This window comes from Silene latifolia, chromosome 5 (assembly GCF_048544455.1).
Source record: "Silene latifolia isolate original U9 population chromosome 5, ASM4854445v1, whole genome shotgun sequence".
NCBI classification, from domain to species: Eukaryota; Viridiplantae; Streptophyta; class Magnoliopsida; order Caryophyllales; family Caryophyllaceae; genus Silene; species Silene latifolia.
Window position 1 is genome coordinate 41,004,907 of NC_133530.1, and position 70,463 is coordinate 41,075,369.

General features: G+C 41.2%; 3 protein-coding genes and 1 long non-coding RNA gene across 4 annotated transcripts; 1 reads left to right on the forward strand and 3 right to left on the reverse strand.

Moving 5' to 3' along the window:
* Nucleotides 1-11,342: 11,342 nt before the first annotated feature.
* LOC141656076 (uncharacterized) lies at nt 11,343-12,155 on the reverse strand. The gene has a single exon (XM_074463008.1). The coding sequence runs from the start codon at nt 11,988-11,990 to the stop codon at nt 11,457-11,459; it is 534 nt and encodes a 177-aa protein (XP_074319109.1). The 5' UTR covers nt 11,991-12,155; the 3' UTR covers nt 11,343-11,456.
* Nucleotides 12,156-37,024: 24,869 nt separating this feature from the next.
* Nucleotides 37,025-37,838, reverse strand: LOC141656077 (uncharacterized). Its single transcript, XM_074463009.1, has one exon. The coding sequence runs from the start codon at nt 37,713-37,715 to the stop codon at nt 37,182-37,184; it is 534 nt and encodes a 177-aa protein (XP_074319110.1). The 5' UTR covers nt 37,716-37,838; the 3' UTR covers nt 37,025-37,181.
* Nucleotides 37,839-38,546: 708 nt separating this feature from the next.
* Nucleotides 38,547-41,286, forward strand: LOC141656078 (uncharacterized). The gene is made up of 3 exons (XR_012548327.1): nt 38,547-39,783; nt 40,080-40,172; nt 41,121-41,286. It is a non-coding gene; the product is annotated as an uncharacterized LOC141656078 (long non-coding RNA).
* A 25,016-nt stretch (nt 41,287-66,302) lies between these two features.
* Nucleotides 66,303-67,217, reverse strand: LOC141655267 (uncharacterized). The gene has a single exon (XM_074462354.1). It carries the CDS (start codon nt 67,215-67,217, stop codon nt 66,303-66,305), a length of 915 nt encoding a protein of 304 aa, XP_074318455.1.
* Between the last annotated feature and the right edge of the window lie 3,246 nt (nt 67,218-70,463).

Sequence of the window (70,463 nt, forward strand, 5' to 3'; positions counted from 1 at the left end):
CAAAGTGTCTGAATACTCGGATTGGGTGGCCAACATTGTGCCTGTGCCAAAGAAAGACGGAATAATTCGGGTTTGCGTCGACTTCAGGGATCTGAACAAGGCGAGTCCAAAAGACGACTTCCCTTTACCACATGTTGACATTCTGGTAGACAACACCGCCGAGCATGCTCTCTTATCATTCATGGACGGGTATGCTGGGTACAACCAGATTAAGATGGCAGAGGAAGACATGCACAAAACTGCGTTCACTACATAGTGGGGTACATATTGCTACACGGTCATGTCTTTCGGCCTCATCAACGCCGGAGCAACCTATCAAAGAACCTCTAACACTCTCCTACATGATATGATGCACAAGGAGGTAGAGGTATATGTCGATGACATGATCGTCAAATCAAAAGAACGGGACGGCCACATCAATGCCCTCCGGAAATTCTTCGCTCGTCTGCGGAAATATAACATGAGACTAAATCCTCAGAAGCGTGCATTCGGGGTCACCTCCGGAAAACTCTTGGGACATGTCGTCAGCAAAAGAGGCATTGAGATTGATCCAACCAAAATCAAAGCCCTACAACAAATGCCTCGGCCTAAGAACGAGAAGGAGATTCAGGGATTTCTCGGTCAGGTCCAGTACATCAGCCGGTTCATTGCCAAGCTCACTATGGTCTGTGAACCAATATTCAAGAAGCTTCGTGCCTCCGATCACACCGATTAGGACGACGACTGTCAGAAGGCCTTCGACAGGATAAAGGAAATCCTATCCAAACCTCCTGTCCTCATGCCACCTCAACCGGGGATTCCTCGATCCACAGTGCCCGATCGTTACCAACACAGCCATGGGAGCAATGCTAGCACAAACAGTTGGCAACGAAGAGCGAGCCATCTACTACATCAGCAAAAAGTTCATTGAGTACGAGACGAGGTATATCCAACTGGAAAAGACATGCCTTGCCCTAGTATGGTCAACAAAGAAGTTGCGGCATTACATGCTCAGCTACTCGGTCCACATCTACTCCAAGATGGACCCGGTTAAATACATCTTCGAAAAACCCGTACTAAACGGAAGGCTGTCTAGATGGACACTCATGCTGTCCGAGTTTGATCTCAAGTTTGTACCCCTCAAGGTTATCAAGGGAAGAGCAGTCGCTGATTTCCTAGCAGAAAATCCCGTTAACGAGGATCCAACGACCGACACATGGTCACTTCCTGACGAAGACATCCTTTGTGCCGACTCCGACGCATAGGACCTATACTTTGATGGTGCATCTAATCTGAGAGGCTTCGGGGTAGGAATCCTTCTAATATCACCAGAGGGAGAACATGTTCCGATCTCGGTCAAGCTGGACTTCGCCGTCACCAACAATGCCGCTGAATATGAAGCATGTCTCATCGGCCTACAAGCAACCATCACTCTTGGCATCAAGAGATTGAGGGTCCATGGCGATTCCTCACTCATCATCAATCAGGTATCCGGATCATGGAAAATCCGATCTGACAGCTTAGCTCCCTACCGAGCGAAGATCAATCAAGAGGCCGAGTTCTTCGACCAAGTCGACTACTTCCACTTGCCGCGAGAGGAAAATCAATTTGCTGATGCCCTAGCAAAACTCGTCGCGCTCGTCAACATACCTGACGACATGACATCAATGCACCTATGTGTCGAAAGAAGGAGCGAGCCAGCTCACATTTGTGCCATTATCGACGACGAGGAAAGCCATGATGAACCTTGGTACCAAGCCATCCTCAATTACAAAACCAAAAATAAATTCCCTCCCAACTCTGACCAAAGAGGACAAAGAGCCATCCGTTTACTTGCATCACAATTCGTGATAAACCGAGATCAACTCTACAAAAGAACACCCCAAGGAATTCTCCTCCTTTGCATTGACCATCACAAAGCCAAGAAGGTCATGGGAGAGGTCCACGACGGAGAATGTGGCCCTCACATGAGTGCAATGATGCTTACACGGAAAATCATGCGGCTAGGTTACTACTGGACAACCATTGAAGCCGATTGCCATAACTACGTCAAATATTGCCACAATTGCCAAATCTTCGCCAACATACAACACATACCACCATCCCTTTTATACACCATGACATCACCCTGGCCATTCTCAACCTGGGGCATCGACATCATCGGAAAAGTCAACCCGATAGGCACCAAGGGGCATTGTTTCGTCCTCGTCGCCATCGACTACTTCACCAAATGGGTGGAAGCACAGTCATATGCAGTCTTGACCGCCAAACAAGTGGCCAAGTTCATTCAAAACAACATCATCTGCCGATATGGGGTACCCCATGAAATTATCAGCGATCAAGGCTCTCACTTCCGGGCGGAAACTCAAACCTTGCTGGACAAATACAAGATCAAACGACATCGATCATCCCCCTACCGTCCCCAAACCAACGGAGCGGTGGAGGCAGCGAACAAAACTCTTTTTACCATTATCAAGAAAATACAAGACAACTACCACGATTGGTCGAGCAAACTCCCATTCGCACTCTGAGGATACCGAACCTCCATTCGAACACCGACATGCGCCACACCCTTCTACCTAGCATACGGTTTGGAGGCGGTTCAACCGGTGGAGTTAGAGGTCCCATCTCTACGCATCCTACTAGAGAGTCAAGTCCCTGAGGCGTAATGGACCCGTCGAAGGTACGAACAACTCACTCTTCTAGACGAACGGCGACTCAACGTCTTGCACAACGTCCAGCTATACCAACGACATATACAACAGGCATTCAACAAGAAGGTCAAACCCAGAAACATCCAGGAGGGCGACTTGGTCCTCAAGTCAGTTCGAGCACCATTACCCGTTGATCCGAGGGGAAAATTCAAACCCAACTGGGCCGGGCCATATCTGGTCAAGAAAATACTTTCGGGGGGCGCAGTGGGACTGAGTGACCTAGACGGGGAGGACTTTAAAACCCGACCAACCTAGACCAACTCAAGAAATACTACCCTTGAGCCCTATCAACCAACAACCTAGCCTAGTTTTGCAACTAGCAACAACCTCAACCCTTTTCAGGTCAAGTTCCTCAATGTGTTCTGATTTGAAATTGCATGTTTTATCGAGTCTAAGCTGCGGCACCTTGCCCATTTCGAATGTCCTTTGATCCGTCAAAGGCAACGCCCATTTGCACTACAAAACAAAACAACAAACCCCCCTGAACTACGAGCATGGTTTGATTTCACCTCTTCAGGTGAATACGTAGGCAGTCCCTCTTATGCCTGAGGGATACAACCACAAAACCCAATTCAAATTCACAAAACATTTCGAACTACGATCATGGTTTGATTTCACCTCTTCGTGGATACGTAGGCGATCGTTTCTTACAAGAAGGATACAACCATTCCCACAATCAAGTACAACCATTCCCCACATACAAAAAACACTCCAAAAAAAGAGAAAGGGAAAACCATTCCCTTTCCCACAAAAATATAAAAATGAGCCTTTCTCCCTTTCCACAAAATACCACTTTCCCAAGTGCAATTGTTTAGGACGATTCAAATCGAGTTGCCTTCACAAAATGGATGGAAGAAACAAGCGTTCACAACTTTCCGACACGAGCAATCCTCTTATTTAATTAATAATGGGAGGGATTACAATTTCAACAACAAATAAAGCTCGACGAGTCTACAACTTGTCAAAGCTAAGGTGTCAACTAACACACCTCACATAGTAAAACTAGCACAAAACACACAATAACTAGCTAGTACAACATAATAAAAACTCACAACAATAATACAACATAATAATAAAGTGGGTAATGGAGGTCTTCACTCTTCCATTCTAACAATGATTTCAACAATGAAGCTAGTAACGAGGTGAGTTTACGATTTAGTTTTATCTAAAATTTATGTTTTATTAGCGATTGATTCCCGAATTAGGATAGATGCCTTGATTTTAGACGGAATTAGAATAGATTTGTTGACGGAATTAGTTCAAAATGGATTCAAAAAAAAATATGGGGAATGGGCTGGACGAAGAACATTTTCGTCCAAACCCAGGCCTAGACGAAAAATTCCTTCGTCCAGTATGCGCCTTGGACGAAAAAATTTTTCATCCAGGTCTGAGTTTGGACGAAAAATTCCTTCGTCCAAGGCCCATACTGGACGAAGGAATTTTTCGTCCACACCCAGACCTGGACGAAAATTTCTTCGTCCAAGACCCATTTCGCATTTTTTTTGTTTCCGTCTTATTTTTTCCGTATTTTTTAGTTTTCGTACGTTGTATTATATTTTTTTTAATTCTTTCCCACTCGTTTTGTACTCCCTTCATACCACACCAATGGTAACATGGACCCACTTTTCTCCTCACAAAAAATGGGTCCATGTTACCATTGGTGTGGTATGGAGGGAGTATAATATAATTAAAATAATTAATTACCGTCTTATTTTTTCCGTATTTTTTAGTTTTCGTACGTTGTATTATATATATATTTTTAATTCTTTCTGACTCGTTTTATATAAGATAATTAATTATTATTAACTAATTTATAGAAATGCGTGCGCAGGTAAATAACGATAATATCGGTGGCGACGGTATTGATTACTCAGATCATTTTACGACCACCAGAATTTTTTCGTCAAGTATGGAAGCGTTTACTTGGACATTTAAGGTCGGACTTAGACTCGGGTTTGGTATAAAAAGAGCAAGCAACAAGAGAGTTGGTCATCACACGAATTTGAAACAGTATTATTTTGTTTGTCGGATGGGTGGAAGAGATCCCGTAAATAATGTTGCCGATGCTTTAATGAGGGCTAACACCGTTACCGCGTGGTGCAAATGCAAATTCAAATGAAAGCTGTTGAAATACAAGAGAATAAGTGGAAGCTTGTTTTGATATCCGGGTTTCATAATCATGCTTTAACGTTGTATTGTGACGGCGATAGATACTTTGCAAAGTTTGATGAAGAGGAGTCGGCTTATATCGACGCCCAAGTTAGAGCTCACGTAAGACCGACTATTATTAGTGCGGGTTTGCGTCAGCGGAATCCGGAAAAGTCAAGACCTAATCGGCGACAAATCTACAACCGTTCTCAAAAAGTAAGGGTCGAGGAAAGAGATGGGAGAAACCCGACACAACAGATGTTAGCACTTGCGGTTCAGCACAATTATTACAACAACAGTAATTAAAATTATTACCTCAGCAGGGACATCAAAATCGTCATGCGCAACTGGGGCATCATGGTGGTCGGGATCAATGATCAACGGGTGAGAATTCCCATTATACCAATCCTCGTAATCTGGAGCCGTCTCCCCCGGGAAACTAACTGGTCTTAAACTACGAGAAAGGTGAACCAAGTAATCCTCCCAACAGTCCTAAAGATGATCGGCCACCGCCCCGACACTAACCTCGTACCCTATCCCCAAAGCAGGACGATGCACTATCGTTCTCATAATGGGATTGGGTATTACCTGCACATACCCAAAGTGACGTAAACACCGATTGGGCTGGTGCGGCTCGGCTATGTCCATGAAACGAACACAACCGACAAAAAGAGTACGAGGATGATACTCCTCCTGACGCGGCGCATACGGATCCCACCTAATGGAAGCATAAGTAAGCCCATCTAACACCCTCCGATACTCCAACAATTTCTCCGCATTTTGAGTGAAGGGACCAACGGATCTCCAAGAACACGACCGAGGCTGAGTAGGGTCAATTACCGAAGGTGGACCGGGTCTGAACATAGGAAAATACTCATAGATCCACGATTGCAACAAAGTCAAGCAACCATCAATAGTCTTCACACCAGCACGTGAAGCCACACCCAACTGTCGGTACATGAAGGCTAGTGCACCGACTCCCCAAGCGTAGTGGTGTACAGAATCAGTATCAGTCACTAAGGGAAACAACTACAACTGAGGACGTAACCTATCACCTGATTTGTCGACAAAAATTGTCGACCCCAAAACCGCAGCCAAGAACCCCTGAGCATGAACAACATCACAACTAGCTACTGCCATGTCACAAAGTGCATCTACCAATATACCTTCACTCTTGTAAATAGGGGTCTTCTTATTAGGGTTTAACGACAACCTCAACTCATTTTGTGACTTCGCAAAGAAGCCACAAACATACATAAGGGGATCCGCCAACGTCCCGTCCGCACTCTCCACCTTACAACAGTCACCATCTACCCGAACACCTAAGATCTGCGCAACATCGTGAATGAGTATATGGACATCTCCCCAAAATGCATGTGAAAACTGTTGGTATCGGGTTGCCATCTCTCAACGAAAGCAGAAATAAGGGGCATGTTAGAATGCTCGGCCATGGAATCTGTAAGGTGAGAAAGACCACTACCGCCATAAATAGTCTGAACGGCCGAAGGTAGTCTCCAGCTACTCAACAACCTCGTCCTACCAAACCGGTGATACCCCGTCAAAACTGGTCGACCGACCTCATTAGGAGTCGGCCATAAGGTGTGGGCAATGTGGCCCCCAAAGCTGGGAATCACGTGGGGAAACATCGGACCACCCGGAACAGGATCGGAAACCAACCAAAGATATCCTTACCCGACTTCTTCTTCTTCGGAGCCACGACACTACTATAACTACCATACGACATCCGCTGAAAACATCCCAACTCATCCCGTCTATGGGGCCCCATACGCACTCGCTCCGCACCCGCCTCCTCCTCACCTATCTCATCAGCAGCCCGGACCACCTCCTCCAACTCCTCCGTAGTCCACGACTGGGTACTACCCTCTCCACATTCAGGCTCAAACTGGAGCCCCCTTCGAACTTGAACGTGACGGTGTTTTCCTCCATCGGCCATCTATTCACAAAATAACAAGAAGGCGTTGATTAGTTAAATTAATAAAACTGAAAAATTTATTAATTATAGTGTTATACTTCACTATTTATTTTTATTTGTCATGAAGATGGAAAAATAAGTTTAAATAAATTAAAAAAATAAAAATAAAAATAAAAATACAAAGATTTAGGCCCGAACGGGGTTTATTAGTAATAATTAATTATTTTTTTACGAAAACAAAACAAGACGGAAAAATAAGTTTAAAAATATTTAAAAAATAAACTAATTAAAAATACAACGATTTAGGCCCGAACGGGGTTTATTAGTAATAATTAATTATTTTTTTACGAAAACAAAACAAGACGGAAAAATAAGTTTAAAAATATTTAAAAAATAAACTAATTAAAAATACAACGAATTAGGCCCAAACGGGGTTTATCAGTAATAATTAATTATTTTTTTACAAAAACAAAATAAGACGGAAAAATAAGTTTAAAAATATTAAAAAAATAAAATAATTAAAAATACAACGAATTAGGCCCGAACGGGGTTTATTAGTAATAATTAATTTTTTTTTACGAAAACAAAACAAGACCGAAAAATAAGTTTAAAAATATTAAAAAAATAAAATAAATAAAAATACAACGAATTAGGCCCGAACGGGATTTATTAGTAATAATTAATTATTTTTTTACGAAAACAAAACAAGACGGAAAAATAAGTTTTCAAAAAAAAAGGAAAAAAAACGGACGGTCCGGGCTGGACGAAGAACATTTTCGTCCAAGGCCTGGACCAGACAAAAATATTTTTCGTCCATAGCCCACACTGGACGAAGAATATTTTCGTCTGGTCCAGGCTTTGGACGAAAATGTTCTTCGTCTAGCCCAGACGATCCGCTTTTTTCCCCTTTTTTTTGAAAAAAATTCGATTCAAATGTTACAATTCGACTAAATCCGTCTCAAATCAAGGCATCTATCCTAATTCCGTCTACAATAAAGGCATCTATCCTAATTCCGTCACAAACATACAAACTAAGTAATATTAAAAAAAAAATTACTAAAGAACACATACCTTGTTGAATGTTTGAATTTGATGAGGGAAATGATGTGGTTGAGAACGGTGTTTTTGTTGCTATGTGAGTCGGTTTTTTTTTTTTTTTTTAAGTTTTAAGTGTGAAAGGGTGATTTTTGAAGAATATGAAAAATATATGGGGGAGTGTGAGGGAGGGGTAGTTTAAGAAGTTCATTAATAATTGTCCATGATAATTAGTAATTTGTCGACGATCTTTAGCAGCTAGGTTTGCATTATCCTCTCCAGCATTAAGCGGCCCCTCAATCAAAGCCCGAAGACAACTAGAAGGGTGCCACACATCGGTCCAAAGCCCAATAACGTGGCCATCTCCTAGAGTCTAAGAGAGGCTAATTGTTGTTAGTATTGCCACTTTTATTACACCACTTTTGTTATTTTTATTACTGCAGCCGTTATTATTTTTAAGTAATTTTTGTTACTTTCACTATTACCGCATTAATATTGATAATTTCACAACTCCCGTTGTTACTTCTATTAATTTCACTACTCCCGCTCGCTACTGCTAATATTATTACTTTGACTATTCAAATGAGTGATTACTATCACATTACTATATATCCAATGTTACTACAATTCTTTTCACTACCAAAAGAATTACTTTCACTATATAGGCATTCAATTTTAAGAGGCTTATATATTTATGCTTATATATCTATATAAATATATTACATGTATACATTAAATCAAATAGAATTAATTATGGAATATTATATATTTTTTTGAAAATCTAGCTTAATTTATTTAACTTTTTTTTTTTTTTGGTGAAATGTAAGTATATATAAATCACGAAAAAAACTGGTTCCAAATACAAGAGATTAGCCCACTCAAACTGAGTGGAATAGCCTCCAACTGATCACGGCCCAAAGCCTTACAATAACCCAAAGGACAACAAAAAGAAATAGAGAAATCTCAGACCAACAAAAACATATCCTCATGTCGTCATCTTCAACCTCAGACTTCCCCAAATCGATTTCACTTCCTATCTTTCAACAACTCCAGCCAGCGACGATCCCCGTCCCCAGCCTTGGTGAGCTTCATTCCTCGCATTCTAGATTTGATTTCCTCAACTATATCACGAGCTACAGCTTTCGGGGTAAGTAATTTAAGTTCAAACTTACTTAAATTCCTTTGTCGCCAAATATGATACATGGTAGCATTGATAATAGCGTTGATCACATCCTGTCGCAGAGAGGATCCCTGCATGTTCAATCTCCAAGTCAATAAATCCCGAGAGGGAAGATGAATCCGAACCCAGGAGCTGATGATATCCAGTATAGCGGTGCTATATTCACATTGGAAGAAGAGATGTTCATTATTTTCGGTTCCATTTTCACAAATGATACAGGTATCATTCTCACTGATCCCTAATTTATTTAACTTTTAATATTTCCAAAATATAACATACTTATATTATATTTGTGTGTGTTAAATAATTACTCCCTCCTATTCACTAACATCTTCCATATTTCCTAAAGCGGAAAATTCACAAAAATCTTCCACTTTTCTTATTTGTCTATCATTTGTGGTTGATATAACATGTAACCCCAAATTCTCTCTCCTACTCTTATTTTCCTCCACAAATTACCACTCCATTAAATATTGGTCCAAAACAAATGTGGAAGATCATATTTAATAGGAGGGAGTAAAATCTTTATACTAATTAATACCATAAGTAGGGAATGTTTATTTTAAGGAAAATCACCATATTTCGGTGTTCTCTAAATTTATATTTCAACGAAAACTACATAATATTTACATTGAAGTTTTTTGCTCAGGTCTATCATATATGTCACATCACTATCGATTTAAAACTACATGGTATAATTAATTTGTATAGATTTATTTAATTACATTGAAGTCCCTTGGATTCTGGTATATATACAATATTAGTATTGGTGCCTAACCCCGCCCGGGCTATATTTATTTATCATTAAAATTTATTTTCAATTAAAAAAACTTATTTTAAAGTTGGATAACTCATAAATTTATCATTATATATTTTTCTATGACATATCTTAAAATTACGATGAAATAAATTATGAGACACATATACTACTCCCGCTATTAATATTTTACTTAAATCAATTGGTTAGCTAATTGTTCATATATATATATATATATATATATATATATATATATATATATATATATATATATATATATATATATATATATATATATATATATATATATATACAAAGTACTTTATTTTGATTACCTGGTCAACAAGGCCTGTTCCACTGAGGCCGAGACAAAAGTCTTAAAACCCACCACTTCTAAGTATGACACGAGGACGAGCCTCCCTCAGTGTACCAGGGCCCGTGGCAAACTGACACCAAGAGACTTCTACTTAGAAGGTTTAGAGCATCTACAATAGAGAGTATGTTATCTTCCTCTTAATTTCTCTCTTTCCTTCTATTTTTTGACACCTCATTTTCTCTTTCATTCATCTCATTTCTCACCATCACCATCCTCTTCCATTATTTTTCCTCACAATAGAGAGAATCCTCTTATATTACATCTTACTCCCTCCTATTCAGAATAACTGTCCCATTTGCTATTTTCGTCTATTCACATAACTGTCCCATTTGCCATATTTGGACATGTTTTTTGACTTTCCTACCCTTGGCTCTTTTCTTTATTTACCACTCCTAAACCATCATATTCAATACTTTTCATTATTTAACTCCTATATTCTTACACCTATACAATACTTTTCATTATTTTACCTCCATTCCTTAATTTTCGTGCCATTGTCGAAATGGGATAGTTTTCCGAATAGGAGGGAGTATACTTTAAATAATCTCTAAAATTTTAAAAAACAAAAAAAATAAAAGCATTGTTTTATAAAAGACGACAAATAGTGATTGGTCGGTAGGCACTAGGGCCAAGGTAAGTTTTCCTCTAGTTTCCTCTAAAACTAGAGGAAGTAAGCAACTTCCTCTTGCTAAGAGGACATGTAAAATGTGCCTCACAATAGAGAGAATGTCCTCTTAAGGAAAGAGACTGTTAAGAGGACCTCACATCCTCTCTATTGTGGATGCTCTTAATACTTGTTGAGAAACCTCAAACTCGGAAACACTTATGCGAGCATCTACTCCACGCCCCCCAAAACACACAATATAGCATTCCGACCCAAACTCATCCACCTTTGAATCAAACCCCGACTATACTAAATGACCGATGGTTCTATTTAAATCACCAACAGTGAAAGCCAGTAGTCTTGTACATCAACAGAGAAACTCATTTCTAATCTCACTTAATACATGTAATTAGCTTGGTCTCAATGTAAAATGGTAAAGTGGTTATGTATGGAAACCTATGAAATTCATCCTGGGTGAACTTTAGGTTCATTTGTAGGCAAAAAGGTAATCCTGCCCGTATCTCAGGCCGTTTTCTCGTATTGTAATCCGTATTAGTTTTGTGGTTCACTTGATTTTGATTGTCATCTGTTTGTATGGAAAAATACAACAATATATAGAGTACAATTGTATGTGTTTTAAATCAAACTAAATACTAATGAAATGCAACTACAAATCTTTATTGTAAAACCGTTTTACATGTAATAGTATAAAACTTTATCCTGGTCGAAATTAAGGTAAATCTGTACGCAGAAAGCTAAACAAGACAAAATCTCGAACCCTTCCCTTGATAATGAAATACTTCCTCAAAACACCTTCCCTTGCAAACCCAACCTTCTCCAAGACTTTCATTGACCCTACATTTTCCACATCGACAAAAGCCTCAATTCTCTCCAACTCCGGCCGTTCCTCAAAAGTGGTCGACACCAACGTCTTGACAGCCCACGTAGCGATTCCTTTCCCCCAATACTGTGACCCCAACACATATCCCACCTCACATCTGCACCTATCATTCCCTTGATTGAAATTAAGTAAAATAGCACCAATTGCCCTGTTATTTAGACAAATTACTTTGAAATATGGATGGGTTATGAGTTTTTGGTTTATGTACTCTATTGCTTCCTCTTTTGACTTGAAGGCATCCCAGCTGCAAAATATTGGCACCCGTTCGTCGGATGCCCATACCATAAAATCGTCGAGGTCACCAACCGGATCAAATGATCGGATTGTGAGCTTAGAGCATAATTCTTGATATTGGCTCGACATTTTGATTATTTGTTGGGTCTAAATTGTAAACCATAGCATTTTACCGTGTACTTTATATAGTATGTTTTGTTCGCAAGTTAAGAAGATGCACAGAAGTATCAGTTGATTAGCTGTCGATCACGATCCACGACTTGAGCATCAAGGAATTATAAACAATTGATGTTGTTAGCCTTGTTGCATTATTATTATTATCATCATATTACATGAATTATACAGCAGCCTTGGTTGACTATATACTGTCACAGTGTAACTCAGCCTTTATTGCGCAACGGCTTCTTTTAAGTGAATCGCCGGTTTCATTTAAGTGTAGTGGGGATTCAGCCAAAGTCAAGTAGACTCGAGTCGCTAAAACATGGGTAAGGGAGTGTGGAGTCCACGCCCACATAAAAGAATCGCCAGTTTCATTTAAGTGTAGTGGGGATTCAATCAAAATCAAGTAGACTCGAGTCGCTAAAACGTGGGTAAGGGAGTGTGGAGTCCACGCCCACATAAAAGATTATCGAGTTTGCGGTTTTGGACAAGTTGATATTGCGTTGGTTAAAAACTTGTCCAAAAGGTGTCTTTTGTTAATTATTTTCCTTAAGGGTACATGTATATACATCTATATATATACTTCGTACAAGATTGTGCATGGATAATCAAATGAGAAACTCAGAATTTTCGACTTTGCGAGAACAACAAATTACACAATTTCATTTGTATTATTCTCTCGATTCTATTTGCCAAGAACGAGAGGGAATCGATAGTCTTATCCTGCGAGAGATTTCGTGCAACTCGAGGCAAATGTAATGGTCAAAATACTCTTTAAAAAAAGCGATTCGTGATTCTATTGTTATCCAAGTTTATCATTTGTCGTTGGCGGTCCCGGAATATTTCCAACAGATCTGGGATTCGGATATACGGTTTTAATTGAGAATTGCAATTTACTCTTACTAATAAATAAGTATTAATTATGTAGATTGTACTAAAACTATTAACATGGAGACATGGAGTAATATGGTTGGATTGCATGTATTGAAACATTTTACGTTACAGTTGACAAAAATTCGTTACAATATGTTGGAACAAGTGGAGATACGATAGAGATCAATTCCCTATATACTAAATGAATAGGAAAAATTCAAAAATTTTCCCACCTAAAATATTTCACCTATTTTAAAATAATCTCTTATTTTCTTTTATATTTCAATATAGTTCCCTATTTAAGATTTGATTCTAGGTTTTTTGTTGATAAAATTTTTGTTATAACTTGTAGCTAAAAGATATGCTATTAAAAAAGTTAGACAACAATATCATTAAATGTATAAAAAAAACTTTTTTTTTATATACACATTTCATGTTATTTGTACTTAAATTGTTTTTTTCTCTCAAATCAAAATACAATGATGAAAAACGTTAAAAAAATAATGAATTGTCAATTTACACTTTATAAATATAGTTGATGGGGCATATTCTGCACCGCTGACCAAGTCAACATATTGAGCAAGGTCAAAGATATCCACAGCAAGTCAACGGCTTAGGCGACCTAGCCGTCGACCCATCGGCTGTCGGCTGGTCTCGGCATGGCAACTTGCCGGTGGGGCACATACCCGCGTACTCATATCCAAGACCCCTCGGCGGTGAGTCAACAGGGCCCGCCGGCCTGCCATAGGTCCCTCGGCCGAGGGGTAGATCAGTCTTTCCACCTGCTAGCCACTTGGCCACTTGGCCACTACGTGACAAAAGGTGAAAGTCTATAAATACTCCTCAACCTTCATTGAGGAAAGGATCCACAACTTAACCTAAGAAACACTATTCATCTGGTATAATCTTCCTTATCTCTCTACAACATACATTTAGCCAAGGAACAACTTATCCCCTAAGTTACTGACTTGAGCGTCGGAGTGAGTACGCTTGGCACAAAGCCAAGCCCTCGGTTCGTTCATTGTTGCGGAGAGAGGAGAGAGGAACGATAAAGACAAGAAGGATTCAACCAAGGACATCATTCTACAAGCAACGGGTGGTAACGAATATCGCTCTGCGGAATTACACCCGGAACAATTGGCGCCGTCTGTGGGGAAAACGCTACTAGAAGCTAGTCACATTCATTCCCAAACAAAAAAAAAACACAAAAACCCACCCAAAAAGCTAAGAAGATGTCGAAACAACAAGACGCAATCGTGACCGACGAAACCGCATTCTACCAAGATGATACCTTCAACAATTAGGAGTCGTGCGGCCCTCCACCGGCGGAGTAATCCAACCGGAGTTCGGGATGCCAATAATACGGACACGCCGCCGCTAACAACCAGTCACCATCATGGGACATGTGGTTGACATAGCAAAAACGAAAATGGTCCTGGACCTAATTAGTAATACGCCCGCTCACACTCACACGCCGACAAGAGCGGCGGAAACCGTCCAGGAGACCAGGGGCCCAAAATGTGACTCAGAAATTTGAACGGAGCACTAGGAGAAGCCGACCCGTCAAGTCGCTGGGAGCCCAAAGTAGGCGTGGTAGACCTAAGTCCTTCCCGCGCTCATGGGAGGACAGCGTCCCCGCAACACGAACGAGGCTTACCCCAAAGGAACCGGAGGAGTCCGACTCAGCAGAGTTGGAGAAGAAGTCCGAGTCGAAGAAGGAGTCCTTCCCGCTACGAGGAGAGGAGCCGAATTAGGAATGCGAGGAGCCGATCGCCGCGTGTCGTTCGACACGTGGTCGACCCCCTCAACGCCTACGTCCTAGAAGTCCAGGTGCCAACTAAGCTCAAGTTGCCACCCCTATCATACAAAGGAGATAGTGACCCACCCGACCACGCTGAGGCTTTCGAGTCTTACATGTCGGTATGGGAGCAGCCCGATGAGGTCTGGTGCCGAGTTTTCCCAACAACTTTGCATGGGATGGCTCAAAGTTGGTACAAAGGGCTTCCCGACGGCTCGGTATACTATTACGCCGACCTAAGAGACGCCTTTCTAGCCCAGTACTCTTGCAACAAGAGAAGGGCCGTGGAGACATCGGACCTCCTAACTATCAAACAGGAGGGGGGCGAGTCTCTACGAAGCTATGTGAAGAGGTTCGATGGAAAGGTCCAGCAGATTCGAGAAATTAATCCCGAATCGGCGGCCTTGGCGGATGAAGGGCCTCCCAAGGGGAGACTTAAAAAATGAGCTCATCAAGTGCGGAGGCCTGAGCTTGGATGCCGCCAGGAGGATGGCCGACCAGGCCATCAAGGTAGAAGACTATCACAAGACCTGGGTAGGCCCCAGCGAGGCCGAGCACTCCGAAAAGAAGAGTCCACAAGAGGGACCTAAAAGTGGGAGACCTAGTCCTAAGGAAGTCGGCTGCCACCAACAAAGGAAATATTCATGGTAAACTGACGGCCAACTGGGAGGGTCCCTACAAGGTGGTTTAAGAGATGAGGCCGGGCACATACCGGCTGACAGACATGGGAGGTGTGCCTTTGATGAGCCATTGGAACACCGATAACTTAAGGAAATACTTTGTATAGCGGCGGAGGTGTGGGGTAATATCCGTATAAGACCCTTTAAATTTAGGACTATAACGTAAATTTAACATGTGAAATATGGTCATAAACGAAATACAACAATGAAACGATAAAGATTAAGAATCAACCTCGGGTCCTTTTAAGTGCGGCGTAAAGAACAGAAATCAACAGAGATTTCCTCCTAATTGTTGCACCCAAGACCGTCTGAGACTATGCCCTTGTGCTAGAAATGCTTTCTAATTGACTTGCAATATTGAGAAAGCTCTTGTGAGGTTTTTACGATGTGAGATCTAGGAATTTCAGAGAAAGTTGCACTGAAACCCTAATTGTTTTTTACTAATGATGATTAGGTTAAGCAAGAGGAGAAGCTCTCCTTTTGTTCTCCTAATCTCGGCAAAACCGAGAGGGGCCTTGGGAAGTGGGCTTCCACTTCCTTTTAGAATTAGCTCATGGTCCTGGTTCAGAAATCGCTAAAATGTATATGACGCGGTTTTGTTATAAATCGTCATCGGTTATCGGTTATTAAAGCATCAACTAATAATACGGATTAGTTGAAACATTAATACATGTCCGACAAAGACGATATTGTATAATTATATTCAATATACATTTAATTAAATATAAAACGCTTATATTCAATTTACGAATTAACTGCTTAATTCGCCTTAGCCATTATTATTTAATCCGTATTAAATAACATATCTCAACATCACATTTTGACTTATTATTAGTCAAATAACTCGGACTAACTGGTTAGTCAATTTTTGGCATCTACATGACAGTATTTTCATACCGTCACATCTCTCAAACGTATCCTATAGGTGTGACTTTTAGGGACCAGTTGATCACCGCCATCTGTATGACAATAACGTCAAACTTATCTAGCAAGCCAACCGTTATTGATAAACGTGGATCAACTGATAATAATACCAAAAGTATGCCCTTTGATCCTTTTAGAGATTTATAAGTCCTTGCACTAACTGTTAAGGACACCAACCCCAACAGGAGGTGTCCAACCCCTTGTGGACACCCCAACGCACGATCATGACAAGCAAATGAATCACCCAAGTTTTCCATCAGAGTGTTTGTCCCCTCCACAAAATTGCCACCAGGCTGGCACTCAAAGAGAAGAATTGCTATCGAGCCATAACCCCGATTACCTCGGCCTTAGCCGAGAGCGACGGGGACACAATGACCGATACGCTAGAAGAATTGCTATCGAGCCATAACCCCGATTACCTCGGCCTTAGCCGAGAGCGACGGGGACACAATGACCGATACGCTAGAAGAATTGCTATCGAGCCATAACCCCGATTACCTCGGCCTTAGCCGAAAGCGACGGGGACACAATGACCGATACGCTAGAAGAATTGCTATCGAGCCATAACCCCGATTACCTCGGCCTTAGCCGAGAGCGACTGGGACACAATGACCGATACGCTAGAAGAATTGCTATCGAGCCATAACCCCGATTACCTCGGCCTTAGCCGAGAGCGACGGGGACACAATGACCGATACGCTAGAAGAATTGCTATCGAGCCATAACCCCGATTACCTCGGCCTTAGCCGAGAGCGACGGGGACACAATGACCGATACGCTAGAAGAATTGCTATCGAGCCATAACCCCGATTACCTCGGCCTTAGCCGAGAGCGACGGGGACACAATGACCGATACGCTAGAAGAATTGCTATCGAGCCATAACCCCGATTACCTCGGCCTTAGCCGAGAGCGACTGGGACACAATGACCGATACGCTAGAAGAATTGCTATCGAGCCATAACCCCGATTACCTCGGCCTTAGCCGAGAGCGACGGGGACACAATGACCGATATGCTAGAAGAATTGCTATCGAGCCATAACCCCGATTACCTCGGCCTTAGCCGAGAGCGACGGGGACACAATGACCGATACGCTAGAAGAATTGCTATCGCGCCATAACCCCGATTACCTCGGCCTTAGCCGAGAGCGACGGGGACACAATGACCGATACGCTAAAAGAAATGATAAAGACGTTACGCAGTTGAGATATGCATTCTAACCGACTCGGCCATGCCGACGGTAAAAACGAAGGCACTCGATTAATAACGCAAGAAAATAAGTAAAGGTTCGTGATCAAAGTCCCGGCCAAGCCGAGGACCGAAAAGATAAAACTTTATTGAAAATGATTGCAAGGAGAGTACAGACGACGGCCGTCCCCATAAGGATAGCCTAAACTCTACCTACCAAAGCTTTACAAAAAGCTAGGAAACAAAAAAAAACAAAAGGTTACAGACTTGGGATTTGAAGCGCCAAAAGATGGCAGGGAGAGAAGGCTCAATAATTGGCCCCCGAACAGCTAAAGCTATCCGAGACGCCGAGTGAGTCTGGTGACGACCGCCCGTCTCCCTATGCCTGTTGCTGCCCTCCATCAGCAGCAGCAGCATCCTCGGTGGCCGGCTCAGAAGAGGGCTCGACATTTTCAAGTGCCTTTAGCCTGTCACCCTCCTTCACCTTTGCATCATAGGCCGCCTTGGCCTCAGCAATCTGAGCCGCCTTCGCCGCCTCCGCCTTCTCCGCGCCGCCCTCCGCAAATCGGCCATCTCGTCCAAAAGCTGGTCAAATTTATCCCACGGGAAAGAGCCCTCGGGGACGAGCCTTCTTATTGCCTCCCTGGTCGCCTCCTCGGCCTGGTCCCGGAATTGGGCGCACATTTTAGGGAGAAGATCATCTTGAAGCATTGCAATATCCTTCCCCTTTTGAGCAAGGGCACTGCGCGTCCCCGAGCGCCTCCGCTGGTTGTGGAACAGATCCTTCCACTTTTCCCCCTTGGCAACCACGGCGTCATAAGCATCCTTGTACCTGTCCCGCTCCTCCATCATCTTGGCAGTGGCGGCATCAGCTTCCTCAACCTTGGCCCTCTCGGCCGCTAGCAACTTCTCAGTTTCTTCCACGCGCTTCTTGGCAGCGAAGAGAGATCCACTTAGCCTTCCCGGCTTCCCCCTTGCGGCGAGAGGTCAAGTTTAAGCTTTGCGATCAGTGGCGCAGCTTGGGCCATGGTTTTCTCCTGCTCCGTGATGTAGGAGCCGGCTTGTTGGGTCCACTTCCCCACCTCTTATACAATTTCACACCCTCTCGCCACAAGCTCGGAGGCGAGAATTTCTTTGGGGTGAGGAGTCAACGATGACATTTCACACCCGCCTTCTCAATAGCCTTCTCAGTCGCTTCCCTATTTGCCGTTCGGTGAGAGAGCGGCACCGCCGAAGGAGGATCTACAAAAATTTACACAGAGCATCCATGTCACCATGCATTGACACATCGAAAGCCGGTCATCCGGGATGTCCAACGAACCAGCCTAAATCCGAACCACAAGTTAGATCCGTACCGCCCCGACCCTCTTCGTTCGAGGGCCGGTGAGTCTTTCTCCCCGACGAACGATGGAAGCGGACGGAGGCTCTTTTCTCTTCTTCGGAGGAGAAAGGACCTTAGCAACGGTCACCGCCCCATCAGCGATTTCGATGACCTCCACGAGCTCCCCGAACCACTTTGGGGTCAAAGAGGTAGCCGGCCCGGACGCCGCCGCCAACCTGGACGCCGCTTTCTTTGTTCTCTTTGGCACGCCCCCGAGAACCCTTGCTTGGGCGTCGCCGATCCGGTGACTTGACTCCTTATCCATGAGCTCGTTGGGAGACGGTCTACGATCACGCAAGTCGGCCCGTAGGATGCTTTGTCTAACGACCTTCCCCGTCCTTGTCAAGCCCTAACCTCTGCAAGGTCCTCTCGCATGCATCCCCGGCCAAACCGGTCTGCAAGAAATCAAACAAGAGTTACATAAAAGAAGTAAAACAAAGCTCTAAAACAAGAGCATAACAGGCAAAGATGGGCCTCACACCGACCCCACTCACCCTGGCCGAGGGCCGGTATGAGGCCGACGTGGCGGCGCAGCTCATCTGAAGAATGATCTCGAGTCGGGGCGAGCCATCCCTTCTCGGATCAAACAACAAGCATCGCCCGCTTCTCATCCTCGGTAAGAGGGACCATCGAAGCGTCCATTTTAACTTTACCCCGGGCGGTACACTCCTCATACTCTTCCCGGTTCTCACACCGCAAGTAAACAGCGGGCTCGGAAAGACCGAGGCGGGGTAGTCCTCCAAAGACTGAACATACACCCATCGCCGTTGCCGTCTTTGCAAGAAGTAAGTTTGGACACGGAGACGATTTAGCCGGCTCCGCCGCACGCTATACCAACCCACTTTACCAAACGATTGACGGCCGTAGATGATGAAGGCGGCGGAATAAGTTGACTGTCGGATCTCCCCTAAAAAGACAGAGCCACACAAAGCCAACTATCGTCCTCATGGCCAGCGGATGTAGTTGGGCCACAACGACGTTCATAGCTTTGATGATGGCCATGACGTATTTATTCGAGAGGAAACCGCACCCATACTCCAGTGCACGATGTACACGCCGGTGTGACCCGGTGGAGGGCAACAGACCGCCTGACCCTTCTTAGGGATAACGATCTTGTACCCCTCACCGAAGGAGAAATGGCCTCCGAAAAATGTTTCGCCGGAACAACTGGCGAACTTATGGGACCAAGCACGGTCAAGACCAGTCGTGCAGGGCTCGCCATGATCCGGGATAGACAGCCTCCTACCATCGAAGGAGTCCCCTCATCCTCATCAAAGATCGTCATCCTCATCCTCCCATTCCTCCAAAATTGGTGGATCGACTACTGGAGAAGGAGACCTAGGGCCCCCAAACCTTATCGGGATGGCGTCTAGTATCCCCTCCCCATCAAGACGCGACGGGGAACCCCCGCCGCAGAAGTGCTAGTCCCGGCGTCGTGAAAGACATAATAGCAATAATTATTTAACAAAATAAAAAGTGAAGAAATTTGTTTTACCTTGAAGAAAAACACTCGCCGGAGTAACAACTCTGAGAAATAGAAGACAAAGAAGCCTTTGAAAGTTTAGAGAGAAAAAATTTTGGAGAATGAAATTGGTGGCCAATTTCACGGAATAACTGCCCTATTTATAGGGAAAAGCCCATAAAGAAGGACCAATCAGCGAACAGCCCATGAAGCGTCAACCAATCAGCGTGCGGACACGTGTCGGACATGCAACCACGGGATGTCAATCGTTGCAACGATCGAACGTCAATCAATGCAACAGTGACCAAGCGTCTTCAACACGCCCATTCGTATCTCTCCGCCTATCCACCTTCCTCAACAAATTCCCAAGCATCTGTTCTCCGCCGGCCACATGATCAACCAAGCTAAGTAGCGCCGGTCGGGGCAATCAAAAACAACCGCTCTCTCAACCCCGGTCTCGGCCAGCGTCACTTTCTTTTCCACATCGGATGCCCTTTACGCATCCATGCGGAGAGGGGATATGGTACGGCCTAAGAAAAGACCAGGCCGAGGTAAAAGAAGCCGCCATGAAGAAGCCGATCTGAAAAATTTTTTACAAATTACTTGCGCAGAATATACGCTCAAACGTACATCGGAGCCCATACCACGTCATAGACTACGGCTGGGGCAAATTGATGGGGCATATTCGCACCGCCCGACCAAGTCAACATATTGAGCAAGGTCAAAGATATCCACAAAGAAGTCAACGGCTTAGGCGGCCTAGCCGATCGACCCATCGGCTGTCGGCTGGGTCTCGGCATGGCAACTTGCCGGTAGGGCACATACCCGCGTACTCACATCCAAGACCCCTCAGCGGTGAGTCAACAGGGCCCGCCGGCCTGCCATAGGTCCCTCGGCCGAGGGGTAGATCAGTCTTTCCACCTGCTAGCCACTTGGCCACTACGTGACAAAAGGTGAAAGTCTATAAATACTCCTCAACCTTCATTGAGGAAAGGATCCACAACTTAACCTAAGAAACACTATTCATCTGGTATAATCTTCCTTATCTCTCTACAACATACATTTAGCCAAGGAACAACTTATCCCCTAAGTTACTGACTTGAGCGTCGGAGTGAGTACGCTTGGCACAAAGCCAAGCCCTCAGTTCGTTCATTGTTGCAGGAGAGGCCGAGAGGAACGATAAAGACAAGAAGGATTCAACCAAGGACATCATTCTACAAGCAACGGGTGGTAACGAATATCTGCTCTGGAATTACACCCGGAACAATAGTAATAGTAAAATGTAAAGTTCTATAAACACTGTGCATGCATTGCATGAGGCCTATACTAATTAAATACTTCCTCTATCCCGGTCATTTGTTGTCCTTTGGTTTTGGCACAAAGACCAAGGAAAGGGGACGGGACCAATCACTAAATGACATGTGGAATAAATTGAATGTGAATGACCAAATTACTCATCAAATTCAATTTTAAAATAGAAATGACAACAAATGACTGAGACACCCCAAAATAGAAAAGGACAACAAATAACCAGGACAGAGAGAGTAGTAAATAAGTAAGTCTTGCTTAAAATAAACTAACCCTTTAGTTGTAAAATGAATCCAAATACTAGTGTATGATCCTAATAAGGACAAAACTTCACAAAAGTCTTAGCATTTTCTATAAAAAAAATTCATTGCAATATGTCGGCTAAGAACATCATCATTATCTCAACGACAATTACTGGCAATATGACATACTCGTTGAATGGGAGATCGAAGAGACCTAGATTTCATTTAACAGTGAAATCGTGTCTCTATTTTATTGCATAATTAAATATGCTGAAGTCCGAATTAATTCGTAGTTGCTCATTTATGAATGAGTTTTACTCTTTTATGAAATTTTTTTTATTATTTTTCCATAGCATGCCCTTTATCTAGAAACAAAACAAAAAAACTCTCTAAAATTTTCTCCCTCACAAATTTAATCCGTACACTGTTTGGCCCGAGGCTAGAAGGTTCTAGCGCAGAGCCAGCAGGCGAGGGCGCTTGGATGCGAGTTTGGTTGAATGATACGATTTGTTGCCCCCACATTAATCTAGTAAGAGACATGTGTGGGATTTATATACCCAAATATTCATTCATATCATTTACATGTGATGGGTATATTCTGCACCCGCTGACCAGTCAGCATATTGAGTAAGGTCAAAGATATCCACAGCAAGTCAACGGCTTAGACAGCCTAACCGACGCCACCTGTCGGCCTGTCTCTTGTGCCTCGGCGGGGACAACTAGCCAGCCGGGGCACACATCCGCGAACCCATACCCAAGACCCCTCGGCGGTGAGTCAACAGGGCCCGCCGGCCTGCCATGGGTCCCTCGGCCGAGGGGTAGATCAGTCTTTTCACCTGCTAGCCACTTGGCCACTTGGCCACTACGTGACAAAAGGTGAAAGTCTATAAATACTCCTCAACTCTCATTGAGGAGGAGATCCACAATTTAACCTAAGAATCACTATTCATCTGGTAATATCTTCCTTATCTCTCTACAATATATACTTCGCCAAGCAACAACTTATCTCTCTAAGTTTACTGACTTGAGCGTCGGAGTGAGTTCGCTCGGTCCAAAGCCGAGCCCTCAGTTTGTTCACTGTTTCAGGAGACCGCAAGGAGGATTCAACTAAAGATGTCATTCTACAAGCACGGGTGGTAACGTATAACTGCTCTGGAATTACACCCGGAACAATTGGCGCCGTCTGTGGGGAAGATACTATAAGCTAGTCACATTCATTCCCAAACAAAAAAAGAAAAACCAAAACAAAAACCCACCCAAAAAGCTAAGAAGATGTCGAAACAACCAGAGAAGGTGTTGGTGGAAAACGAATTCTACCAAGACGACACATTCCACAACTCGAAATCGGGCGGTCCCCCGGTAGTATCACGATACGACGAACGGGACGCCGAAAGAACAAGATATGCCGCTGCCCGCCGACCAGGTCACCATCATGGGACATGTGGTTGATGCAGCAAAGCTGAAGCTACTCCTGGACATAATTGCTAGTACGCCGGCTCACACTGTCACACCGACAAGAGCGGCGGAACCCGTCCAGGAGACCAGGGCCCAGAATGTGACTCCAAGAGACTTGAATGGAGCACTGGAAGAAGCTGGCCCTGTCAAGACGCCGGGAGAGCCCAGAGCGCTAGTGGTAGACCTTAGTCCTTCCCGCACTCGCGAGAGGACGGCGTCACCGCAGCGCCGACGAGGCACCCCCCAGAGGAGTGAAAGAAGTCCGACTCACCAGAGTCGGAGAAGAAGCCCTTCCCGCCACGGGGAGAGGAGCCGGACTAGGGATGTGAGGAGCCGATCGCCGCGTGTCGTTCGACACGTGGTCGACAGACCCCTCGGCGCCTCGTCCTAGATACCCCTGCCGACTAAGTGAAGTTGCCACCTATAGCATACAAAGGAGAAGGCGACCCAACCGACCACGTCGAGGCTTACGAGTCTCACATGTCAGTATGGGAGCAACCCGATGAGGTTTGGTGCCGAGTCTTCCCAACGACACTGCATGGGATGGCACAAAGTTGGTACAAGGGGCTACCCGACGGGTCGGTATACTGTTACGCCGACCTAAAGGACACGTTCCTAGCCCAGTATTCCTGCAACAAGAGGAGAGCCGTGGAGACCTCGGACCTCCTGACTATCAGACAAGAAGGAGGCGAATCTCTCCGAAGTTATGTGAAGAGGTTCGACGCCAAGGTTCAGCAGATCCGTGAGCTTAACAGCGAACTGGCAGCCTTCGCGCTGATGAAAGGCCTCCCGAAAGGAGACCTAAAGAATGAGCTCATCAAGTGCGGCGGCCAGAGACTAGACTCCGCCAGGAAAATGGCCGACCAGGCCATCAAGGTGGAAGACTATCACAAGACCTGGGTAGGCCCCAGCGAGGCCGAGCGCTCAGAAAGAAAAAGCCGCCCGGAGGACAGCCCGGATGAAAGACGTCGTGACGATAATAGGTCACGGTCGACGGTCCACCAGAAATGAGACTCGGCGGACGCCGGGGAGTTCGGGAACGAACCGCCGAAGCGGTACAATGATCACACCCCCGGCCGTGTCTGCCGCCGAGGTTTTCGCCCGAGCAAGAACGAGGGTCGAAGTGGGAGAGGCCTCCCGGCCGAGGAGTGACGGTGATACGAGCCAAGATCTTGTGAGTACCACGGCCACACCGGTCACCTTATCGACAACTCGCCGGCATCCAAGAATGCCATTGAAGAGCTGATCCGGAAGGGGAGCCTCGGCAAGTATGTTTCCAAAGGCCAAAAGTCCGATGCGGCGGTTCGGATAAGAAATCCGTCTTTGAACGGATAGGAGTGATCCATGTTGTCATCGGGGCAACGAGAACGGTGGGTCCGCTCATGGGCACAAACGGCACCTGAACGAGCCGTATCGGGCCATCAACTTTGTGCCCAACACAAATACTCCCGCTTCCAAAGATCCCCGATATAACTATTGGGAGGAAGGACTACGAGGAGTCATCGCCCCTCACAAATGACCCACTCGTAGTCCACTTGGACATAGCCAACCACCTGGTGAAGAGGTGCCTGATTGACACAGGCGCCTACACAAACATTATGTACAGCGAATGCTTTATCAACCTCGGCCTGAAGGTCGAAAACTTGAGCCCCTGCACCAACCCGCTGTACAGCTTTTCTGTAGCCGACCTGGTACCCCTTGGGTCAATCAGGCTGTCGGTGAGGTTCGGCGAGGGGAGTGCGGCCAAGAACGTTATGTCTGAATTCGTGGTCATTGACGGCTCGTCCGCCTACAACGTTCTCATAGGCCGAGTCACCCTGAGCGAGGCCGATGCGAAATGTCCATCCGGCTCGACATTGATGTATGTCTCGGACCGGGGGGAAGCGCATAAGCTCGTCTCAAAGAACGAAAAGGACGAAGTGGTCAATGTCCAAGTGTCCGCCAGAGGGTGCAACATGCAATCCTTCAAAGTGGCGAAGAAGTCAGAGAAGGGGAAGAGCCCATCCTTGCAACAGGAGGGCGAGCGCATGGATACCACCGTCGGCATGATCGAAGGAGCGGAGACCGAAGAGGTGGAGATTGACCCAGGCCGCACCGTAACTATCGGTGTTAACCTGGAGCCAAAGTTCAGAGCCGCCCTCCTAGATCTGCTGAGGAAAAACAAAGACGTCTTCGCCTACTCAGCGGCCGAGATGCCAGGCGTGAGCCGGGAGGTAATTGTTCACAGGCTAAACGTACTCCCCACCGCTCGCCCTGTCAAGCAAAGGATGAGGAACTCCTCAGCCGAGAAGGATGAGGCCATCAAAGCCGAGGTAGATAAATTACTGGCGGCAGGCTTCATCATGCCTTGTACCTATCCTGAGTGGTTAGCTAATGTTGTAATGGTGAGGAAATCATCGGGGGCATGGAGGATGTGCGTGGATTTTACCAATCTTAATAAAGCATGCCCCAAAGATTGCTATCCCTTGCCTCGAATAGATAGCTTAATCGACGCGACGGCAGGCTACACTATGCTGAGCCTGCTGGACGCCTTCTCGGGGTATCATCAGGTGTTCATGGCCGAGGAAGACATGCCTAAATGCGCATTCATCACCGCTAACGGCACATACATGTACAAAATGATGCCGTTTGGTTTAAAGAACGCCGGTGCAACTTACACAAGACTGGTGGACAAAGTGTTCCAAAATCAAAAAGGGCGAAACATTGAGGCTTACGTCGACGATGCTATTGTAAAAAGCAAGTCCGACAGCGAGCACCTAGCCGATTTACACGAGACATTTTGTTCACTAAGAAAGTACAAGATGAAGCTCAACCCAATGAAATGCAACTTCGGTGTCCGGGCAGGTAAGTTCCTCGGCGTACTTGTCGGCGCCGGGGGTTGATGCCAATCCAGACAAAGTCCAGGCAATCCTAGACCTGCCGGAGCCGAGGAATCGAAAAGAGGTTATGATGCTGACCGGGAGGATGGCGGCTCTAGCCCGTTTCATCTCTCGGTCAGCCGACAAGAGCACCCCATTCTTTAAGGTGTTGAAGGGGAATAAAGACTTCGGCTGGGGGGAGGAGCAGAGCACAGCTTTCAAACAACTAAAGGCTCATCTTCAGACTCTCCCAACCCTGTCCAGGCCGATGCTGGGGGAAACACTATATCTGTACATAGCGATTACCTCGGCCACGGTCGGTGTCGTGATCGTCGAGAGAAGAGGACAAGCAAGAAGACACCAATCTACTTTGTCAGCCATACATTGTTGCCCGCCGAGAGAAATTACCCGCTGATTGAAAAAGCAGCCTTTGCCGTCGTCGTCGCTGCAAGGAAACTGAAACCCTACTTCGACGAACATCCCGTGACGGTCCTAACCGACCAGCCGTTGGAGAAGGCATTGGAAAAATTTGAGCAATCCGGCAGGCTCATCAAATGGGCAGTAGAGCTATCCGGCTTCGGCATTCAGTACAAGCCGAGGCCCTCGATAAAGGGACAGAAGCGCGCATTTCTTGGCCGAATGCACATACCAAGAAGAGCAAAACCCCGGAGTATGGGAGGTATACACCGACGGGTCCTCCACGACGAACAGCTCAGGAGCCGGCATACTTATTATCAGCCCAAACGGGGACGAGTTCGAGTACGCCTTGAAATTTACCTTCTCGGCCTCGAACAACGAATCCGAATACGAGGCGGTGATAACCGGAGTCGAGCTGGCTAGGGCCGCAGGGGCGGAACACATCATTTTGAAAACAGATTCACTTTTAGTGGCTAATCAAATCAGAGGAGAGTACGAGACTCGAGACGACGGAATGGTAAGATACCTGGAAAGGGTAAAAGCTGACACCTCAAAGTTGAAATCTTTTCAGATACAATGCATTCCAGTGTCGAGAACAACCGAGCCGACGCTCTCTCAAAACTCGCCGGATTGACCATCAAGAATGTCACCAACCGTCTTTGGTGGACATCGGGAATGCCAAGAGCATTGCGAGGCCGTCGGCATGGTGGGTAGCATAGAGACCGAGACAACGTGGATGACTCCGATAATGAAATACAAATTGACAAATGAACTACGGAGGACCGCAGATCTCTCGCGAGAAAATAAAGAGGATCGCAGACAAGGTACTTGGTGTTTGAAAGGAATTGTACAGGAGGTCCGTGACGAGGCCACTCTTAAAGTGCGTCGGTCCAGCCGACGCGAGCTAATCTTGACGAAATTCACGAAGGCATCTGCGGTCATCACATGGGGGCAAGAACACTAGCCCACAAAGCTCTCCGAGCCGGCTACTTCCCCACCATGCTTGCGATTCCGAGCCAAGACCAAAAAGTGCAACAACTGCCAAATGCATGCTCCGGTGATACATGCGCCATCCCGAGACCTGCAGCCGGTACTTAATCCTCTTCCTTTCGCACAGTGGGGGATGGATCTACTAGGGCCATTTCCAACGGCATCCGGCGGAAGAAAGTTCTTGATTGTCGCCGTTGACTACTTCACCAAATGGGTTGAAGTCAGAGCGATGCACTCGCAAAGACGACGGCGTAATGTAAGAAAGGTAATCTGGGAAAATGTCATAACTCGTTTTGGGTTACCCCAAGTCATGGTATTCGACCACGGCCGAGAGTTTTGGAGTGACACAATAATGAGTGGTGGAAGAACTCGGTATCAAATTTGCATACTCCTCCGTCTGTCACCCACAGAGCAATGGACAAAGTGAGGCGGCCAATAAAACAATCTTCAACGGTTTGAAGAAGACAGTTGAAGACCTAAAGGGAAGATGGGCCGATGAACTACCCGGCGTCCTATGGTCCCTGCGAACCACGGAGAAAGAAGCAACGGGGTACAGTCCGTTCCACTTAGTTTACGGGTCCGAAGCAGTCCTGCCAATTGAAGCAACGGTGCCGACATTCAGAACGGCCACCTTTAACCCGGTTGAAAATGAGGAAGGCTTAAGAACCTCCCTAGACCTGGTTGAAGAAAGCCGAGATACGAAGACGCCTCAACTTGGCGGTATACCAAAACCGAATGAGAAGAGCTTACAACCGAAGAGTCCACAAAAGGGACTTGAAAGTAGGGGATCTAGTCCTAAGAAAGTCGGCCGCCACCAACAAAGGAAACATTCATGGTAAACTAACACCAATCGGGAGGGTCCCTACAAAGTGGTTGAAGAAATGAGGCCGGGTACATACCGGCTGACCGACATGGAGGGTGTGCCTCTGATGAGCCATTGGAACACTGACAATCTCAGGAAATACTTTGTGTAGCGGCGGAGGTGTCCAAAACAATTGTTGGCACCCCAACGCATGTTTACATCTAATGAAGAATCACCCAATTTTTCCATCAAAGTGTTTATCCCCTCCGCAGTCATATCGAGGTAGACGCCACGGCCCAAGCGTGGCGTCACCCCAAGAAACGCGGTCGCGCCGTAACCCCTAGTCGCCTCGGCCCGCCGAAGGCCTGGCAGGGGACACAACGGTCGATACGCCGAAGAATCTTTGTCGCGCAGTAACCCCTAGTCGTCTCGGTCAACCGAAGGCCTGGCGCAGGGGACACAACGGTCGATACGCCAAAGAATCTTTGTCGCGCCGTAACCCCTAGTCGCCTCGGCCCACCGAAGGTCCGGCAGGGACACAACGGTCGATACGCCAAAGAATGCTGTCGCACCGTAACCCCTAGTCGCCTCGGTCAACCGAAGGCCTGGCAGGGGACACAACGGTCGACACGCTAACATGTTCACAACGGCGGTTGGGAAGCGCAAATCCGACGCCTCGGCTAGACCGAGAGTGAAAGAGGAAGCGACCAACACGCTAACATGTTCGAGAAAAAGACGTTAAACGCAGTTGAGATACGCATTCTAGCTGCCTCGGCTAAGCCGAAGGTAAAAATGAAAAAGCGCTCAATTAATAACGCAAGAAGACAAGAAAAGACCTCGGCCAAGCCGAGGCAAAACAAGCAAACTTTCATTAATGACAACAGTTACAAAACGAGAAGAATGCGGACGACGGTAGTCCCCATAGGGATAAGCCAAAACGCAACCTACCAAAGTTTTACATAAACAAGGAAAAGAAAAGCAAAAGGTTACGGACATGATATTTGAAGCGCCAAAAGATGGCGGGAGGAAAGGCTCGATGTTGGCCCCGAACAGCTAAAGCTATCCGAGACGCCGGGTGAGTCCGGTGACGACCGCCCGTCTCCCTACGCTTGATGCTTGCCCACCATCGGTGCGCGGCGTCAAACTTCGGTGGCCGGCCCGGGAAAGCTTGTCATCTCCACATGCCTTCACCTTTCGGCCTCCTCTTCGGCTTCCTTCACCTTTGCATCATAGGCCGCCTTGGCCTCGGCTATCCGAGCGCCTTCGCCGCCTCCTCCTTTTCCGCAACCGCTTTTCCGCGGCATCGGCCATCTCATCCGTAAGTCGTTCAAATTTTTCCCACGGGAAGGAGTCTTCGAGAATGAGCCTCTTGATTGCCTCCTGGCCGCTTCCTCGGCGATCCCTTTAATTGAGCGCACAGTCGGGGAGGATCTTATCCTGAAGCACCTCAATATCTTTCTCCCTTTGGGCAAGAATGAGCCCTAGTGTCCGCGAGTGCCTCCGATCGAGCCTCATACATCCCCTCCATTCTTCCCTTTTGGCAACAACGGCGTCGTAGCCACCCTTATACCTGTCCCGCTCCTCCAAAGAATCGGGCGGAGGTGGCATCAAGAAATTTCAACTTTGGCCCTCTCGGCCGAGTGGCTTCTCGCCTTCCTCCGCACGCTTCCGAGCAGCTAGGAGGTCAAGCTTAGCCTTCCCGCTTCTCCCTTTACAAATGGAAAGATCAAGCTTAAGCCGTTGGATCGGTGGCCCACCTGGGCCATGGCCTGTTCTTGCTCCATAATGTAGGAGCCGGCCGATTGAGTCCACTTCGTCGACCTCTTGTATATTCTCGTACCCTCCGCCACAAGCTCGGCGGGGGAACCTTCTGGAGTACGGAGTCAACGATGACATTCCTATCACCCGCCTTCTCAGGCTGCTTCTCTAATTGCCGCTCAGTAAGAACGGCGGCTTCCGACGGCGGATCTAGAAAAAATTCACACAGCGCATCCATGTCAACATTCATTGACACATCAGAGAGTGTGTCATCGGGAATGCATAACGAACCAGCTAAGTCTGAACCACAGGTTAGGTCCGTACCAGTCCGGACCCTCTTAGACGGAGGACCGGGTGAATCTTTCTTTTCCCCGGCAACGGTAGAAGCCGACAGTGGCTCGTTTCTCTTCTTCGGAGGAGGAGGGCCCTTCGCAACGGTCACCACCTCCTCGGAGACATCGATGACCTCCACATGCTCCTTCTGGGCCGATGGGGTTGAAGAAGGAGTTGGGATGGACGTCGTCGCCAACCTGGACGCGCGCTTTGGTCTTCTCTTGACACGCCTCCGAGAACCCGTGCTTGAGCCGCCGCGGATCCAAAGTGCCTTCACCGCTTATCCATAAGTTCGTTGGGAGCCGCCTACGATCACGCGCGTCGGCTGAGGGTGCCGCTCAACAACGTTCCCGTCCTTATCAAGCCCTAACCTCTTCAAGGTCCTCTCGCATGATCCTGGCCAAACCGGTCTGCAAGAAACCAGACAAGAGTTACATAAAAGAAGTAAAACAAAGCTCTAAAAACAGAGAGCATAACAAAAAGATGGGCCTCACACCGACCCTACTCACCCCCGGTTGAGGGCCGGTATGAGGCCGACGAGGCAAAGCGGCTCATCCTGAAGAATAATCGAGTCGGGGCACCCATCCCTTCTCAGCATCAAACAGCTGCATCGCCCGCTCCTCGTCCGCACCAAGAGGAACCCTACTGGCATCCATCTTGAGTTTACTCTGGGAGACCCATTTTTCACGCTCCCTCTTACTCTCGCACCGTAAGTTGACTTGGTGCTGGAAGGACCGGGGCAGCGGATAGTCATCCGGCACTTCGACATACACCCACCGCCCATTCCAGTCCTTGCGGAAGAAAGCTTATCAACAGAGAGGACGCCCGCCTCCATCTCGCATGCCACCACCCCACCTTACCAGGGGTCGATGCCCGAAGATGATGAAGCCGGCGGAATAAGTTAATCGTGGGTACCTCCCCTTAAAAAGACAGAGCCACACGAAGTCAACTATCGTCCTAATGGCCAATGGATGCAGTTGAGCCACGGCGACGTTCATAGCTTTGATGATGGCCGTGACGTATTTATTCAAAGGAAACCGAGCCCATACTCCAGTGCCTAATATACACGCCGATATGACCTTGGAGGAGGGCAACAGACCGCCTGACCCTCCCCAGGGATAACAATTTTGTACCCCTCACCGAAGTAGAAATGACCCTCGAAAAGAGTTCCACCGGAACAACTGGCGAATTTATTGGTCCAGGCACGGTCAGGACCGGTCATGCACGCCTCGCCGTGATCCAGGATATGCGGCCTCTCTTCACCAGAAGGAATCCCTTCCTCACAGTCATCATCAACATCATCATCCTCCCAACCCTCCAGAGCTTTTGGATCGACTTCAGGAGACGGAGACCTAGGGCCCCCAAACCTTATCGGGATGGCGTTTAGTATCTCCTCCTCATCAAGACGCGACGGAACCCCGGCCAGGCTTACTAGGCCCGGCACCAGCAGAAGACATGTTTACACCAAAACTTACAAGTTAAAAAGAGAGGATTTGTTTGTTTACCTTGAAGAAAAGTGCTACGCCGGAGTAATGATTCTGAAAGCTAGAGAGGAGTTTCGACAAAGAGGGCTAGAAAGAAGAAAATTTTTGAGAAAATGAAATTGGTGCCCAATTTCAGGGATTAACTGCCCTATTTATAAGGGAAAGCCCATGAAGAAGGACCAATCAGGGCTCAGCCCATGAAACGCCACCAATCAAAGCATTACACGTGTCGGACATGCAACCACGGAATGTCAATCGTTGCAACAGTTGGACGTCAATCAATGCAACAGTGACCAAGCGTCTTCAACACGCCTCTTCAAATCTCTCTGCCTATTCATCTTCCTCAACAAATTCCTAAGTATCTGTTCTCCGCCGGCTACATGATCAACCAAGCTTGTCGGACCGGCCGGGGGCAATCGAAACAACCGGCACTCTCCACCCCGGTCTCGGCCAACATTGCCTTTTCCACATCGGATGTCCATTACACAACCATGTGGAGGGGGATATGGTACGGCCTAAGCGAGCCAAGCCGAGGTAGATGAAGCCAAGGCGAAAATTTTGTCTTGCGCGAATATACGCTCAACATACATCGGGCCCATACCACGGCATGACTACGCTGGGGGCAAATTGATGGGGCATATTCGCACCCGCCGACACCGGCAAAGATATTGAGCAAGGTCAAAGATATCCACAGCAAGTCAACGGCTTAGACAGCCTAACCGACGCCACCTGTCGGCCTGTCTCTTGTGCCTCGGCGGGGACAACTAGCCAGCCGGGGCACACATCCGCGAACTCATACCCAAGACCCCTCGGCGGTGAGTCAACAGGGCCCGCCGGCCTGCCATGGGTCCCTCCTGCTAGCCACTTGGCCACTACGTGACAAAAGGTGAAAGTCTATAAATACTCCTCAACTCTCATTGAGGAGGAGATCCACAATTTAACCTAAGAATCACTATTCATCTGGTAATATCTTCCTTATCTCTCTACAATATATACTTCGCCAAGCAACAACTTATCTCTCTAAGTTTACTGACTTGAGCGTCGGAGTGAGTTCGCTCGGTCCAAAGCCGAGCCCTCAGTTTGTTCACTGTTTCAGGAGACCGCAAGGAGGATTCAACTAAAGACGTCATTCTACAAGCACGGGTGGTAACGTATAACTGCTCTGGAATTACACCCGGAACAACATGCTTTTACGGCTTTACATGTTATAATAATAATCTTCTCAGAAAATAGAACAGTTTTACATTAAAACCTTTGAGATTTTATATTTTATTCTTTGTGAAATTCACGTTACTCAAATTGTTCCTTTATACACGCACCATGGACACCATTGTCGCTATTTTCCTAGCTCTGGTCTATCGCATTTGGTGGGCTCGGAATAACTGTCGAGTTAACCAGATGGTATGGACTCCTGAATTTATTTGTCAGCGGGGTAAGCATGATGTGTCTGTTAGGCTAAAAAAGCATTGTAAAGTGAGCTCTAGGAGAGTGTTAGAGAGCTTTCTTATTTAAATTTGATAGATCTAGTTGATTAGAATTGGTATCTCCAATTCGATAATATGTTGTATGGTTGAGAAAACATGTACTTGGGCTTCAAATTATTAATGAAATTTGTTACTTTCTACCCACACACAAAAAAAAAATATAAAAAAAAATTGTTCCTTTGTATTTTACTCCGCATTGATTTTGTGGCTAACTTAAAACAAAAAACTGACTTTGATTTTTTTTTTTCTCTCTCTCTCTCTCTCTCTATATATATATATATATATATATATATATATATATATATATATAGAGAGAGAGAGAGAGAGAGAGAGATATTGAATTTGGTGATTTTGGTTCTTATGGTGAGTTGTGAGTTGGGGGAATCTCAACCATTAGATTAAATTAGAGATGAGTGGCCAAGATTAATCTTAGTTGTCATATAAAAGCATTGTTATTTAGTTTATTTTCTCTTTTTTCTAGTGCTACTTTTTTTTTTTTTTTTTACTTTAATTTTTTTATCTTTTTTTTTTTTATCTCGTGTTATTATGCTTTTTTTTACAACTTTGATTTTTTTTCTCTCTTATGTTTTTCTCTAATTTTCTCATTATGTTACATTTTTTTCTTTTTCTTTTTGTACCAAATTTTTTTTGCTTGAATTTTTTTCACTCTTATTTTTTTTACCTCGGGTTATTATGCTGTTATTGTGTTTTTTTTTTAACTTGATTTTTTAACGACTTTGATTTTTTTTTTTCTCTTTTTTTTTTACATGTTATTGTGTTGTTATATTGTTATTCCGCTGTTATTGTGATGCTATTCTGCTGTTACTTTGATTTTTTTTACGACTTTGATTTTTTTTCTTTTTTTTAGCATGTGTTATTGTGCTGTTATTGTTACTCCGCTGTTATTGTGATGTTATTCTGCTGTCACTTTAATTCTTTTTACGACTTTGATTTTTTTACCACATGTTATTGTCTTTGTTATTGTTATTCATTGTTATTGTGATGTTATTCTCATTACTCGATTTTTTACGACTTTGATTTTTTTTTTTCTTTTTTTTACCACGTGTTATTGTCTTTGTTATTCTCTTATTCTCTTCATTATTGTGATGTTATTCCGGTGTCATTTTGATTTTTTTACTACTTTGATTTTTTTACTCTTTTTTTACCGCATGTTATTGTCTTTGTTATTCCTGGTGTTATTTTGATGTTATTCCTTGTCACTTTGATTTTTTAACTAATTTGATTTTTTTACTCTTTTTTTTACTATGTGTTATTGTGCTATTATTGTGATATTATTCTGGTGTCACTTAGATTTTTTTTTTAATAGAACCAACTACAACCGTCATTGTTTTAATTGTCATATTACGGAATACTTGTCTTCTTTATCCTCGTTTTCATTCTTATTTTACCTTTGAATCCACTCCAATCGGATCTTAGTATTGAACGGCTACATTGACCAGCAAATAAATCAGATCAAACCATTCATAATCATGCCAAGGAGATTGACAGATTGGGCAGTACAAAGCATTTTTGAATATCAAATGGATATTTTGGTGCATTAAGTAGCAGTAACATTTTTTATTATTTAATTGAGACTTTACCTTGTTGGCATTTTGATGATTTTATTGTTGATCGAGTGAGGGAAATCTCGGTCAACGGTCCTACAAAACAAAGATCATTGGATGCATAATAAAGCAACGAATTGAATTAACAAAAGATGGGCAACAAATATACAGCGACATTCAATACCCCAGCATCTATCACTATCAGATAACTTGCTGGAACAGCAAATCAGTCAGCTAAGCAAACGAACGAAGTTGCATAAGGGTAACAATGTAAGATGTTCGACACCACATACAAACAATGCGACTTCCTCAACATCTTCATCATTCAATAACTGCTTTTAGCCTCACAGTCGGTCACTTTCGATTTTAATCCTAGTCCCTACGCCTCACAATGACAAGTACAAATAAAATCGCGGCAAACATTAGTATATATTGGTGTAAAACGAACAAAGCAAAAAAGAAAATTTGATGAACTAGTAGAAGAGAATGCTTCGGCGATGACGGCCTCGACACAGTCCGATGGACTCGACGACTCGCCTGCGATCTGACTCACCTATCCACCATCCTTAACTCCGTCCAACGACCGACTTCAACTCATGAGTAGTTGATCAATAATTGATGAAATCGAATAGAAATTGAGAAATTGATTGTTAATTGTTGAAATTGACAAGAAAATTATTGCTGCTACAATATTTTTCCCCAAATTTTAGGGTTCGTATGATAGGAATTTTTGACTAGAGTTTGAGTTTGTAATTTTTTTTTATGTTATTATGAGATGTTGAGAAGAAAAAAGGACGCAGGCCATGGTTTTGTTTGATTTGTTTGATTTTTCTTTTTCTTTTTCTTTTTCTTTTTTTTTCCTGACGTGTCATTTAATCTCAGCCCTTGGATTCTTTTGATCTAATGGCTGAGATTTTCCAAACTCACAACTCACCGTAAGAATCAAACTCACGAGATCCCGCCTCTATATATATATATATATTTTTGAAATATAGTGTGCTGAAATTTAGAACAGTTTTATTGCATGTTACAGTTCATAGGAAAATGAGATAGCGACACCAGGTGTTACCGAAATTCGGTAACACCATGGACATTTTAGTAATTTTTCCATTATTTTCATTTCCCTCCATAAGAACTTAAAATTCAAATTAGTCTTTTAATAAAGGGTAATATAGGAATATTTCAATACAATTACATCCCGAAAAAGCTTCGATGATATCTTGTTCACCATTTTCAAAAGATTGTTAAACTGGATGCATCAAAGAATGATATAGGGCTGGTCTAAAGCAATAACATAGCTTCATTAATTCCTATTTCTAAACCTGTTTGACTGCAAATTAATCAAATAATCAAGATAGTTATCAATTTCAAATTTTTTACGTTGAAAAAGACGGCTTGATGGCACCTTGGTGAAGTCCATAAATTGGAGATTGATTGCGGTAATGCCTACGAGAAGATGTATGATACCATGATTTTGTATTTTGATGATAGAAAATGTTTGATTTAATTTAGAGAAGATGAATATAAAAAATTACACTTCTATCCTTCTACAATTGGCGCAAAATGAAAACGGATTCTGAGTTTTATTTAATTTTTTATTATATTTAATTAGGGTGTTACTGAAAGTCGGTAACACCCGGTGTCGCCCTAGCACTACCCTTTGAAAATTACACAGTAGTAAACATTGTAACTTTTAAAAACAATCTTGCTTAAACCGATAAAACGAACATAAGTAAAGGATCAATAGTTTCATAAATACTATCCTACAACTAGTTGTATAAGAGCTATGTACAACCGTGTCAAAATTATCGAGCTCTCACACAAAGTTGTTGAGTTATTTTACAAGTTATTGAGCTATTTTACGAAGTTATTGAGTTTAATAATTATTCTGTTAAGCTCAACAACTTTCAGATCATAACTCGATAATTTTGTTAATAGAAATTTCACAACTTTGAATAAAAGCTCCACAACACTGAATAAATTGTATATACAACCGGTTGTATAATACATTAATTGCAATAGTTTTACTTCACCAAATGGCGATCTCTTGTGTTCTCGCTTCTCAGAAGTGAAAGGTAAACAAGAGCAGAGTCCATATACTAGGTACATGTAATTCCTGATTTTATACATAAAACTTATAAACTTCATCCTTATAGAAATTATGATCCATCCGTACGCAGAAAGCTAAACATGACCATATCTCGAGTCCGTCCCTTTTGAACCACGTACTTTCTCAAAACACCTTCCCTTACAAACCCGACCTTTTCCAAAACCTTTTGCGACCCTACATTCTCCACATCGACAAGAGCCTCAACCCGCTCCAACTCTGGACGCTCCTCAAAAATTGTCGACACCACCATCTTCACCGCCCACGTGGCGATCCCCTTACCCCAAAACTGGGACCCCAACACATACCCCAACTCGCCTCTACACTTATCATTTCCTTCATTTAATATAACAGAAATAGCACCAATTGCCCTGTTATTTAGACATATTACTTTGTAATATGAATGGTTTACGACATTTTTGGTTATGTACTCGATTGCTTGCTCCTTTGCCGTGTACGAATCCCAGCTGCAAAATTGTGTCACTCGATCATCAGATGCCCATACCATAAAATCATCTACATCAGTGACAGGATCGAATGGTCGGAGCGACAGCTTAGAGTAGAATTCTTGATCTTTGCTCGACATTTTTCACTCTTAAGCAAAATCTAATTTATGATATTATTTTTTGGGTGTTATAGAAAACTACAACATTGTATTTTTAAAATATAATACTCTATGCTTCCATTTGCAGGTTATGAAATTGCACAGAAGCATCAGTTTGTAAAATGTTATGTCTGGACTTTATTGACTTGGGCATCAAGGAAAAATAATTGTCTTAAATTATTGGCTGATGTAGCAGCCATGATTGACTTTTCTTTTTATCAGTCGGACCTATAGTATTGCCTCTCTGGCTAGGGGGTCCATAATTTCCCCATTTGACTTTCAAATCAGCCACAAATCCTTCTTTCTTTAGTTGAATCTGGAATTGATCCGACTCGGCTTGTACCCGAACAGAACTAGAAAGAACCGATTAAGGTAGCTAGATCAAATGAAACCGAAAGTAGGATAAACCCAAATAACACCAATTTGATTTAATTTGATCCAAAAACGAACAAAGTAGCCCATTTACCAAGTCTATGAACGTATAGTTTTATTATAGTTCAAACACGTGCTTAAGCACTAGTCAACACCTTATTAAAAGTCTCTAAGACCTACTATTCATTTTTTTTTTGGTGCGAAAGAGGGGCAGAGCCCCGAAAATTAACTATGAGCTATTACACGGGGAATAGTGTTAAATTAAGGAAACGGAATATGGAAATATACGAGATATTATAGAATTATTCCGTATGATCACATTGTATTGTTTATGTATATTGTATAATTTGTAGCCTAATATGTAGGAGTAGAATTAGGAAGGGTCAAAAATTATGATACCAACATCTAGTATATATGATAACATTGTATTTGTGCCTTGAACGTGAATAAGAATACCATTACTCTTCTTCCTCATTGACGTTAGAATTTCACATGGTATCCTGAGCTAGAAACGATCCAACACAAAATTCACAACGAAGATACAAAGGAGTACCGATTTTACTATGACGGTTGATGCCAAAGCAGACACGAGTGGTCCAAAGACCATTCTTGTTACATCACCGCTGTTTCTACATCCCTCGGAGAGCCCGAATTTGAATGTTACACAGATCGTATTTGACGGAAATAATTACGATTTGTAGGCGGATGCCGTCAAAAACGGATTAGACGCCAAAAATAAATTAGCCTTTATCGAAGGCCGAGTCAAGAAGCCCTTGGACGATGGAGACGAAGAAACTGTGGAGTCTGTAGCATGGAGGCAGTGTAATGCCATGATTCGAGCATGGCTTCGGAACGTTATTGACCTGAAGTTACATTCGAGCATCACCTTTAATCAACCCGTACACGAGATATGGGAGGAATTGCGTGGTAGATATGCAGCCGAAAACGCGCCAAGGGTCCATCAATTGAAGGGAGATCTCAGCGACTGCAAGCAAGGAACGGATTCCGTAGTTGAGTATTATACACGACTCAAAACCATATGGGACGAATTGGGAAATTACAGCACTGCAAAGGCATGCACGTGTGGGGCAGCGGCTTCGATAGCAAAGGAAAAGGGAGAAGAAAAGGTTCACCAATTCTTATTAGGATTGGATTTCAAATTATACGGTAATGTAAGAACCAATCTTTTAATGGAATATCCTATTGCTAATATGAATCGTGCATATGCCATTGTTTTAAGAGAAGAGAGGCATGCCTCCATAACCAAAGTTAAGGAGGAGAAGATAGAGGCGGCAGCCAAGGCAGCAAGGTCTTCGAGCATAGGATGAGGAAGAGTTGAATACCAAAAACAGGACATTGATGAAGAGAACCCACCTCCACAGTGCTCGCATTGCAAAAAAATACTATCATACCGAAGAAAATTGCTATGACAAGCACGGGTATGAAGAAGTCAAAGCGAGATAAAGGGGACGTGGTAGAAGAGGTGGTCACCGAGGAGGATATGGTCGAGGCAGAGGCCGTGGCCGTGGATATCAGGCCAATGCTATGGGAACTTCATCCGGGTCGAAGAATACAGAGACTTCGACTTCAAATCAGAATATCCCCTTCACCTCTGCCGAAATCGAGAAGCTGCGTTCTCTGTTAAATGGAAGTCCTGATGGTAATAACAACTTAAAAGGTATGAAAATTACTTTGGATGTCGAATGGTTAATATATAGCGGCTGCTCTCATCATATGACAGGAAAGAAAGAGTTGCTAAGGAACATTCGGTACGGACATCCGTCGACTGTCAGTTTGCCAGAAGGAAGAAAAATGGAGGCTCAAATTCATGGAGAAGTAGAATTAAATGAAAATTTTATTTTAAAAGACGTCCTTTTCGTACCGACACTTACTTGTGATCTCATCTCGGTCCAACAACTAATAAGTGAAAATAATTGTGTGGTTAATTTTGATGCTAATACGTGTGAAATGCAGGACCGGACTACGAGGATGACGATTGGACGGGGTAAGCATAGACAAGGAGTGTATTATTACAAGCCGGAAAAGATGGAACGAATAAGCAAAGTTGTAACACCCCCATACTCCAAGTGCCTTACCAGGACCACCCAGGTATAAAGATATTACCATCTCGGTTACCCGAGGCAATGATAATCAAATAAACAATAATGAAACAACGTTTAAATAGAAATACTTTAGTGAAAGGTTACAATCCAAAAACCAAACCAAAATACGTATACATGTTCTCAAACTAACTGTCTACTGATCTAACTGAAATGTTTATGAAAACTATTAAGCTACAGCGGAAGACTTCTATCATCAGACCGTGGCACATCCCAGCTATCCCAAAGACTTTCAACTCATACCGCTCAATATCTGCTCACCATCCCGAATGGATCACCGCAGTTTTAAAACAATAAACCGGGTCAAGATTAATTAATTACACATTATATATAATCAACAGTACGGTAAACAACACAGCTCAAACAGTCACACACAATCACCCACTCCAATCAATCTCCGTCTCCGACTGTCCACTGGACCAGCCCTGCCAGTGGGGGACCGCAGCCGTACCCACCAAATCCCCGCTCATCATACCGAGCGATAACCCTGTCCCATTAATGTGCACATCCCCTTCCGTGGCGGGTTCCACGAAGGGCGAAATTAGGGCGTGAAGCCACTCCCGCAAGTGACTCCACTCAGCCGAGAACGCATCTCGAGAACCAGAGACAAACAATCACAATCACAACACAACATCAACAACCGTCTGAATCAATCAACAATCACTAACTACAAAGACAATCACCACACATTATGTAACTAATCGAGTAGGAAACCCTACCGGAAAGCACAACAATCGACGATCTCACAAACCGATATCAAAAAGCTTCCTCTACGAATCCTCCTCCTAACATACAAACATATAATCACTACCAAGCATAAAATACTACAAAACCCCCAATTCCCCAAATTAGGGTTTAACCAACTTTAAAGAAACATTATAAAAACGGTATATAGGTCTTACCCTCGACGCAAGGATCACAACGGTATCAAGAAAGATAAAATCCGACCTGACGCAATTTGAATTGGGACTCGGATATGGTTTGTGATTCTTGTTGTAGGGCAAAACAAACCCGTAATGTTTTTCATTCGAATAACAAGCGATGTGATGTTTTATTTGGTCTCATTCACTGCGACATATGGGGACAATATCGAGTAGCTAGTTTGACCCGAGCACACTATTTTCTGACCATAGTCGATGACCATAGCCGGGGAGTTTGGGTTTACCTCATGAAAGATAAGACTGAAGCAGGTAATTTTCTTAAAAATTTTTGTCAAATGGTTAAAACCCAATTTGAGACTCATGTCAGAATAATCCAGAGTGATAATGGGACGACATTATTATCCGGTCAAATGCAGTGATACTATGAAGAAAATGGTATATTATTTCAAACTAGCAATACTGATACGCCTCAACAAAATGGTCGAGTAGAGAGAAAACATCGTCATATACTTGAAAAGGCAAGGGCTCTACGTTTCGAAGGGGTGTTACCTTTACATTTTTGGGGAGAGTGCATATTGACGGCAGTTTACTTTATAAATCGTACACCAACACCATTGTTAGATGGAAAAACCCCGTATGAAATTTTGTATCGTAAGAAACCAAATTATGACAATATTAGAATTTTTGGATGTTTATGTTATGTTCATAACAAAGATAGAACACGAGACAAATTTGGAGAACGGGGGAAACGGTGTATTTTTATTGGGTACCCACACAGTAAAAAAGGATGGAAGGTGTATGATTTAGAGGAAAAGCGGGTCTTTGTGTCACGTGATATTATTTTTTATGAGCACATTTACCCATATTTGGAGTCTAAAAAGGACGACTGCCCACAACAAGGGGAAACCCAAGACAGAATTCGGGACCAACCGAACACTGAACCATTCATAGATGACATAGGATTTGATATACCCCATGTTGTGAGGGGAGAGATTCGATACAGGGGAAGGAAAAAATGGAGGAAGTGCTGACATTGGCGTGACAGAGCAGCATGAAGATGCTACTGCACACGAAACAGATATGGCCGGGAATGGTGATATTTCAGACAGTAGTAATGAAAATGCTGAAACAGAACAGGGAATGACGAGTGGTTCGAGTAATGAATTAGAGGAAAGAATGGGTCGTGGAGCAAGGGAAAAACGAGAACCGTCATGGAAGAAGGATTACTATTGCAAATCAACAAGGATAATACACTCAATGTCACATGCTCAGCCCGAAGAAAATAAATCCTCGTCGTCAGGTACGCGTTACCCGTTAGCTAATTATATAACCACTAATTGTTATTCACGTTCTCACAAAATTTTCCTAGCTAAAATTGACAAAATCAAAGAACCTGCTTATTATTATGAACGGCCAAGAGCAGGGAATGGCGTGAGGCGATGAAGAAGGAGATTGATGTCTTAGAAGGAAACGACACTTGGAAAATCGTGAGTTTACCCAAAGGGAAGAAACCGATAGGGTGTAAATGGGTGTACAAAATCAAGTACCGGGCAAATGGATAAATTGAGCGGTACAAGGCGAGACATGTTGCATAAGGATTTACCCAAGTAGAAGGGATAAAATTTCATGAGACTTACGCACCGGTAGCGAAGATGACGAGTGTAAGGTGTATGTTAGCTGTGGCCGTGATGAAGGGATGGTCCATTGGACAACTCGATGTTAACAATGCGTTTTTACATGGAGATCTTGAAGAGGAAGTCTACATGAGAATCCCGCAAGGCTTCGAGAGAAAGGGCGAGAATCAGGTGTGTAAGTTGATGAAATCGATCTATGGTTTAAAACAAGCTTCCCGTAACTGGTTTGCTAAGTTAACGGTTGCAATGAAGGAATACGGTTTCACATAGTCATTAGCAGATTACTCATTGTTTACGCTCAACCGAAATGGCCTATTCATTGGAGTGCTTGTGTATGTAGACGACATGATTGTGGTTAGCAATGACAAGAAGGGGTGTGCTAATTTCAAATGTTTCTTAGATGAACGATTTGGAATCAAAGACTTGGGGCAATTAAAGTTCTTCCTGGGCATAGAGGTTGATCAAGGCAAAAATGGATTATTTTTAAATCAAAGAAAATATGCAATGAGCATAATTGAAGAGAGTGGTATGGCTGGAGCGAAGACGGCATATACGCCGATACAACCGAGACATAATTTATCCTTGACAAAAGGATACGTGTTGAAAGACATGATGAAGTATCGGAGACTTGTTGGAAGGTTAGTGTACTTAACAATTACGAGACCGGACCTTGTATATGCGGTTCATATTTTGTCACAATTTGTGAATGAACCAAGGAAAGAACATTGGGAAGCGGCATTGCGAGTGGTGAGATACATTAAAAGGAATCCGAACAAAGGGATCATTTTTCAGCAGGAAGCCGACTACCAATTAAGAGGATATTGTGATTCGGACTATGCCTCTTGTCCGATCACAAGGAGGTCCGTAAGTGGATATTTTGTGTCATTAGGCAAGTCACCAATATCATGGCGAGCTAAAAAACAAGAAACGGTGGCTAAGTCGACAGCAGAGGCCGAATATAGAGCGATGGGAGGAGTGACAAGTGAACTCATATGGATAAAATCGTTCCTTGCTTCCTTAGGCGTCTTTCACAAGAGACCAATAACGGTGTATTGCGACAATCAGGCAGCGATGCATATTGCGAAAAATCCAGTTTTTCATGACCGAACAAAGCATATTGAGATAGATTGTCATTTTGTGAGACAGCACTTAATTTCGAATACTATAAGAACGTTTCACGTACGTAGCAAGGAACAAATAGCGGATTTGTTTACTAAGGCACTTGGAGGAGAAAGCTTTGATCATTTACAGTACAAGTTGGGACTCGGATTACCGAGTGCTCCAACTTGAGGGGGAGTGTTAAATTAAAGAAACGGAATATGGAAATATACGAGATATTATAGAATTATTCCGTATGATCACATTGTATTGTTTATGTATATTGTATAATTTGTTGCCTAATATGTAGGAGTAGAATTAGGAAGGGTCAAAGATTATGATACCAACATCTAGTATATATGATAACATTGTATTTGTGCCTTGAACGTGAATAAGAATACCATTACTCTTCTTCCTCATTGACGTTAGAATTTCACAATAGCTACCCTAAAAATGTCTTCCCTAAGAATAGGACTTAAATCGCTAGTAGGATAATTTAAATGCGTAACTAAAGTACTAGAATTGACTCTTTTATTAGCAAGAAGATCAGCCGCTTTGTTAGCTTCTCTATATGAATGTTCCAGCTTGACCCTCCAATGATTTGCAGCTATCAACTCCTTGCATCTTTTGACGATAAATTTCAGACTATTGCTTACTAGTTGGTCTTCGTTAATGAGGCTCACACAAGAAGAATTATCCATATGGATGAAAAGGTTTGAGATATTAAGAGACTTCGCTCTCTCCAACCCGGCTAGTAAGGCAAGAAGTTCAGCCTTCATAGAGGTGCAAACACCACAAGAAAAATAGTAAGCTGTGAAAAAATTACCGGTCTCATCACGAAAAATACCTCCTCCTCCTGCCGGTCCTGGACTTCATTTAGAAGCACCATCTGTGTTTAAGAGATACCACCCGTGAGGCGGAGGCGACCAACGGATGAAAATTTCTGTACTCTGGTGTCTTGGTGTTAGGATAAAAATATTATGTTGATCGAAGGCCTGTTTAGTGGCCGCAAACTGCTGATAAAGAAAAGCTCGAGGGTCTGTAGGGTTTTCCCTATCTCTGCCAAAGACAACATTATTTCGCCATCTCCAAATCCACCAACAAGTAACTGCAAAGTATATAGGCCAATCTGCTATGGAAACCTCCACATCATTACTCGCGTTCTTTGCTAACCATTCGGGAAAAGGAGTATGGAAGAAAAAATTGTTGCCAGAATTAACACAAACTAAGGACCATATTTGCTTTGAGATAGAGCACGAGCGGAGAAGATGTTCGACTGTCTCTTCACCTTCACCACATCGGGGACAAAGGGGGTCGTCGCCCATATTTCTTCGCACCATATTGACATTCACCATTAAACGACCATGGGCCGCTAGCCAAATAAACATACGGATTCTTTGTTAAACTGGAAGCCTTCAAATAGTACGCTACACAGGTGACTCAGGGATATCGTCATAGTCAAAGCCTTTTAAATATCCTAAAGCTAATTTTAGAGTAAATTTACCGGATGACGTACCTTGCCAATATAACGAATCTTCCAAGTCCGGGTCGTTAGCTAGAGAAATGGACGACATTTTTTTAAGAATATTCTGTGAAAGCAAGTCAGCAAAGACATCCCATTTCCAACCATTCGATTCACACCACGTATCACTAACCGTTGCCCCTAGGATTGTGCCGGGAATAGGAGCTATATTATGATCAGATAAGCAAACACCATCGACCAAGGCATGGTCCCAAAAGAGGGTTCTTCTCCCATTACCTACCGCAGTAGCTGTGCCTCTCACAATGGTCTTTGCTTAAGCTGAGATGTCTGCCCAAATGTTGGACATGTTTTGTTTAGATTGAAAAATGTCAATATCGCACCTGTTATTGCAGTACTTGGCTCGTAGGACACATGACCATAGGCTAGTTGGTTCAGAGATAACTCTCCAGCCTAATTTGGTAAGGAATGCTGCATTAGCTTGTCTAGCTGAGACTATGCCTAGACCCCCACAAGACTTTGGTTTTTGGATTGTTTCCCAATTAATAAGGTGAATAGACTTCTTGTTTTCATCTTCCCCCCATAAAAAACGACGAGACTTCCTGTCGATCGAATCACATACCGTCTTAGGAATCTTCGTTGTCTGCATGCTATAATTAGCAATAATAGTTAATGTTGATTTGACCAAGGTATCACGTCCGGCCACAGAGAGGCGCTTCGTAGCCCAACCTGCTAATCGCGAATTAATTTTATCTTCCAAATGGGCAAAAGTATGTCGAGTTACTCTGCCATTAATAGTTGACATGCCCAAGTAAGTACCAAGATCATCAGTTTCGTCGATCCCGAGAGCTTGACTAACAGATTCCTGACTAGTAGCATCAGTATTACTGGAGAAAAAAACCCGTGACTTAGCTAAACTTACTTTCTCGCTTGAAGCCTGACAAAAGCGGTCTAAGACATGTCGCATAACTAGGGCTTGGTCTTCTGTAGCTTCTCCAAATAAAACCATATCATCGACAAAAAATAGATTAGTAATAGAAGGACCATGTCGACCCAACACTATCGGTCTCCAATTCTTGTTACGCACTTCAAAGTCGATCGCTTGTTGCAACTTTTCGAGGCACATCACAAAGAGGTAAGAGGATAAAGGATCTCCCTGCCGAACTCCTCTAAAAGGGATAAATTTCTCAGTCGGTTCTCCATTCCACAGAATTTGCATACGGGGTGAAGTGACACATTCCATAACAACGTCTACCAAAAGGCCTGGGAAGCCCATATCATTCATCGTGTCTCGAATGAAGCTCCATTTTAGATGGTCATAAGCTTTTTTTAAGTCTATTTTGATAGCCACAAAACCTAAGCGACCCTTCTTTTTCCTCATTGAGTGTATAGCTTCTTGAAATATAACAATATTGTCCGTAATTTGTTGCCCCGGGACAAAACCACTTTGAGTCTCACATATTACATGAAGCAATACTTTTTTAATACGATTAGCTAGGGCCTTGCTAATAATCTTATAAGCCACATTGCATAAACTTATTGGACGAAATTAAGAAATAAATTCAGGGGACTTCACCTTTGGTATAAGAACAATGTGTGTATCATTGAGCCCTTCTGGTAAACCTTTCCCTTCGAGTGCTTTTATAACCATATCACAAAGAGACGCTTGAACAAGTTCCCAATTTTTCTGATAAAAGAGAGCTTGAAATCCGTCCGGACCTGGAGCTTTTAACGAACCCATGTGATTAATTACCTGTTCAATTTCCGCATAATGAAACGGCCTCGTTAACCAGCTCCAATCTTTATTATTAAAATCCTGGAAAATACCCCCACTGTATCCCGTCATCATCACAAGCTGGACCATCATCAGTGTACAAGTTTTTAAAATATTCCAAAACTATCCTTTGTATCTCATTTTGATCTTCCACTACAAGAAAAACGCGGGAAACTGACGGAAAAATAAAGCCCATACTGACGGCCTTTCCGTCGGTATTTCAATTTATCTTGTGGAAATTCCGTCAGAATCGAATCGGTCTTATTTCGTCAAGAAATACCTTGTTCGACGGAATTTCCGCGATCTTCCAAAAAACTGACGGATATGTGACGGAAAATCCGTCCTTATTTATAGGTCAATAGTGACGGAATTTCCGTCAGTGTTTAGCATTACTGACGGAATTTCCGTCAGTTATGTCTGACACGTGGCATTCCACGTAAGTTTCTGAAATCACATTAACAGAGGGTAGTGACGGAAATTCCGTCGTTTTTTAGTTTTACCGACGGAAATTCCGTCGCCAGGGGGACACGTGGCGCTTTCTAGTTAAATCTGGAAAATGGGAGGAAAACGCAGATGACGGAAATTCCGTCGGTATTTTAAAATTACGACGGAATTTCCGTCGATGTATTAAATAATGACCAGAAACAATGAGTACTCGCTTTGCCCGTACGATGTTTTTTTTGCATCGTTTCAAATACAACTGTTTGCCACCCACGATGCCTATTTGCATCGTTTCCAATATAAACAAAACCTGCAAAACACATCCAATCGTCGACCGCCAAGCAGGAATCCATTTTCACGTCGACCGCTAATGCGGGAATCAATAGACAACAAAAGAGAAGGGGACGCAAATTGTTTTACATAAAAACATAGTCAAATTTGTACATTGTCTTACAAATTAAACAGAGAATTGTTTTACCATGTCTTTCATACTTACTAGACGACAATACTAACTAAACTAAAGTTCTAACCTAAAGGCTCTAACCTAAAGGCTCTAACTTAAAGGCTCTAAGTGTTTATAGGGTCAATAAAACTACCACCAATACCTCCAAACCCGTCATCACCACCCCCAAAGTCATCCCGTCTATGTGGAGTAAATTGTGAACACGTGTTTGGGGGTTGAGATGCTTGCAAATCAGCCCAAGCCTTTCTCATTGCCGCCATTTCTTCAGCCTGTTCACGAACCTGTCTTTCAAGAGCAACTCGAGCGGCTCGCTCATCATTCATTTGGGTGGAAAGCTGTGAAATCATGCTAGGAGCATAAGACAAAGACCGTCGGCCAGCTTTGTTAGGAGGAAGATCATACCATATTTGGGCCCCTGTAGGTCCTGTCCCAAACATCCGGTTCTTCTCGTCAAATCCTCCTACACCTTGTAGTAGGCCCGAATCTCGTCGAGACTCCCAGTGTGGCAATGGCTGGCTCATCTCCTTTTGGAAATCACGCTGAAAAAATAGAAAATCGTTAGAAATGATATATAAATGGTCAACACACCGACTCAAATCTGAAGCATAACCATCCGGGAATTTTAAGTTAGCAACCCAGTCACATAGAGCCTTTTTCTCCGCGTTTGATAAAACAAACCTAGATGATGTGTTCCGTTTATAGCAAAGTTCATTAAAGTCTTCTTTACCCTTAGTGTCAAATTTAGTTTTACCTGGTACATCCATGATGGTGTTGATAAGCTGTTCAAAAAAATTTTTCTCAATGTGCATAACATCCAAGTTGTGTCGAATCAGCAACGTTTTCCAATAGGGAAGTTCCCAGAATATGCTTTGTTTCCACCAACCTTCATTCTGATCTTTCAATCTTTTCAATTCTTTATCAGAAGCATCAACTATTTTAGGCAAGTCTTTTACGGATTCCCACACTTCATCACCCGTTAGTTTCGATGCGGCTATGCGATTCTCGCTTTTTGTTTTTTAAGAAAATGCTTACAATTGTCGCCGAAAGGATGATCAGGTGTTAAGAACTCACGGTGACAATCAAACCAACAAACCTTTTTGCTATTTTTAAGCCAAAAAGATCTATGATCATTTTCTAGACAATAAGGACAGGCACGATATCCACTTGTGGACCAACCGTAAAGCATGCCATATGCCGGAAAATCGTTGATCGTCCACATTAATGCAGCCTTTAATTGAAAATTTTGTTTCTTAGAGACATCATAGGTGTCCACGCCGGTTTCCCAAAGTTGTTTCAACTCTTTGATCAACGGTTGGAGAAAAACATCTAAATTTGTTTTCGGATTCTTAGGACCGGGAACTAGCACAGACAAGAACAGAAATTGTCTCTTCATGCATAACCAAGGAGGTAAGTTGTACGGAGTCACAATCACGGGCCAACAAGAGTATTTCGTCCCAAACTGCCCAAAAGGTTGAAATCCATCCGTACACAAACCTAGCCTAACATTCCGGGGTTCACTTGCAAAATCTGGATGCTCTCTATCGAAATGCTTCCACGCTTCTCCATCACTTGGATGTGCCATTGTCCCCCTTTATCTTAATCGAGAGTTTTTGTAGTGCCAACTCATCTCACCTGCTATGTGCTTGGTTGCATATAGTCGTTGTAACCTTGGCGCAAGCGGGAAATAAGTTATTGGTTTACATAGAATTCGCCTCCCACTTGAATTCTTTTTACCTTTATACCGAGATGCACGACACTTTGTACATTCTTCAAGATTAGAATTTTCCTCCCAGAAAAGCATGCATCCATTGATACATGCATCAATCTTTTCATGGGGAAGTTGGAGTCCCTTCAGAACTTTTTTAATCTCATAAAAATTGCGCGCCATTTGATTTTCCTTTGGAATTATGTCACCAACGAACGACACAAAACTATTAGCGCATCTAAGAGATATGTTGTTCTCACATTTGATTGATAACAACCTAGCAGCTGCTTGCAACAAACTCATATCACTTCCCTCAAACACCGGTTGTTCAGCTTGCTCTAACATTTTAAAGAACGAAGAAACTTGGGGGTTCGGGGTTTCATAACGCACTTCTTCATCGTCAAGGTCATCAGGATTAAGTCGATCCTCCAAAATTTGGTCATCAGTATCACGCAATGCATTTTTGTAATACCACTCAAATTTTATAGTGTTATTATTTTCTAAACTCGAACTTCGAAGACGAAGTTCCTTTTAAGAGGGGAAGATTGTAATATCCCAAATATTTTAACTTTATATTATATTAACCATGCTTACTTTTAATTTAACAAATATAATTCTTACCTTTTTTTATTGGTCGTATTATTTGGTTTATTTGAGGTTCAAGATGGACTAATAGTTTTATTTATTCCTATTAAAACTCTTTATCATAATATTTCCTATTAGTAGTATCTATTGATATTCCACTTTCTCTTGATTTTGCTTCTTGCGCCGTTTTCCTCTCATCTATCAGTACTATCACAAAAGACAAGATTTTTACCACACATACAATTCTCATACACCAATTCTTGTTATCCTTGTTGTTTCACTAATGGCGTCTTCGGTTTTAGCCTAGCACAACTTTTATTGATTTCGCTTTTCTTTTGCATTCCGTTATCATTAATCTCAATGGTCTCCTAACTATTTTTGGATATCTATTATATTGATCCGTGCTTCGTTAGATGCCATCTTGTTGCTCCGGCTCTGATTTGTTGGTCTTTTTCCTAAACCAATTTTATGTCAATTTGAGGTAACACGATTCTACCGATCCTAATATTATTATTATTATTATTATTATTCGAGGTTGTGTGAATATGTGCTACTATATGGATTCTGTATGTTAAATGGTGAGATTTTAATTATGATTGTTACTGAGATTATTATCTATAATAATAGTTATATACTCCGTATTTTTTTTACTTTTATGTTGAATTTATTTCTTAAGAAGGGAATAAGAGTAAGGATGCAAGGTACGGGATGAACAGAGAAATAATTGTGTTTGATTATGTAGCTTTTGGATTAGTTACTTTATGGGTGGAGTAATTGATTGTATAGTTTGGATTTTGCTTTGTACGACTATGATCAACTCATGTGGAGTAGCCAGTATGTCACTTTTATTTGAGTAAATTGATTATTTTGGGACGTAGAGTGTATATCGAGTTCTTATCATAAGATTTAATACTGGTTTGGCGTATTCACGATATCAAGGATTGAGCTTTTGGTTTTGTATTTGAATTTTCGTCACTTTGGCCTGACTCGTGGGTGAGTAGCTCGGAGTATTACTTCGAGTGTTGAGCAGTTTCTTAAAATGAACATTTGACAATATCGATATTAAAATTGAGATGGAAATTGGTTACTGGTATTGAGTTATGAGTTATGAGTTATGAGTTATGGGGCCTTTGAGCCGAGTTATTTTTACGGTCCAGTGCGACCATGGTTATTGAGTTATTTGAGTTTGAAATCGATATTGTGATAATTCGTTTAATCTTTTATTTATCGTATTCGTTATTTAATTTAATTCCCGAGTCATTTATATAATTAGAGACGGGTTTTGAGTCGGGTTGGTTAAAATGGAAAATCGCTATATCGGGAAGTTTCCATTTAAGGAAACTTTCCATGTTAGGAAGTTTCTATTTTTAGTAACCTTCTATTTTGGGAACGGGAATAGTTAAGTAATCATTTATCATTATTTATCTTTCAGAGGGCGAATTTGTTGTGGAATATTATTGAGCATCTACTTATCTGTCTGCTGCTATCTTTGAGGTAGGGAAATACACTTGACTTATTATTGTTATTGTTGAATTGTGTTGACTTGATTCATGGTTGTTGATTTACGTTATGATTCATATACGGGAAGATGATTGACTGAATTGATCGTATTGAGTATGATATCACAACATCGGGTAACCGGCGTGATTTTATGATTTATCAGTTCAATGATATATATATATATATTGTGTTGCATTAATTTCTTTTGAGCATTCATATGCATTGGAGATGGAGGATGTTGTGGTGATGTGGTGTGGTGATGATGATGTTGTGATAAGGCCCAGGCGGGTTCTGCAGGACTTGCCCTGGTGTCCTCAACAAGTTCTGGGCAGATCGGCTACGGTCGATATATATAGTCTACCGGGGATCGGTATGGCTGGGCGTTCCGAGTTATGAGTTATGAGACTGGTTATGAGATATGAGTTGAGATGGAGATGGAGGTGACGGAGGAGCATGCATATCATATATTTTTTTTTTTTTTTTTTTTTTTTTTTTTGTTTTTTCCCTACTCAACCTCGTGGTTGACCACATGTATTCGTGAACACCGTGATGACCCAAATATTGGCGAGCAGACTTGACAGGTTTAAGAGATAGAACGGGAGCTTGGTGGGCGTGAGGCACTGGATTAGAAGACTTAGTAGCTAGATCATCATCTAGAAGACTTTCACTTTTATTTATGTTAGTTCTTTGTAATTTGTCGTAAAAGAGGTTTTGTAATAATTAAGTTAAAGTAATTATATAATTTTGCCTTGGAGTTTAATTTGTTATTCACTACCTCGGGAAACCGAGATGGTAACAGTCCGGTTTATTAGGGAATGTCTTGCTAAAGGCTCCTTTATAAACCGGGGTGTTACAAAGTGGTATCAGAGCGAACGATCCTCAGGCCTAAAAACAAATGAACAAAAATAATGAACATAGGAAGAGTCAAATAAAATGAACCCAGGCTAGTAACTGTTAGGAGCCCCCAGGATTGGAATGAGTTAGGGGCCCCCTCAAACCAAGCCACCGCCCTTTCGAGTCCTAACCTGGTAACCCTTGAGTGATGCGAGAGAGTGGGTAGTAACAAAATAAAGGATCGACCTTGCCTATATTATACTAACATTTTGCGGAGCGGAATGAGGTAAGTAATGATGTGATACACGGTTAAAGATGTGCAATGAAAGAATATGGTTGATATTGGCATGCTGACTTATTTGAATAATTGAGTGAAATTTAGTGTATGGATGACATGAGTTGTGAATTATGAATTATATGATGATATGCATGCGGCTTTCTGATCCCTGAACCCTTAGGTAGAGATATAATATAATGATATGTTTAATGAGTTGATCATAAAGGCACCATAAGCTATAGCTACCTAAGAGGTTAGATGTAGGAGGGATATGACCATGATTGACTGAAATGGTTAGTAGAGCCAACCAGGCTATGTTGTTACAGGATGAAGAATCAAGTTAAGTCCTATGTGTAAAGCTAGTAGACCGAAACAGGTGTCGTGTCCGTTGATAATTGTTTTGTTGTTATTCTAAGTGTGTATATACTTCTTGTTGAATGTCTTATTCTTTGCAAGAGTTTACTGTTTTGCTTACTAGGCAAATGTGATCGAATTTTGAGATTTATGATTGTTATTATTTTACTAATTGCCTTAGCAATCCATGTCTAGTGGTATGTGGAATGTGTTGCCCTAAGCCATGAATGTATATAGTTGTGTGTTGAAAATTTCATGCCAATTTTTACGTCTAATTATATACATTTAATTTAGTTATAAGGTTAGTATTCAATAAGTAACACCTTAGTGATTTCTAGGATATATTTTCGTATTTAAATAAGTTGTGATTGTTACGATGAGAAACTAATGCATTGTCTATACATACATGATTATTGAGTTATTTAGTTGATTTTATTTTCGGTTTCGCAATCTTTACCGTTTTCTAGATGGCAATTACATGTATATGGTACAACGTGATTTCTATGCCTCAAATGATATGTAGCATGTGTTGGAGGAAGAATGGTTGTGTGATAATGTGAAGTAATTTAAAGGAACCAAAAATTTTAATAAATTCCAGAATGTTACCTTGTTTGTACAGGCTGCCATTTAAAATGTGTTCTCTATATGATGGTGAAAATTTTATGTGTGATAACATTCTGATTTAGCTTTTCAATGCTTTTAGTTTCATGCTAATATGAATTATATTTTTGAGAGAAATAAATATTTTAGTTGACAGTGGTCAGATTGTTACTGCACGGTTCTGTTTCGACCCATGTTTTTGAAAAAGAAACCATTTAAAACTTGTTTATTGTTTATGCATAATTCCAACTCTACTGTTTAGAATATTCATTCACGTTTTCAAAATGATAAGCCACGTAAAATCTTAACGAGTCGTTATTTAATAGTGATTTTTGCAAGTTGCCCAATTTTCTGTCTAATTGCTGTAAAGTTTTTGTTCCGACCAACTGAGTTGTAAAATTTGTTATAAATAAATTCCTTAAGCTTTGCAATTGATTCTCTTTCCTATGATTAGTTAATTCATTATATTTCCTAAAAACGATAATAGCTTGCGAAATAGCTAAGCGGTTATTTACTTATGAATTTTGAAAGTTGTTGCATGATGTTTGATTGTTGAAATTGTAAGTTATGTGAGTTTCATATAAAAGTTTAATCAAATATGAATTATGTGATGTAACCATGTAATACTCTGATATGAATTCCGTAGCATGAACGGTAGGCATATGATATGAGTATGAACCTTGTTATATGATAATATAATCTTATTTGTTTCGGTGAGTTTTATGTAAAGTAGTCTCAATTATACAAACGCTATTACATTGCTTGAATTTTGCCTAGTGTCTTTCTCTAAACCTGATTTGCAGAAATATGGATTTTACTTCTATGATATGATTACTGTTATGAAATATTTTAATTTGTCAAGTATGAACTATGAGTTAGTTGATTGTCTACATTGATGTAAATGTGTTAAATTGGTGTCAAAGCATTCAAGTATTTGTTACCTTGATTTTGTGTAATGTGTAGCATGAAATTGACAAGTGTGTTTTGTTGCTTGAAAAGTCGGATGCTAGTTACCAGTATAGAGTAATTAGCTTATCAGATGAATTCTGTCTATTGTTTCAGTAATCTTCTTGAACATTGGATGTGGAATTTTATAATGGGGTTACGGGGACGTAACCATGTTTTAAGGAGGATAGGATTGTAAAATCTTGATGGTTTACGATCTGGCTAAGTGGTATGTTATGATTGGCTGACTGAGAATTGACCAGGCATGGAGTCTGCTGTTTTAATTTGTTATTATTCGGTCAATGTTGTGGTTCTTTAAGTGCCACATACTTCTGTCGTATGTTCAACTTTGGGGACAAAGTTTCTTAAGGGGGATAGAATATAACACTTCGCGTTTTAGAGCTTATGTATATGTACTACTTGTGTTTGTCTTATGCTTGTGGATGTTTGGTTATCGTTACGGGGTGGCGAACTTCGGGGACGAAGTTTCTTTTAAGGAGGAAATAGTGTAATACTCCTAATATTTTTAATATTTTCGTTAAGCTGGTATTGCTATTTTTATTAAAAACTGATTTATTTATATTATTTTACTATCTTAAAGTCCTAGCAACATTAGTTAAGCCGGAAATCCAACTTCTTTTTCTTATTTATAATCACGGTTACAATTCTATATATATATCAAACCCTACATTGTATATAATCTAACATTAATCCTAAGTCTCCTCCTAATGCCACCTAACCCCTCATATGCTCCTACCCTCACCACGTACTGCATTATATTGGCCAAACTTTACCTTGTCATTTTATTCATTTTCGAAAAGTTTACGTTCGAGGACGAACTTTGTTTTTAAGGAGGGTGGAATGTAATACCACTCAAATTTTATAGTGTTATTATTTTCTAAACTCGAACTTCGAAGACGAAGTTCCTTTTAAGAGGGGAAGATTGTAATATCCCAAATATTTTAACTTTATATTATATTAACCATGCTTACTTTTAATTTAACAAATATAATTCTTACCTTTTTTTATTGGTCGTATTATTTGGTTTATTTGAGGTTCAAGATGGACTAATAGTTTTATTTATTCCTATTAAAACTCTTTATCATAATATTTCCTATTAGTAGTATCTATTGATATTCCACTTTCTCTTGATTTTGCTTCTTGCGCCGTTTTCCTCTCATCTATCAGTACTATCACAAAAGACAAGATTTTTACCACACATACAATTCTCATACACCAATTCTTGTTATCCTTGTTGTTTCACTAATGGCGTCTTCGGTTTTAGCCTAGCACAACTTTTATTGATTTCGCTTTTCTTTTGCATTCCGTTATCATTAATCTCAATGGTCTCCTAACTATTTTTGGATATCTATTATATTGATCCGTGCTTCGTTAGATGCCATCTTGTTGCTCATTTCTCGATTTGTTGGTCTTTTTCCTAAACCAATTTTATGTCAATTTGAGGTAACACGATTCTACCGATCCTAATATTATTATTATTATTATTATTATTCGAGGTTGTGTGAATATGTGCTACTATATGGATTCTGTATGTTAAATGGTGAGATTTTAATTATGATTGTTCTTGAGATTATTATCTATAATAATAGTTATATACTCCGTATTTTTTTTACTTTTATGTTGAATTTATTTCTTAAGAAGGGAATAAGAGTAAGGATGCAAGGTACGGGATGAACAGAGAAATAATTGTGTTTGATTATGTAGCTTTTGGATTAGTTACTTTATGGGTGGAGTAATTGATTGTATAGTTTGGATTTTGCTTTGTACGACTATGATCAACTCATGTGGAGTAGCCGATATGTCACTTTTATTTGAGTAAATTGATTATTTTGGGACGTAGAGTGTATATCGAGTTCTTATCATAAGATTTAATACTGGTTTGGCGTATTCACGATATCAAGGATTGAGCTTTTGGTTTTGTATTTGAATTTTCGTCACTTTGGCCTGACTCGTGGGTGAGTAGCTCGGAGTATTACTTCGAGTGTTGAGCAGTTTCTTAAAATGAACATTTGACAATATCGATATTAAAATTGAGATGGAAATTGGTTACTGGTATTGAGTTATGAGTTATGAGTTATGGGGCCTTTGAGCCGAGTTATTTTTACGGTCCAGTGCGACCATGGTTATTGAGTTATTTGAGTTTGAAATCGATATTGTGATAATTCGTTTAATCTTTTATTTATCGTATTCGTTATTTAATTTAATTCCCGAGTCATTTATATAATTAGAGACGGGTTTTGAGTCGGGTTGGTTAAAATGGAAAACTGCTATATCGGGGAAGTTTCCATTTAAGGAAACTTTCCATGTTAGGAAGTTTCTATTTTTAGTAACCTTCTATTTTGGGAACGGGAATAGTTAAGTAATCATTTATCATTATTTATCTTTCAGAGGGCGAATTTGTTGTGGAATATTATTGAGCATCTACTTATCTGTCTGCTGCTATCTTTGAGGTAGGGAAATACACTTGACTTATTATTGTTATTGTTGAATTGTGTTGACTTGATTCATGGTTGTTGATTTACGTTATGATTCATATACGGGAAGATGATTGACTGAATTGATCGTATTGAGTATGATATCACAACATCGGGTAACCGGCGTGATTTTATGATTTATCAGTTCAATGATATATATATATATATTGTGTTGCATTAATTTCTTTTGAGCATTCATATGCATTGGAGATGGAGGATGTTGTGGTGATGTGGTGTGGTGATGATGATGTTGTGATAAGGCCCAGGGCGGGTTCTGCAGACTTGCCCTGGTGTCCTCAACAGTGAGGTGCGGATCGGCTACGGTCGATATATATAGTCTCTGGGGATCGGTATGGTCATGGCGTTCGGTTATGAGTTATGAGACTGGTTATGAGATATGAGTTGAGATGGAGATGGAGGTGACGGAGGAGCATGCATATCATATATTTTTTTTTTTTTTTTTTTTTTTTTTTGTTGTTTCATTGTTTTCCCTACTCAACCTCGTGGTTGACCCTGTGTATTCGTGAACACCTGTGATGACCCAAATATTGGCGAGCAGACTTGACAGGTTTAAGAGATAGAACGGGAGCTTGGTGGGCGTGAGGCACTGGATTAGAAGACTTAGTAGCTAGATCATCATCTAGAAGACTTTCACTTTTATTTATGTTAGTTCTTTGTAATTTGTCGTAAAAGAGGTTTTGTAATAATTAAGTTAAAGTAATTATATAATTTTGCCTTGGAGTTTAATTTGTTATTCACTACCTCGGGAAACCGAGATGGTAACAGTCCGGTTTATTAGGGAATGTCTTGCTAAAGGCTCCTTTATAAACCGGGGTGTTACAAAGTGGTATCAGAGCGAACGATCCTCAGGCCTAAAAACAAATGAACAAAAATAATGAACATAGGAAGAGTCAAATAAAATGAACCCAGGCTAGTAACTGTTAGGAGCCCCCGAGATTGGAATGAGTTAGGGGCCCCCTCAAACCAAGCCACCGCCCTTCGGTCTAACCAGGTAACCCTTGAGTGATGCAGAGAGTGGGTAGTAACAAAATAAAGGATCAGACCTTGCCTATATTATACTAACAGTTTTGCAGGAGCGGAATGAGGTAAGTAATGATGTGATACACGGTTAAAGATGTGCAATGAAAGAATATGGTTGATATTGGCATGCTGACTTATTTGAATAATTGAGTGAAATTTAGTGTATGGATGACATGAGTTGTGAATTATGAATTATATGATGATATGCATGCGGCTTTCTGATCCCTGAACCCTTAGGTAGAGATATAATATAATGATATGTTTAATGAGTTGATCATAAAGGCACCATAAGCTATAGCTACCTAAGAGGTTAGATGTAGGAGGGATATGACCATGATTGACTGAAATGGTTAGTAGAGCCAACCAGGCTATGTTGTTACAGGATGAAGAATCAAGTTAAGTCCTATGTGTAAAGCTAGTAGACCGAAACGGGTGTCGTGTCCGTTGATAATTGTTTTGCTGTTATTCTAAGTGTGTATATACTTCTTGTTGAATGTCTTATTCTTTGCAAGAGTTTCTTGTTTTGCTTACTAGGCAAATGTGATCGAATTTTGAGATTTATGATTGTTATTATTTTACTAATTGCCTTAGCAATCCATGTCTAGTGGTATGTGGAATGTGTTGCCCTAAGCCATGAATGTATATAGTTGTGTGTTGAAAATTTCATGCCAATTTTTACGTCTAATTATATACATTTAATTTAGTTATAAGGTTAGTATTCAATAAGTAACACCTTAGTGATTTCTAGGATATATTTTCGTATTTAAATAAGTTGTGATTGTTACGATGAGAAACTAATGCATTGTCTATACATACATGATTATTGAGTTATTTAGTTGATTTTATTTTCGGTTTCGCAATCTTTACCGTTTTCTAGATGGCAATTACATGTATATGGTGCAACGTGATTTCTATGCCTCAAATGATATGTAGCATGTGTTGGAGGAAGAATGGTTGTGTGATAATGTGAAGTAATTTAAAGGAACCAAAAATTTTAATAAATTCGAGAATGTTACCTTGTTTATGTACAGCCGCCATTTAAAATGTGTTCTCTATATGATGGTGAAAATTTTATGTGTGATAACATTCTGATTTAGCTTTTCAATGCTTTTAGTTTCATGCTAATATGAATTATATTTTTGAGAGAAATAAATATTTTAGTTGACAAAGTGGTCGATTATTCTTGCACGTTCTGTTTCGACCCATGTTTTTGAAAAAGAAACCATTTAAAACTTGTTTATTGTTTATGCATAATTCCAACTCTACTGTTTAGAATATTCATTCACGTTTTCAAAATGATAAGCCACGTAAAATCTTAACGAGTCGTTATTTAATAGTGATTTTTGCAAGTTGCCCAATTTTCTGTCTAATTGCTGTAAAGTTTTTGTTCCGACCAACTGAGTTGTAAAATTTGTTATAAATAAATTCCTTAAGCTTTGCAATTGATTCTCTTTCCTATGATTAGTTAATTCATTATATTTCCTAAAAACGATAATAGCTTGCGAAATAGCTAAGCGGTTATTTACTTATGAATTTTGAAAGTTGTTGCATGATGTTTGATTGTTGAAATTGTAAGTTATGTGAGTTTCATATAAAAGTTTAATCAAATATGAATTATGTGATGTAACCATGTAATACTCTGATATGAATTCCGTAGCATGAACGGTAGGCATATGATATGAGTATGAACCTTGTTATATGATAATATAATCTTATTTGTTTCGGTGAGTTTTATGTAAAGTAGTCTCAATTATACAAACGCTATTACATTGCTTGAATTTTGCCTAGTGTCTTTCTCTAAACCCGATTTGCGAAATATGGATTTTACTTCTATGATATGATTCTTTGTTATGAAATATTTTAATTTGTCAAGTATGAACTATGAGTTAGTTGATTGTCTACATTGATGTAAATGTGTTAAATTGGTGTCAAAGCATTCAAGTATTTGTTACCTTGATTTTGTGTAATGTGTAGCATGAAATTGACAAGTGTGTTTTGTTGCTTGAAAAGTCGGATGCTAGTTACCAAGATAGAGTAATTAGCTTATCGGATGAATTCTGTCTATTGTTTGATAATCTTCTTGAACATTGGATGTGGAATTTTATAATGGGGTTACGGGGACGTAACCATGTTTTAAGGAGGATAGGATTGTAAAATCTTGATGGTTTACGATCCGGCTAAGTGGTATGTTATGATTGGTGACGAGAATTGACCAGGCATGGAGTCTCTTTGTTTTAATTTGTTATTATTCGGTCAATGTTGTGGTTCTTTAAGTGCCACATACTTCTGTCGTATGTTCAACTTTGGGGACAAAGTTTCTTAAGGGGGATAGAATATAACACTTCGCGTTTTAGAGCTTATGTATATGTACTACTTGTGTTTGTCTTATGCTTGTGGATGTTTGGTTATCGTTACGGGGTGGCGAACTTCGGGGACGAAGTTTCTTTTAAGGAGGAAATAGTGTAATACTCCTAATATTTTTAATATTTTCGTTAAGCTGGTATTGCTATTTTTATTAAAAACTGATTTATTTATATTATTTTACTATCTTAAAGTCCTAGCAACATTAGTTAAGCCGGAAATCCAACTTCTTTTTCTTATTTATAATCACGGTTACAATTCTATATATATATCAAACCCTACATTGTATATAATCTAACATTAATCCTAAGTCTCCTCCTAATGCCACCTAACCCCTCATATGCTCCTACCCTCACCACGTACTGCATTATATTGGCCAAACTTTACCTTGTCATTTTATTCATTTTCGAAAAGTTTACGTTCGAGGACGAACTTTGTTTTTAAGGAGGGTGGAATGTAATACCACTCAAATTTTATAGTGTTATTATTTTCTAAACTCGAACTTCGAAGACGAAGTTCCTTTTAAGAGGGGAAGATTGTAATATCCCAAATATTTTAACTTTATATTATATTAACCATGCTTACTTTTAATTTAACAAATATAATTCTTACCTTTTTTTATTGGTCGTATTATTTGGTTTATTTGAGGTTCAAGATGGACTAATAGTTTTATTTATTCCTATTAAAACTCTTTATCATAATATTTCCTATTAGTAGTATCTATTGATATTCCACTTTCTCTTGATTTTGCTTCTTGCGCCGTTTTCCTCTCATCTATCAGTACTATCACAAAAGACAAGATTTTTACCACACATACAATTCTCATACACCAATTCTTGTTATCCTTGTTGTTTCACTAATGGCGTCTTCGGTTTTAGCCTAGCACAACTTTTATTGATTTCGCTTTTCTTTTGCATTCCGTTATCATTAATCTCAATGGTCTCCTAACTATTTTTGGATATCTATTATATTGATCCGTGCTTCGTTAGATGCCATCTTGTTGCTCCGGCTCTGATTTGTTGGTCTTTTTCCTAAACCAATTTTATGTCAATTTGAGGTAACACGATTCTACCGATCCTAATATTATTATTATTATTATTATTATTCGAGGTTGTGTGAATATGTGCTACTATATGGATTCTGTATGTTAAATGGTGAGATTTTAATTATGATTGTTACTGAGATTATTATCTATAATAATAGTTATATACTCCGTATTTTTTTTACTTTTATGTTGAATTTATTTCTTAAGAAGGGAATAAGAGTAAGGATGCAAGGTACGGGATGAACAGAGAAATAATTGTGTTTGATTATGTAGCTTTTGGATTAGTTACTTTATGGGTGGAGTAATTGATTGTATAGTTTGGATTTTGCTTTGTACGACTATGATCAACTCATGTGGAGTAGCCAGTATGTCACTTTTATTTGAGTAAATTGATTATTTTGGGACGTAGAGTGTATATCGAGTTCTTATCATAAGATTTAATACTGGTTTGGCGTATTCACGATATCAAGGATTGAGCTTTTGGTTTTGTATTTGAATTTTCGTCACTTTGGCCGACTCGTGGGTGAGTAGCTCGGAGTATTACTTGAGTGTTGAGCGATTTCTTAAAATGAACATTTGACAATATCGATATTAAAATTGAGATGGAAATTGTTCTTGGTATTGAGTTATGAGTTATGAGTTATGAGTTATGGGGCCTTTGAGCCGAGTTATTTTTACGGTCCGGTCGACCATGGTTATTGAGTTATTTGAGTTTGAAATCGATATTGTGATAATTCGTTTAATCTTTTATTTATCGTATTCGTTATTTAATTTAATTCCCGAGTCATTTATATAATTAGAGACGGGTTTTGAGTCGGGTTGGTTAAAATGGAAAACTCTATATCGGGAAGTTTCCATTTAAGGAAACTTTCCATGTTAGGAAGTTTCTATTTTTAGTAACCTTCTATTTTGGGAACGAGAATAGTTAAGTAATCATTTATCATTTATTTATCTTTCGGAGGGCGAATTTGTTGTGGAATATTATTGAGCATCTACTTATCCTGTCTCTGCTATCTTTGAGGTAGGGAAATACACTTGACTTATTATTGTTATTGTTGAATTGTGTTGACTTGATTCATGGTTGTTGATTTACGTTATGATTCATATACGGAAGATGATTGATCAATTGATCGTATTGAGTATGATATCACAACATCGGGTAACCGGCGTGATTTTATGATTTATCAGTTCAATGATATATATATATATTGTGTTGCATTAATTTCTTTTGAGCATTCATATGCATTGGAGATGGAGGATGTTGTGGTGATGTGGTGTGGTGATGATGATGTTGTGATAAGGCCCAGGCGGGTTCTGCAGACTTGCCCTGGTGTCCTCACCAAGCGAGTCGGCGGATCGGCTACGGTCGATATATATAGTCTACCGGGATCGGTATGGTCAAGCGTTCCGGGTTATGAGTTATGAGACTGGTTATGAGATATGAGTTGAGATGGAGATGGAGGTGACGGAGGAGCATGCATATCATATATATTTTTTTTTTTTTTTTTTTTTTTTTGTTGTTTCATTGTTTTCCCTACTCAACCTCGTGGTTGACCACTGTATTCGTGAACACCGTGATGACCCAAATATTGGCGAAGCGGACTTGACAGGTTTAAGAGATAGAACGGGAGCTTGGTGGGCGTGAGGCACTGGATTAGAAGACTTAGTAGCTAGATCATCATCTAGAAGACTTTCACTTTTATTTATGTTAGTTCTTTGTAATTTGTCGTAAAAGAGGTTTTGTAATAATTAAGTTAAAGTAATTATATAATTTTGCCTTGGAGTTTAATTTGTTATTCACTACCTCGGGAAACCGAGATGGTAACAGTCCGGTTTATTAGGGAATGTCTTGCTAAAGGCTCCTTTATAAACCGGGGTGTTACAATTTTCCACGAACTCACGGTAAGGATTCTCACTAGCATTTGTACTAGGTAGTTTCTCACCGTGATACGTCCATACATAATAATTATCGGCGAAACCATACGACCAAAGATGAATTTGAACATCTGCTTTCCTTTTAAAACCTAGGTTTTTGCATTTCTTACACGGACACCTCATTTCACCTAAATTCTTGTACTCACTACTTCCCTCCGCGAATTTAATAAACTCTTTCACCCCCTCTGCATATGCTTTCTTGGGTTTCTTTTTTTCGTCTAATCTTTCATACATCCACTGCCGTTCTAATCTTTTCATGTTATTATATATCTACACATTTATATATATCATTAAAAAAGATAATAACCTAACAACAATCAAAATCAAGCATAATAAACAATAATTTAACATTTTAACCAATATAAATATTGTATTTCTTTGAATTGGGTCCTTATCACTCAAACCTAAACCCATCAATGTACGTTTTAAGTCACTAGCAAACATGTACTTGTGATTTATTAATGAGAAAAAAATTAGGCAAAGAATTCCCATCCGTTCTCTAAATACACAATATAGAATAAATAATTACTCTACATATGCATTTAGAGAACATTAAAGGAATTGTCACCAAACTCTTTTCTCATTAACAAATCACAAGCACATGTTTACTACCTAAGTGACTTAAAACGTACAAAGACGATCCCAAAACGGGGGACTATTCAAAAATTACTCCTAGTGAGTAATTTTTGAACGGGTACTAGGTCAATATGAACAATAATTTTAACAATATTAAAAACAAAACATACAACAATGACTACTTTTTCAATTAACAAAAACTAACATGATTTACTTTTCATTTTACATATCTAGTCTAATTCATATCTATTCTAATTAACATTTAACAATAATCTAATTTTTAATAATAAAATTAAATATCTATCTTAACTCAACATGCATACATTAAAAAAAAAAATTATAACTAATAATCTAAATTAACAACATACATTAACAACATACATCCGTCACAACATTGGCTTCTATCCTAAGTCAACATGCATCAACACCAACCCTTTTTCAACAACAATTAAAACAATAACTAATAATCTAAATTAATTAAACTAATTAAAAAAATTAAAAAGAGTAATATCCGTCGATTTTTCACAATTGACGACGGAATATCCACGATAGAAACCTCGACGGATTAAAACAATAACTAATAATCTAAATTAATTAAACTAATTAAAAGGAGTAATACCTAATTAACTTGACCAAAAAAATGAAAAAGGAAGTGCGGTGGTGGCGGCGTGGCTGGCGGGGGGGCGGCGGCGGCGACGGCGGCGGAGTGGCGGAGGCGGGGTCGAGGAGGCGGCTACTATTAACAAAAAAAAAAAAGATAAATAAGAAAAGGAGAAGGAAAAGGATGAAGGAGAAGGAAAAAGATAAAGGAAATAGAAAAAAAAGATAAAGTTAATTACCTTATAGTGATGGCGACGGCGTGGTGGTGTTGGTGGTGGTGGTGGTGGCGCCGGAAGTGGAGGAGGGTGGTGGTGGTGTCGGGTTTTAAGGAGGTAAGGGGTTAAGGCGATTTTAATTGATTTGGGGGAATTTTAGTAAAGTGAAGGAGGATCTCTTCGCGTGTTGCAGTTAATAGAAACCACTGACGGAAATTCCGTCAGTTAAATAGAAATCCTGACGGAAATTCCGTCAGTATTCTTATTAAACTGACGGAAAATCCGTCACTGCTCACTTTATCAGAAAAATAATGCAAGGACTGTACACGTCAGTTAAAGTAAAACTCCTGACGGAATATCCGTCGATTTTTCAAAAACGACGGAATATCCGTCGATGGTCAATTATTGTGACACCCTGTCACACACTACCACCAACTAATAATTGACCAAGTGACGGATATTCCGTCGGTTTTTTGAAAAAAGCGACGGATATTCCGTCGATGAAAGCTAAAGTGATTTCACTTTGTAATCCAATTTAACGCGCAAAAGACCATTGACGGATTTTCCGTCGTATTAAAGATTACCGACGGAATATCCGTCACGGTTCTTTGGCGCCTTTGACTTGGTCAACGCGCCAATAGATACTGACGGGAAATCCGTCAGGAAACTTTATTGACGGAATTTCCGTCACACATCCGTCAGTAACCCGTGTTTTCTGACGGCCTCTTTTTTCCGTCGGTAGGGCCGTCAGTAAGCCGCGTTTTTCTTGTAGTGTTCTGTCCAAGCTCCCTCTGCATTCTTTAAAGAAGTTATAAGGTTCCTCCATCTTCTAATCAAAGTACTCACTTGAAAGAAGGAAGTGTTTCGATCACCGTCTTTGATAAAATCCACACGCGATTTTTGGTACCAGAGGAGCTCTTCTCGGGCCAACACCTCTTCTAATTCTTTCCTCAACTTTGCTTCTAATTTGATAAGAAAACTTACTCGATCTTTTGAAAGTTCTCGCTGACATCCCTCGATTCTAGCCATAAGCTCTCTTTTTTTCCGAAAAATATTACCAAACACCTCTTCGTTTCAAGTTTGTAATTTATGAGAAAGTTCACCAAGACGAGAGGGAAAAATACCTTCAGCTGGCCAGTTAGTTTCGATGAAAATTTTAAAGTCTTCATGAGTTAACCAGCAAGCTTGGAAGCGGAACGGACGATTCACGGCTGTCAGTGGAACAAAACCATTAGGTGTTATAAAAGCGAGCAATGATCAGACGAGATTGCAGGGAGATGTCTAACCATAGCTTCTTCAAATCGAATACCCCAATCAGAATTACATAGCGCTCTATCAAGACGGGCACTTTGACGCGTTTCCATGGAATTCCCTCGAGCCCAGGTGTGGTTTGGGCCGGTAAAGGCTAATTCTATAAGTTCGCAATCTTCAATCCAGTTGTTAAAATGGTCACAACGTCTAGCCATATTCTGGTTTCCCCCGTGTCTTTCACTGAGTGACCTTGTTTCATTAATATCTTCTGCAATTAGCCATGATCGGTTATTAACCCGCGCAAAATTTTCGAGTTCAGACCAAAGTTCTCTCCTATTCGAAGGGCCAGGGCTCGCATAGACGGCCGAAAAGAGCCAGGGAAGCTCGCCATTCCTAGCTACTTCAAAAGTTATATATTGCATGTGCTCTGTTAATGGAGTAACTGAGACGATATCGTTTTTCCAATAAATCCAAATTCCTCCGCTAAAACCAATAGCGTTGACTCTAGTGCGACCGTCATATCCTAGAATATTACCTAATTTGATAGCTTGATCTCCTCCCATATGGGTCTCAACAAGAGCCAGGACCGTAGGTTTGTAAGTTTTTACAATTTCTTTTATGGCGGAAATTTTATTTTTGCTACCCGTGCCTTGCACGTTCCATACCATGAAAGTGATATGGGGTAAGTTGGGTGACAAATTTGGAATTCTTGTATTCATATGATCTGAAAGATAATTTAAAGACGATAAATAAGCACGACTAAATAGATTAAGAACGTTATCAATACTCCATGGTATCGATAGCTCCATCATTAGCTTCGATGGATTGTCTCTCAACACTTCGATCTTGATGTCCATTATTGGACTCTCCGACACCATGATCCCCAAATAAGGAGCCGCCATCTCCGGCCATGTCGAGATCGACACTACTTGAGTTGGTGGGATTATCTCTATCTAGGGGTTTTGTGGGAGGCAACGAGGTTGAGAGAGGGGCGGTTTAGATAAGAGAAGCACGGATGAGGATTCATTGACATCACTCAAAGCATGACTAGGTGAAGCAGAGGAAAGAGAGGTCGAGGAAACAGGTAGAGTTGGAATACTTCTCACGTTAGTAGAATTTGTTTTAGTTATAGGAAGATTTGTAATATCTTGTAGGGTTAGATTCTGGGTTTTGGAAGTAGTATTTTTATTAGGTTGGATAATATTAGGTTGGATAGTAGAATCTTTTTTAGTATAGATATTATGATTTTTGGAAATATTAGACTGTGATAAAAGGGTATTGGTTCGTTTATTTAGAGAAGCGGTTTTTTGCTTGATTCTAGGAGTTTGAATAATATTCCTTGGGGAAGAGATATTTGTGGCTGGGAGTGGTTCAGGAATTATGGGAGGATTATGCGGGATAGTATTAGAATCGGAATTATTTTGTAGGACCCTGAATCTTGACCCAGAATTCTTCGAAAATTGACCTATATTGAAAACATGTTTATCGTTACCTAGACCTCCGGACTGGTTGATAATCGGGGTAGTTGGTTTTCTCCGTGGTGGGTTTTTAACCATCATCCAATCACCAAAGTCCATGCTCTCCTCTGGTCGAAGACCCGCCTCCAACGAATGCTCATTAGGAAGAACCTCGCGACCTTCAACCCCTTGACTTGGATTTAACACTTCCATATCATTAATTCGATCCTCATTCATCGTGGAACTTTAGCTAGAATGACCTAGTTTACCACATTTAAAACATATCATCTTTAGGCCTTCATATTGAATACTATAAACTTTACCGTATAATCGGAATTTCGACAGTAAGGGTTTGAAAATATCCACTTCGTCGACGCTCAGACGAGTAAATTGACCGTGTTTGGCGGTAGCTGTATTATTATCGATTCGTATAACTTCCCCTATTTTCGACCCTATCTTCTTTAAAAACGTTGCATTAAAATACTCAACAGGTAAGTTCGGAATCCGAACCCATGCTGTTAGCTTGGTAATATTGTCTTCTGAAGGCACGAAATTCGGGATCCATTTCCTAATGGTCAGATAGTGTTCGTCAATCATCCAAGGACCTTGAGTCATAACAAAATCATAGTCTTGTTTGGACGAAAAACGTGCCACATAGTATGAGTGTGTGAGATCCGTCAGCGTAAGTTTACCCTTGATCGACCATTTTGCGTTAAGTTTTCGCATAAGAGATAGATATCCGATATTTTTATCAAACATTTTAATGATGAGTGAATGTCGCCATGGTTTGCGAAGGATAGCTTTTTCTTGTCTTGTGAGGCAAATACGAGGGCAGAGGGAATCATCATCACTATCCTCATTATCGTCTTCTGAATCGAAGTCGACATCGTCTAGGGTTAGGTCTTCTAATGAATCGAAATTAGCGCCAAAGCCTTACACCTTCTCCTTATATGAGATTGTTGAACCAGCATGTGGTTCGACGGGGATTCTAACGGAATCAGATTGAGGAGATTCAGGCGGAACCCGCGGGGATTCAGCATGAAATGTTTCGATATGCATTGTCTTCCTATTCGAGTTCTTTGGCAATGGGGGAAATGAGGATCTAGGGTTGCTGGTCGTCGAGGTTCCCTCTGTGAAGGTGAAAGCGGGGATGTTGTTAGTCTCGGGCGGGAGACCTTGGTTAGGGTCAAGCATTCAAAAAATATGGAAGGATTTTTTCTCTCTCATTAATACCTTCTACTATTCATAAAGTGAATAGTATGAATAGTTTATTTTTTTTATTTTTTTTTAAGGAAATGTATGTAGGTGTTGTTTGGGCTTATTGTTTAGCAAGTTACATTTTCAATTGGCCTTTTTCCTATTTAAATTTGGGCCTTAGTTCCTCAACTTAGTCTTGGCCATTTGTTTCCCTTTTCTTATTTCATCATCACATGTTAATATTTGTTGCTCATTACACAAACAAAACAAGTACCAAATTTCGCAACTGACATTTTTTCAGTATTATAGCATCACCAAATTTCGGAACTCACATTTTCTCAGCATTAGAGCATCCGCATCCGCATTAGTTAATTCTCCCCAAAAAATTTTTACGGTTTTTTGAATATAAATTAATGATATTCTTAGATATCTTTTTTTTTTAATCTCGTTTTTTTCTTTTTACAAAGTCATATACTTTTTTAATTTAAACATATTGATATTAGACTCATTTGATAAAGGATGAAAAAAATAGGGAAAAGGGTAGTAGGAGAAATAGTAGAAGGAGAAGGGAAGTCAGAGAATACAAATGGGGAAAAGCGAAAGGGATAGAGGTCGACGAAGAGAACAAAGGGAAGTAATAGGAGGCAAGGAGAGGGAAATGGAAGAATGTGAACGATAAGAGGAAGGGAGGAGGAGGAGTATTACGAGGAAAAATTGAAGTAATAATATGCGAGCAAATGGAGGATGAGTGAAAATGGAAGGTATAAGGGAGGATAAAGAGGAAATGGATGAAGGTCGAGAAAGAGAGTAAGGGTAAAGAAGAGGGGGTAGAGAGGAGAAAATGAAAGGATGCGGACGATAAGAGAAAAGGGAAAGAGGGGGGAAGGGGGAGGAGAAAGTGAAAGATATGGAGGAGGAGAAATACTTGGAAAAATGAGAGAGGTAATATGAGAGCAAGTGGAGGAGAAGGGGAAATAAAGAATACATAAGAGGGGATAGGAAAACATAGAAGGTATAAAGAAGGAGAAAGGGAAAAGGAAAGGAGGACTACGAGGTTGACGAAGAGGAGGTGGTTTAGGATGCGACGACGTTGAAAAGAAAATAGGGAGATAAAGAGGATGACGAAGTAGAGGGGTGGGGAAGGTTGGGGAAAGGGAGAAGGAAGAAGAGGAGTAAGGAGGGCTAAGGGGAGAAGAGCGATTAGTATTAGGAGGAAGATGAGGAGAAGGTGTGATGTTTACTTTATTTCGCAAAGTATATATAATACTAATATCTTATGTATTTCATGTAATTGTGTTCTTTAACGGTTAACCATCTAGGCAAAAAGTGTAGTTATATTCGGATATTCATGCTCAACAAGTTAAATACAAATTATTTACGAATTTTTATAATTTTGTTTGCAATCGATTCACCCAACAAAATAATATAACAACAAGAGTTTCATTGTGATCGACACTCAAATGTACAACAACCGAACCATATCGTATATTTATG

Coding starts and splice junctions, on each gene's coding strand:
- LOC141656076 (XM_074463008.1), bottom strand. CDS start 11,990: ATGTCGAGCCAATATCAAGAATTATGCTCTAAGCTCACAATCCGATCA.
- LOC141656077 (XM_074463009.1), bottom strand. CDS start 37,715: ATGTCGAGCAAAGATCAAGAATTCTACTCTAAGCTGTCGCTCCGACCA.
- LOC141655267 (XM_074462354.1), bottom strand. CDS start 67,217: ATGGCGGCTCCTTATTTGGGGATCATGGTGTCGGAGAGTCCAATAATG.